General features: G+C 47.4%; 1 protein-coding gene and 1 pseudogene across 14 annotated transcripts; both read right to left on the bottom strand.

The window, feature by feature from the left end:
• Positions 1-34,566: 34,566 nt before the first annotated feature.
• On the bottom strand, positions 34,567-48,314 carry LOC123045635 (short integuments 2, mitochondrial). 14 transcript variants are annotated; one of them, XM_044468763.1, is made up of 10 exons: positions 48,093-48,248; positions 46,553-47,171; positions 46,099-46,337; positions 45,548-45,688; positions 45,307-45,384; positions 44,554-44,695; positions 43,815-43,885; positions 42,654-42,750; positions 42,262-42,473; positions 34,567-35,031 (listed from the first exon to the last, which is right to left on the bottom strand). In XM_044468763.1, exons 3-10 carry the CDS (start codon positions 46,258-46,260, stop codon positions 34,786-34,788), a joined length of 1,149 nt encoding a protein of 382 aa, XP_044324698.1. In that variant the 5' UTR covers positions 46,261-46,337; positions 46,553-47,171; positions 48,093-48,248; the 3' UTR covers positions 34,567-34,785. The 14 variants fall into 14 exon arrangements, with proteins under 14 accessions (XP_044324698.1, XP_044324700.1, XP_044324697.1 ...); XM_044468765.1 differs by having other exon boundaries at positions 45,548-45,652; positions 48,093-48,247; XM_044468766.1 differs by lacking the exon at positions 46,553-47,171 and adding an exon at positions 37,613-37,672 and having other exon boundaries at positions 34,789-35,031; positions 48,093-48,314.
• LOC123047898 (uncharacterized) lies at positions 47,327-47,430 on the bottom strand (annotated as a pseudogene).
• Positions 48,315-72,089: the final 23,775 nt, after the last annotated feature.

Genomic DNA, 72,089 nt, shown 5'->3' with positions numbered 1-72,089 from the left:
CGGGGTGTACTTCAAACTCTGTTGAATGCTGGCCGATAGGCCTTTATCTATGTAAATATTCTATCGCAATTCATGCTTTGCTTTGTCAGCTTCTAACTTTTCTTGCTTTTAATCTCCTTGCTTTTTTCCTTTGCCGCCCTCCCTTGGCTATCCTCTTGCTAGCCGAGCAGCCGCTCTGCGGACTGCGGCTGGGTTGAGTACTTAGCTTGGATAGGAGAGCAAGTACTTAGCCGTTCAGAGTGTTGTCAAGACAAGCAGAAACCGGTTGGTCGGCTGCTCGGCAACCGGCCGGACAGGTGCGATGCCGGCCTCGACTATATGCGTTCTTTCCTTAGCCATTTTTCATGTGGGCACTGTTTTGCAACCCCTGCCCGCCATTCAGTCGCTCTGCGAGCTGTGGCTTCTGACAGGGGAAGTTTATGGTGCCAACACACTACTTGTCCGGCTGAAGGAGGCGGCATATAGCAGAAGGCAGCGAGCCACCGGGCCAACTGGTCGAACCCGATGCCAGGCGGAAATAATGAAACAACACACACTCGTAGGCATAACACTTATCATAGATAAAAAAGAGGGTAGTCCCCGAGTTCTTCTCGGGGGACTCGGAGTCTTCGTACATAATACAAAAGGTAGCGTGATACATACTGCTTTGAACTGTAAAATCTTCGGAGGAGGTTTGCGTTCCATGGCCTCTCTGTCTCCTTGCCTGAGTGATCTCTTTTGCGTGCTCTAGGCTTCTGAGCGTCGATCAGATAGTAGGAATTGTTGCCCAGCACCTTGCTGATGATGAAAGGGCCTTCCCAAGGTGCCGAGAGCTTGTGTTGTCCAGCTGTTCGCTGGATTAGCCGGAGCACAAGGTCTCCCTCTTGGAAGGATCTTGGCTTCACCTTGCGGTTGTAGTATCGGCGCAGACTCTCCTGATAGATGGCAGACTGGCTAAGTGCCAACAGCCGGCCCTCCTCCAGCAAGTCGACGTCGTCTTCTCGTGCCTCCTTGGCATCCGCCTCGCTGTACATGGTGACTCGTGGGGAGTCAAACTCTATGTCCGTCGGGATGACGGCTTCAGCACCGTAGACGAGGAAGAAGGGTGTGAAGCCGGTTGACTTGTTCGGAGTCGTGCGCAGGCTCCAGAGGACGGCCAGCAGCTCATCGAGCCAGCAGCCGGCCGAACGCTCTAGAGGCTCGACCAGTCAGGGCTTGATGCCGAATAGAATGAGGCTGTTTGCTCGCTCAACTTGGTTGTTTGACTGCGGATGGGCAACGAACGCTAAGTCCAGTCGGATGCCCTGTGTCGCGCAGAAACGAGCCAAGGATCCTTTGGAAAAGTTTGTGCCATTATCGGTGATGATGCTATGTGGTATGCCGTACCGAGTGGTGATGTCGGCGATGAAAGTCACGGCAGTCGGCCCATTCAGTTTCTTGATTGGCTTTGCTTCTATCCACTTGGTGAACTTGTCCACAGCGACGAGCAGATGAGTCATGCCACCATGGGCCGTCTTGAATGGCCCCACCATATCTGAACCCCAAACAGCAAAGGGCCAGGCAATGGGAATGGTCTTGAGTGCAGAAGCTGGCAAGTGTGGCTAGGAGCGGAAATTCTGACACCCTTTACACTTCTGGACCAACTCTTTGGCGTCTTCTAGGGCAGTCGGCCAGAAGAAACCATGGCGGAAAGCTTTGGCAACAAGTGATCTTGAAGCCACGTGGTGACCACATTCGCCTTGGTGAATATCTTTGAGGATTGCTTGACCCTGGTTTGGCTCCATGCAGCGCTGGTACACACCAATGACACTGCACCGAACCAGTTCTTTGTTGACTATGGTGTATGCCGCTGCCCGCCGTTGCACTTGTCGGGCTAGGATCTCATCGGTGGGCAGCTCTTTGTTCACCAGGAAGTTGAGGATGGGTTGAGCCCATGAGGGTGCTGAGGGAGTCCTGGATTTGGGGGTATCCGTATGGCCGGACTATATACTTCGTCCGGACTGATGGAGCGTGAAGATACAAGACTCAAGACTCCGTCCCGTGTCCAGATGGGACTCTCCTTTGCATGGAAGACAAGCTTGGCGATCTGGATATTATATTTCCTTCCTTGTAACCGACTCCATGTAAACCCTAGCCCTCTCTGTTGTCTATATAAACCGGAGAGGTTGGTCCTTAGAAGACCGACCAAAATTACAATCATAATCATCATAGGCTAGCTTCTAGGGTTTAGCCTCTACGATCTCGTGGTAGATCTACTCTTGTCCTACTCATATCATCAATATTAATCAAGCAGGAAGTATGGTTTTACCTCCATCGAGAAGGCCCAAACGTGGGTAAACATTGTGTCCCTTGCTTCCTGTTACCATCAGCCTAAGACGCACAGATCGGGACCCCCTACCCGAGATCCACCGGTTTTGACACCGACATTGGTGCTTTCATTGAGAGTTCCTCTGTGTCCTCGCTGCAAGGCTTGATGGCTCCTTCAATTGTCAACAACACGGTCCAGGGGGAGACTTTCCTCCCCGGACAGATCTTCGTGTTCGGCGGCTTCGCACTATAGGCCAATTCGCTTGGCCATCTGGAGCAGATCGACAGCTACGCCCCTGGCCACCAGGTCCGGTTCGGAAACCTGAACTACACGGCCGATATCCACGGAGACTTGATCTTCGACGGAATCGGGCCTGTGCCAGGAGCGCCAGACAGTCACGATGAGCACGGCTTAGACCTTCTGTCGGACAATGCTCGGGATATCACCCCTGCAATAGCCCCGGACCTAAATCCGGAGAAGACTGCATGGCCCAAGGACGGGTGGATGGACCCCGCCCCGCAGGCTGCACACTCATCGGTGTTAGAGCCGAACACAGGCCTCACCTCTAAGGAAGCCTGTGACTCCGGACCCCTGGACTCGTATCCGGTTGTAAGTTCCAGGATGCGTGCTCCTGAGCCCGCCGAGCCTGGCTGGGCTCCGGTAATGGAGTTTACCGCTGCGGATATCTTCCAGCACTCGTCCTTTGGTGACATGCTGAACTCGTTAAAGTCTCTCTCTTTGTCAGGAGGCTCTTGGCCGAACTATGTCCGGCTCGGGTGGGAAGCAGGCGACGAAGGAGTTCGTTACCCACCCACCACCCACTTTATTGCCACGGTTGATGATTTAACCGACGTGCTTGACTTCGACTCCGAAGACATCGACGGTATGGACGACGAAACAGGAGAAGAACAGGAACCACCACTCACAAGGCGGTGGACAGCCACCTCCTCATATGATATATACATGGTGGACACTCCAAAGGAAATTAATGGCGATGAGGCAATGGAGCATAACCCCTCAGGGAAGAAAGCAAAGCATGGGCGTCGTCAACACCGCCCCAAGCCCCGCCACAACAATACCTGCACAGGAGACGAAACCAAACAGGATGGTGCCAAAGATGAATACAACCCTGAGCAACCTGCCTTCAAGCAGGCCGGACGGGCCACGGTCGGATACTTGGAGAGGAACAACTACATGCCCTCCTCTGAAGATGAGGTAAGCCTCGGTGATGCCGAATTCGGCGTGCCTAAGGATCCAGTGGAGCAAGTTCGCTTCAAGCGATGACTCATGGCCACAGCAAGGAGCCTACAAAGGAAGCAACAGCAGCTTAAAGCTGACCAAGATTTGCTCGTAGACAGGTGGACCAAGGTCCTGGCCACCGAAGAATATGGACTCGACCGCCGACAAAGGGCACACACGCCATAATTTGCTACCTCAACCTAAGCAGGAGAACCCAAGGCACACACCCCAACGTCAACACACCACAACGGCCTACGACAATACGAAGGAAACACGAGGTGGCATCCTCAAGCCTCGGCGCAAGCATCATAAATGTCAAGTCAGGGAAGTTGGTGCCGAATTCAGCGGTCCCCAGTCCGGTCAGCGGAAAAAGAACAGCTCAAGCCTATCTGGCCCGAGCAGCGTACTCGATCAACCATGTGACATTCACGGTACCCCTAGAAGGACGGCCAAACATACCAATAGAGAATGTCGAATCCTCAGAGCAAAGCGGCCGGTCGCACGCCGGAAACAATAAAGGGAGGTTTCCAACAATGAAAGACCAACCAGCACGGCCGATCTCCCCCGATCACATCAACCGTCCGGACAATATCAACAACAGCAATTTAATTGCAATACCTCTAGACCTAGTAGTCTGGGGGCTCCATCTCACATAAAGCCCCCGCGGATATGAAACCACAAATAACATCTTCTAAAAGATGCCAGGTGTAAAGGCCAAGTTTTATTAGCCCACCACTCTAACGGTTGTCTTCGGATCACCAAACAAATACCACGCCAAAGAATAATTCTTCGGCACTTTCCCCTCATACGGTAATTTACCATATATTAACGGGACAGACCACATTGTCTAGTTTCGACGTGTTAAACCATTAGGCCAGCCCCGTGTGATATAATCACATCTAGGGGCTAGGCCGAACCCCACCCTTAGAGCGGAAATCATACCGCTGCCGGAGTAGCGAGTCGTGCCTGCCTATCAAAATTTTGATATGACAGCCAACTATCCGGACACCTACTTAGGAGTCCGCGCTACTTTACGGTATAACGGCTGAGTTAACCAGGTTCCGATCAGGAACCCTGGGACCAACCACAAGAGGATGTTTAGCTGCCCTCAAGTATTTGCCTTTACAAACTAACTTTGATGCAGAACAGGATTGGCGACGTGGAATCGGCCCGGACACACAAGGGCAGGAACACGTAAGTGACCCCCCCCCCCCCAAAGAAGGCAGTACGGATTCACTTCAGATCCACTCACAGCCCCCTCCAGTCCGGCCATGACAGGTTCCGCCAAAAACACCTCTTTTCATAATCATAAATCATACTCATATGCATAGACATATCATCCTACTACAATGCGTAGACTTAAATAACACTTACCGGCTGTCATTTCTCATCGACGCCTCTTTGACAAAAACAACACCCACGCCTTGTGTTATGCCCGATTATGCCAGGGGCTTCATAGTACGGCAATAAAGTTCGACCACCTTTTCGGTCGCTCGGCACCCCGAACTTATAGCACTATATGCATCAGCTTCGAATCATGTCTTGGGTCATTGGTTGGGTTTGCCCGGCTCCCATGTTTTGGTACCTTACGTTCCGCCCCATCGGCTAAGGTAGCACTGGGAGAACTACTGCGATTGTGTCCCGATTCTGTCGGACGAGCACCTCAGTAGAGAAAGCCGAAAGCTGATTGTCATGATACAGCGAGAGCCAGTCAGCTGTTCGAGAGGTTGTAAAATCCTTAAAGATTTATTCCGCATAACGCCATCATAAATGTAGAGTGCGACGGATCGGTCTTCCGATCAGGCGCTAATAGAGCCCCTAGTTCGGCCTTCTGAATACTAGGGGTTGCGTCGACCATACTCGAATTCCTATGGCTAAGTGAGAGTGGTAAAGCCCTATAGTCTGATTGCCTGGTTCGTGGTGAGGAACACCTCCTTAAAAGGACCCAACCATGGGATAAAGTGTTCAGGTATGTCCCGAACACCCCCGTATTTATTTTCGTGGGGGCAGAAGCCGACGACTGGCCAACTCTCAGGATTTACATACACTAAACAGTCGCACAGGAAGAACAAATGTTCAAACAAAACCGGCAATAAATAATAAAAGTGCCATTATCCCATATTACAAAGAAGGGCACGAATGCCCTCAGGGAAATATAATGTCTTTGGTACACTTATCCGCCACAAGGCGGGCTCCCTTCAGTACACCTTCATAGTACAGCTCAGGCTTGCGGTGCTCCTTACCCTCTGGCAGCCCCTCAGTCATTAGCTTCTCCGCATCAAGCTTCCCCCAATGCACCTTTGCACGGGCAAACACCATGGGGGCACCATCTATATAGACTGATCGCTTAATGACATCAAGCCGAGGGCAGGCGCCAACAATCTGCTTCACGAGTCCGAAGTAACTGCTTGGAATCGGCTCCGTGGGCCATAGCCGGACAACCAAGTCCTTCGTGGCTAGTTCGGCCGCCTGGTGCAGTTCGACCAGCTACTTCAGCTGATCGATAAAAGGCACCGGATAATTCGGCACCAAATACTGCGAGCGGAAATCCCTCTCCGCAGACTTCTTCTCCTCGGTCCGATAGAATTGGGCGGCATCTGATATGCTACGAGGCAGATCCGCAAACACCCCTGGAAAAACAAGAATTCAGCTTGTCGCTTAAGCGCCACATTACTATAAAATGTGTCCCTGAATACAAAAGGCCTTACCAGCCGCAACCTTCCGTGCCTCCTGAATATCCTTCAGAGCACCGCGGGCTTCTGCCCGAGCATCCTCCGTGGTTTGGAGAGCTTGAGCGAGTTTGGATTCTTTCCCTGCTAAACTCTGCTCCAGGACATCACTTTTCTTCACAGCCTCCTGGAGCTCTCGCTCAGATGTGATGACCCTGTCCTCATGCTTCTCACGAAGCGCCTGTTCGGCGGCAGCCTTCTCGTTGGCATCAGCCAAAGCCTTCTTCAGTGCCTCATATTCGGCACTCGCTCCTAGAGCATACGATACAAATACTTCTCATCAGGCACAATTACTCATTCGTGCCGAATTCAAGCCAATGTTTCAACATACCTTGCTTGTCCTCCAATTTCTTCTTCATACGGCCAAGTTCCTCTTCGGCCTGTTCCAAGCTCTGCTTCAGTCCGGACACTTCCGCATTATGAGCGGCGGTCTTCTCTGCAGATGCTTGTGTTCACACAAAGGGATATATGTCATTCACAAAGGCTCCTGCAAAAGTAGAGGATTCGATCCCCTGTCCGGCTCTTTCTCTCTTTTGCCGGACAGTGTATTAGGGGCTACTACTCATATTATGACAATTCCTTAAAGGTTTCTTAAAAAACATACCTCAAAGGCCTTTATAAGGCCAAGGCAGGACTCATTCAGCCTGCTCTCGGCGGACTGAATCTTTTCAATCACCGCACCCATGAGGGTCCGATGTTCATCGACGATAGATGCGCTCCTTAACGCTGTAGATAGACCGCCAGGCAGCTCTGCTTGGACAGAGGTTGCCGGCGGAGTAGGCAAGCCTTCCACCATCGGAGGTGGCTGCTCGCCCGATCATGAAGTCTTAGAGGTCTCCAGGACCGTGTCCGGCTGTGGTCCTAACCCGAGATCGCCCCCTCCATCGACATGCCTGGGGGCCACCGCTCCTGCGTGTCCGGCCCCAGAGACATGCCCCCCTAGTCTGGATCCCGTCGAGATGACACCTCAGTGTCGCGCCTGGACTTTGGGGAAGGGGCCTCTGGAGGCATCTCGCTCGCCAAAGCATCTGAGCTCAGTGAATCCTCCGATGAGGACTGTCCGGTGCGAGACCTCGCCGGGCTGTATAAATATGGCGACAGTTAAAACTATTGTGCCCAAACGACCCCCGATGCATATGCATGTTCAGATTTCGTATACTTACGACTTTTCCAGGGGCTGGGCCCTAGGATCCCACTCTGGACTGTTATCGGCAGCCGTGGTGGATGCCTCTGGGTGGGAACCTCTCCCCCTCTTGGGCGATTCGGCCTCCAGGGATGAGGAAGCCGTCTTTTTCTTCCCACCTCCAGAGTGAGGCTCATCCTCTTCTGCTTCCTCCTCTTCATCTTCGGAAGAAGGAGGGTCGTTGGAGTTTTCGGATTTTGCGTCCGAAGCATCGCGACGATGGAGGCCACTCCGGGTCTTTTTGACCTTCTTGAAGGCCTCTTTCTTTGGCGCCTCGTAAGGCGCGGGGACCAGCATCTTCGCCAGAAGAGGTCCGGTCGGTTCCTCCGGCAGCGGGGCCGGACAATGTATTCGCTCCACCTTTTTTACCCATCCCTGGGGTCATGATAAAGCATGATAAAAATGTCTCCCTCAGGACATGCCAACTAAAGCATGGATGGACAGAGCGTAGCTATAACTTATCGGGCTTGCAGAATGGGATAATTGATACCCACGGTCCTCGGCGGAGCCCGGCCATGATTTGCCGGACTTAAAGAGCACCTTCCAGATATTCTTGTGGGAGGAATCATAAAGCTCCCGAAGGGTTTGGTGCTCGGTTAGGTCGTACTCCCACAAATTGCAGGCTCGACGCCGGCAAGGGAGAACCAGGCAAACTAACATCACCTAGACTACGTCGACGAGCTTGACGTCCTTGTCGACCACACTCTGGATGCGCGTCTGGAGCAGTGACAGCTCATCAGACGAGGACCAGTTCAGGCCCTTCTTGGGCCTGGACGTGAGCCATAGTGGGGCTCTGAATCTGAACTTGAGAGCTACAGCCCACTTTTTGCCGCGCAGTTCGGTGATATAGAACCATTGCTGCTGCCACTCCTTGATGGAGTCGTTAAAGTCACCCTTCGGCCAAACGACCTTGGGCATCTTGCTCACCATGGCACCGCCGCACTCGGCGTGCTCGCCACTCACCACCTTGGGCTTCACATTGAAAATCTTCAGCCACAGGCCGAAGTGAGGCAAAATCCGGAGAAAAGCCTCACACACAACAATGAACGTCGAGATATTGAGGAAAGAATTGGGGGAAAGATCATGAAAATCAATCCCATAATAATGCATGACTCCGCGAACAAATGGGTAAAGGGGAAACCCGAGCCCGCGGACAAAATGGGGAAGAAACACGACTCTCTCGGGGGGCTCCGGAGTAGGGACGGCATGTCCCACCCGTGGGACATGGTGGTCGGTCTTCTTGGCCAGGTACCCGGCATCTCGGAGCCTCTTGATATCATTCTCCTGGACGGTAGAGGCCATCCATTTGCCTCCTTCCCGGATCCGGACATCTTTGGAAAAACCTCTCTTCGATGGAGAAGAAGAATGCTTGGGCACTAGGGCTCGAGCAGAGGGGAATGGGCTAGCGGAAGGAGAAGGCGTGGGTAAAGAGGAAGAGACCTTATCTCTTTATAGAGACGGTAAAAGCTTTTTTGCGCCTCCCCACTTGCCTGGTGGAAATCACTCGTTCTCCACTCGCCGCGATTAGCGGTGTGGTTGGATTACCCATACCCGTATTGATGAGAATCCCGCAATATGGGGACACGATATCTGCAGTGGCAAAACATGCAGAGGAAACTGCCTCGCGATATGCGCTGAGGCTGGGAAAATGATTCGGATAATGACCCGACCATGGCGATATGTCATGTCGTCTAAAGATTGCAAATAGATCAGATTTATGTTATGCCCCCTGCAGTCGCATGTGAATATCATTTTGCAGATCCGGACACGGTCTAAGTGTTCGATAATTACTTTGGAGCATTCAGAGAAGGAACCCGCCTTGCAATGCCGAAGACAGAACTGCGCCCCGGACTCAATGTCATTGAAGCCGGGTTCAGGGGCTACTGAGGAAGTCCTGGATTAGGGGGTATCTGGACGGTCGGACTATATACTTCATCCGGACTGATGGAGCATGAAGATACAAGACTCAAGATTCCGTCCCGTGTCCGGATGGGACTCTCCTTTGCGTGGAAGACAAGCTTGGCGATCCGGATATTATATTTCCTTCCTTGTAACTGACTCCGTGTAAACCCTAGCCCTCTCCGGTGTCTATATAAACCGGAGAGGTTGGTCCTTAGAAGACCGATGACAATTACAATCATAATCATCATAGTCTAGCTTCTAGGGTTTAGCCTCTAAGATCTCGTGGTAGATCTACTCTTGTACTACTCATATCATCAATATTAGTCAAGCAGGAAGTAGGGTTTTACCTCCATCGAGAGGGCCCGAACCTGGGTAAACATTGTGTCACTTGCTTCCTATTACCAATAGCCTAAGACGCACAGATCGGGACCCCCTACCCGAGATCCGCCGGTTTTGACACCGACAGGCGCTGCTATCTCTCCGACTGCCATAACAGCAACTTGTACAAGGGCGGTTGGGCCGGGAGGCGGCGGGTTGGAGTCGATTGCCGCCTGCTATCTTGAAGAAGTCCCCGGGCCAACTGCTGCAGTCCCCGGGCCAGGTTCTGAAGTCCCCGGGCCGGGTGCGATGGCTGCAGTCCCCGGGCTGCCTACCGAAGTCCCCGCGCCGGCTTCTGGTATCCTCAAGTCGGATCCGACTGCTTCAGGAGGGGCCGGCGGGAAGATGGAGTCGTGCTCTGGTGATGGCTTGATAGACGGCTTGAGGGGGCGCTGCAAGGCGACGCCGGCTGGTATCGCCTGCCGGGTGGAGTCGATCCGTGCCAAGGCATCTACTTGCTTGTTGTCATTTCTTGACACATGGAGGAACTCGCACCCGTCAAAGTATCCACTGAGTTGCTGCACGAGAAAGCGGTAGCTTGCCATATTCGCGTCCTTGGCGTCCCAGTCGCCTGACGGCTGCTGGACCACCAAGTCGGAGTCACCATAGCACAGGATCTGGCGAATGCCGAGTTCCTTGGCAAGCCGTAGTCCGTGTATGAGTGCCTCGTACTCGGCTATGTTGTTGGAGGCGGCAAAATGGATTTGCAGCACATATCTGAGCTTGTCTCCTTTGGGAGGGGTGAGGACGATGTCGGCTCCCAGACTGGTGCGCATTTTTGAACCATCAAAATGCATCCGCCAATGGGTGGAGTCTAGCGCTGGCGGCAAGTACTGGGTCTCGGCCCAGTCGACGAGGAAGTTGGCCAGTGCTTGTGACTTGATGGCGGTGCGAGGCTGGTAGTAGATGGTATAAGGGGCCAGATAAATAGCCCACTTGGCCACTCAGCCCGAAGAATCTCGGCTTCCAATGATATGAGCAAGCGGAGTGGTGCAGACGACAGTTATTGGGTGCTCTTGAAAGTAAGGCTTCAGCTTCTTGGCGGCAAAGTGTACACCATAACACAACTTCTGGTAGTGTGGGTAGTTTTGCTTGGAGGCGGACAGTACTTCACTCAAGTAATATACCGGTCTCTAGACCGGCAATGCTCTACCCTCCTCCTTGCGTTCTACCACTATGACTGTGCTGACCACCCGGCTGGTGGCGGCGATGTAGAGGGGCATGGGCTCTTTCTCAGTTGGAGCAGCCAAGATAGGCTGGGTGGTCAACATCTTCTTGAGTTGGAGAAAAGATTCGTCCACCTTGTCGTTCCACTCGAAAAAAGTGGTCTTCTTCATGAGCTGGTACAAGGGAAGAGCCTTGTTGCCCAGCCGACTGATGAAACGGCTGATTGATGCCAGGCAGCCGGTGAATTTCTGCACGTCCAGCAGTCGGGTGGGCACCTCCATCTTCTCAATGGACTTGATCTTCACTGGGTTGCATTCTATGCAGCACTCTGAGACCAGAAAGCCGAGGAGCTGGTCGGCTGGTACTCCAAAGACGCATTTCTCTGGATTGAGCTTGATCTGGAATCGGCGCAGGTTCTCAAAAGTTTCCTTGAGGTCTTCCAGCAGCGTGCCATGCTTCTCTGTCTTCACCACCACATCATCCACATAGACATGGGAATTTCTGCCGAGTTGCTTGAGGAGACACTTTTGCATGCAACGCTGAAACGTGGCGCCGGCATTTCGCAAGCCGAACGTCATGGTCAGGTAGCAGAAGGCTCCAAATGGCATGATGAAGGCGGTCTTCAGCCTGTCGGCCAGGTTCAGCTTTATCTGATGGTACCCTGAGTATGCATCCAAAAAACTCAACAGCTCGCATCCGACTGTGGAGTCTATCACTTGGTAAATTCTTGGCAGGGCAAAGGGATCTGTGGGGCAAGCTTTGTTGAGGCTAGTATAATCAATACACATGCGCCATTGCTTATTTTTCTTCAGCACAAGAACTGGGTTGGCCAGCCACTCTGGAAAGAATACTTCCATGATGAAACCGGCTGCTAGAAGCCGGGCTATCTCTTCTCCTACAACTCTTCTCTTCTCTTCTGATAGGTGGCACAAGGGCTGCCTGACCGGCTTGGCGTCAGGCCGGACATGTAACTTGTGCTTGGCGAAATCCATCGGAACACCCGGCATGTCTTTGGGAGACCATGCGAAGATGTCCCGATTCTCACGGAGGAAATCTACAAGCTCGCTTTCCTATTTGCCGTCAAGGTTGGCACCTATGACAGCGTGCCTCTCCAGGTGCTCCGGGTCCAGGGGTATCTTCTTCATTTCCTTTGCCGGCTTGAACGAGCCCTCAACCTCCGACTCCTTGGGGATGGGTGACATTTCTGGCCTCTTGCCTGCCATCGCCACCACCCGGTCAAGGAGTCGCTTCTCCGCTTCAATCACGAGGGACTCGGCCAGCCGGCTGCTGTCTGCGACGCATGCGGTCGACTTCTTGTAGTCTCCGACTACAGTCAGGATCCCCTTGGTACTCGGCATCTTCATCTTGAGGTAGGCATAGTTGGGGACTGCCATGAACTTGGCCAGGGCAGGCCGGCCAAGCAGTGCATGGTAGGGGCTTTCAAGGTCCACCACTTCAAACCAAACTGGCTCATAGCAGAAATGATTCTTGTCTCCGAAGAGAACATCAATCTGGGTCTTGCCGATTGGTGAGCAGGAAAGGCCAGGGACTATGCCATGGAATACAGTCCGACTGGGGAGGAGCTGCTTCTGCTTGATTCCCAACTCACCAGATCATAAGGAAAGATGCCTCTCAGGGCATCTGAGAATGATTCGACAGAGACAGGTAAAGACAAAGTACTGATTTTACTACCGATAGAGAGCAGAGCTAGAGACAAGATGCCAGAAACGGGCAAGAATCTCTTCTGTCGTAGAGGCCTCGTCGAGTGCTTCCGCTACGCTGCCTTTACCGGAAAAGGAAAGTCAATGGACTTCATGGACGAGGAGAGCAGGGTTGCCGAATTGTTTTTCAGAGCCGGACGAAACAGATATTTTCGATCTCCTCGAAAGAAAATGAGTTCGATCAGCAACACCAGTCTCCGCAGCACCAGGATAAAGACCGGTTCCCTCCGGTCCGTTCCCAGGTTGGGTTAGGGGAAGATCCGAGCGATTGTCCATCGTGTCACGGTACAGGATATTGATGCTGCTGCCGCCATCTATCAGGACTCTGGAGAAGCGAGATGCCCGCCTCTCCGTTGCAAAGGTTGCATCTAGGACCAGGGCGTAGGAACCAGGGAAGGCATCACTTCCAGGTGGTCAGCCCTGCTCCAACTGATGGGCTTCTCAGACCAATGCATAAATTCTGGAGTATTTGAGGCCACTGCCTGTACTTCTTGCTGTTGCTGCCGTCTGATGCGTCTGTCATCGGCCACGCTAGTGAAGACAACATAGGCTCCATGCTCTTCTGGATACTCGTCTTGTACGGCGCCGACTGGCCGGGCCACCAGCTGCTGGGGCTGAGGAGGCAGCGGGCCGGCAGGCGGAGGAGGCAGGAGTCCATCTCCCTTAGATATCCTGGTGAGCCAATGGCACTTCCCTGTGGTGTGGTTGGACGGCTTCGCGCCACTATGGAACTTGCAGGGTGCATCTAGGGTCTGCTCGTAAGAGAAGGCGGGCAACCAATTGGGATTTCCGCCCTTATGAGGCTTGGGCGCTGGTTGTCCCTCTGGCTGCTGGTCCTCAACTGTCGCCACCTGCCGGCTGGTGGAAGCCGGCTAGGTGGCCATCCGCTTGTTGTCGCTTGCATGCTGTCGCCAACCGGTGTCACCAGCCAGAGTCTGAGGAGGCTGAGGTGCCACCTTGCCGGACGCATCAACTAGGATTTCCGCCTTCATGGAGGAGTCGGCCCTGGCATGCTTGTCGGCGATGAAAAACAGTTCGTCGAGAGTCGCAGGCTCGTCGCAGAGAAGTCGATGCTTGAGGAGGGTGCCCTCTCGGCACCCGGCGGTGAAGTACTCGATTGCTTGCACCTCGTGCACGCCTTTGCAGGAGTTGCGCAGCTCAGCCCAGCGCGTGAGATAGTCGCGAGTCAATTCGTTGGGCCCTTGGACGCACAAGGAGAGCTGTCGGGGCTTGGGAGGCCGCTTGTACGTGTTGGTGAAGTTGCAGATGAAGGCTTCGGTGAAATCAACCTAGTTGTTGATGTTGCGGGGCTTCAGGCTGTTGAGCCACGTCCGGGCTGTGCCTTGAAGCATGAGCGGGACGTACTTCACAGCAACGCGCTTGTTGCCGTTCGCTATGCTGACGGACGTGGAGTAGTCGACCAGCCGGTCCTCCAACTTCACGGAGCCGGTGTACTTGGGCGTATCCCTTGGGAGCGTGAACCCTTTGGGGAAGGGCTCATCTCGGATTCGTGGGCCAAAGCAAGGGGGGCCCAATGCGTCTTCTTCTTCTAGCGCCAGAGATCGGTTGAGGTGGTTGATCCGATGGCGGGCATCGTTCTCTCTGACTCCCTCTCGGCGACCAAGGCGGTCGCCGAGCGTCGGGTGTGTGACAGGCGGTGGAGTAGGATGCCTTGCTCTATGAGGCGGGGGAGGGGTGGGTCGCCTCGCTGCTCCACCGCTCAAGGGCGGCCGTCTTTGTCACGCTCGATGGAGAGACGAGTCCGGCTGCGGCTGGCAGCCGGCTCGTTGCCTATTATTTTGTGAGCACCACCAGTCGGCGTCAGGGATGTCGCGCCATGGTCCTGGCGAGGGGGTGGTTCATCGTTCCGCGGGGCGGGCACTTCAGCACGGCAGCCGGCCTCGTGTTGCACGGCGGCCGCGTCTAGGAGCTGTTGGACTCGCTCCGTCATGTGGCGATGCTCGTCGCCCTCGTACTTGTCCAGCTCGTCCGTCACCGCCTGGGCGGCTCAGATGTTCTCCGTAGGCGTGGCGTAGATGGGGCGTTCTGCCCCGAACATGCTGGCGGCGCCATGCTGCCGGATCGAGCCGATGCGGCTAGGCCCCTCAGGAGCCGGCGTGCCACCAACGGCCTGGTCCATCTCGCGTCGGTAGGCGTCCGAGAGGCGGCGCATGCTGGCCAGTCAGCCAGCGCTTTCGAGGAGCTGGACACGGCGTGCCTCCAGCATCTCAGCATCTGCATCCTCTAGAATAGGCGCCAACAGGTCTCGCAGCGCTGCATCGAGTGGGTCTCGAGCGTCTCCGGCCGAGCGCTCGCCACTGTTGATGACAAGCACCTCCGTGATGGTGCTCCCGCCGTTGTGCTCGCGAGGAGGCGGCTCGTTGTAGATCACCACGTTGGTGGGGAACGCGTCAAGCGACGCCATGTCGGAGTCGACGATCATCGGGTCGGTGGATACAACAGACTCCAGGTCTGCAGCAGGCTTGCTGGTGACGTGAAGCTGGTCGAGGCGGCTGACGAGGCGGCTCTCGGGGAAGCCGATGCCCGCGTCGGAGGCCGGCTCGTCGGAGAGGTGAATCTCGCCAACAAGGTCGGCGAGGCAGCTCACTGCGCAGGCGATCTCCGCGCCGTGCAGCGCGTCGAGGCTGACGCCGTCGGGCGTGCTGGGCTGGCTTTGCTCGCCAGGAAGGAACAGGGTTCCCGTCCAGAGCAGGTCTCCGGGAGAAGGTGCACCTCGCCTCGTGGTGGGCGCCAAATGTCGGGGGTTGGGTGCGACATATGCCAATGGATGGCTTATCATGGTGGGAGAGAGTAGAACCTCGTCGGTGCCTGGAAGCAGGATAAGGCGTAGACACGTACGCCGGCGCACTTTACCCAGGTTCGGGGCTCTCCTAGGAGATAACACCCCTAGTCCTGCTCTACGGGATCTCCGCATGATCACTAAGGCACACGCGATACAATGATGCTCCTTGAGCTGTGTTCTAGAGGCAGAAGGAGGCAAGGCTAGCTCTCTTCCTGCTCTAGGGTTGTGGCTAGTTCTAATGTTGTGGGAACCCTTTGCATGGGTGCCCTGGGGGGTTTATATAGGCCTACCCCCTAGGGGTACAACGGTAATCCAGCCGGGTGCTGGGCCCGGCTATCAGTGTCTCCGGCCTCCGGCTTCTCCGCCGACTACTGGTGCCCGCCGACCGGTCCGGTACAGAGCTGACAGGCCGCTCCCGCCACTGGCGGGTCTAGTTGGTGGTTGTTCACTATAGTCGTGTTGCTAATGACGCAGGCTTGGTCAACTCAGTGTGGCTACAATCCCGCCGCTTGGTGGGAGATCACTGTAGCCACACCTGGTCTCATCAGGTCGATGGTGCACTTGCTTCGAGGGAAGGGACGGCCGCCTACTGGAGGCCGGCCTTCGCCAAGTCCGACTGGTTCGGCATCCGCCGTCCTCTGGGATGTCACTGCCTGATAGGGCCCGCAGCCTGCAGGCCGTACCGACAGGTCATCGTGGTGAATAGGGCTCTGCCTGTCCGGAGTGACGGTAAGGGGGCAGTGACAACAGTGCTGCACCGTGCGGAGATCTCCGCCTGTAGGGGGCACTATGGCCACGCCAAGCCCAAGATTCGGGGATGAGGGGCTTATTTGTAGCCACGCCCCGTCTCATCCTCTTGATGGGGGAGCATACTCTGAGGGCGCCGGGCGGCCGCCTGTATGACGCCGTCCTCTCTAGAGGCCGACTGACTCGAGCCGGCCGCTCTTGGGCCGTGTGCTTGTGGTTAGCCGTCCTCCGGTGGCCGGCCGTTGAGCCAGCCGGCCTCCGGAGGGCGGAGCCTCATTTTGGGGCATTGCGGAGCAAAGCTGGCCTGAAGTTTTGACAGGTTCAGGGACTCGGGTGAGGCTACCCGTGGCCCATTACTCCGACAATAGGTATGTGGTACGGTAAGTAAACCGACTCCAAAACAGTTCTAATAGCGATTTTTCTCCATTTTAGAATATTTAAGAAAATAGAAAAATAAGAAGTAGTCCGGGAAGGACACGAGGCGTCCACGAGGGTGGAGGGCGCACCCTACCCCCTGCCTCGTGGGCACCTCGTGTGCTCTCCAGACTCCATTTTCTTGCACGATACTTCTTTCTGTCGGTAAAAATTCGTTATATAATCTCCCAAAGGTTTTGACCACCGTATCACGCAAATACCCTCTGTCTTTGTTTCGAGCCGTTTTTCTGACAGATCTAGAGCACCATGACGTCTTCAAGCGCCTCCAAGGACAAGTTTTACAAGAAGGTCATCAACCCCTACCTCGCGGAGGTGCTGCACCACCCTCAAACCATTGAGATGCGTGAGGGGGTGCTGCACATCCGCGATGTTGAAGGACCAAGGAGGACCGGAAGCGTTGAGACAAGACTCGAAGCAATGGACAACAAGTTTTCAAGTGCCTGATAACCCGCAAGTATAAGGGATAGTTGTAGCCTCTTCCGATAAGTAAGAGTGTCGAACCCAACGAGGATCTAAAGGTAGAACAAATACTCTCTCAAGTCCTATCGGCCACTGATACGACTCTACGCACGCTTGACATTCGCTTTACCTAGAACAAGTATGAAACTAAAAGTACTTTGAAGGTGTTGTTGGAAAGGTTTGCAAGATAATAAAGAACATGTAAATAAAAGCTAGGGGCTGTTTAGATAAAGATGCAATAAATTAAATATAGCGAGTGTGGAAAAGTGGTGGTAGGAGTTGTGGAATTGTCCCTAAGCAATCGACTACGTTACTAGACCGGTAATCACTATCGCAATTCTATTTGAGGGAGAGGCATAAGCTAACATACTTTCTCTACTTGGATCATATGCACTTATGATTGGAACTCTAGCAAGCATCCGCAACTACTAAAGATTCATTAAGGTAAAACCCAACCATAGCATTAAAGCATCAAGTCCCCTCTATCACATACGCAATAATCCCCTTACTCGGGTTTGTGTTTCAGTCACTCATGCAACCCACCATAAGCGAATCATGAACGCATTGCAACACCCTACAGCGGGAATCCCTCACGCTTGCGCGACACGGAGGGCACCATAGGACAGCACCAATAATAAAACATGCAACTCAAACCAATCATAGCAATTCATCAATCATCGATAGGACAACGAAAATCTACTCAGACATCATAGGATGGCAACACATCATTGGATAATAATATGAAGCATAAAGCACCATGTTCAAGTAGGGGGTACAGCGGGTTGCGGGAGTGTGGACCGCTGGATATAGATGGGGGAAGGTGATGGAGATGTTGGTGAAGATGATGGCGGTGTTGGTGAAGATCACGGTGATGATGATGGCCCCCGGCGGTGTTCCGGCGCCACCGGAAGCAAGGGGGAGAGAGCCCCCCTTCTTCTTCTTCTTCTTCTTCCTTGACCTTCTCCCTAGATGGGAGAAGGGTTTCCCCTCTGTTCCTTGGCTCCCATGGTGTGGGAGGGGCGAGAGCCCCTCCGAGATTGGATCTATCTCTCTGTTTCTGCGTTCTCAGATTCTTCCCCTTCACCGTTTCTTTTATATCTGGAGATCCGTAACTCCGATTGGGGTGAATCTTTCGCCCAGATTTTTCCCGTAAAATTAGCTTTCTTGCGGCAAAAGAAGATCGTCAACCGCCTTACGGGTGGCCCATGAGAGTCCCGGGCGCGCCCCCTGTCTCGTGGCCACCCCGGACACCGTTTCGCGTTGATTCTTCCTCCGGAAAATCCCAAATATTCCAAAATAATTCTCTGTCTGTTTTTATCCCGTTTGGATTCCATTTGATATTGGGTTTCTGCGAAACATAAAACATGCAATAGACAGGAACTGGCACTGGGCACTAGATCAATATGTTAGTCCCAAAAATAGTATAAAAAGTTGCCAAAAGTATCTGAAAGTTGAAGAATATTGGCATGGAACAATCAAAAATTATAGATACGATGGAGACGTATCAGCATCCCTAAGCTTAATTCCTGCTCGTCCTCGAGTAGGTAAATGATAATAAAGATAATTTTTTATGTGGAATGCTACCTAGCATAATCTTGATCATGTATCTAATCATGGCATGAATATTAAGGCACGAGTGATTCAAAGTAATAGTCTATCATTTGACATAAAAACAATAATACTTCGAGTGTACCAATAAAGCAATCATGTCTTTTCAAACAACATGGCCAAAGAAAGTTATCCCTACAAAATCATATAGTCTGGCTATTGCTCTATCTTCATCACACAAAGTATTTAATCATGCACAACCCCGATGACAAGCCAAGCAATTGTTTCATACTTTAATAATCTCAAACTTTTTCAACTTTCACGCAATACATGAGCGTAAGCCATGGATATAGCACTATAGGTGGAATAGAAAATGATGGTGGGGATTATGTGGAGAAGACAAAAAGGGAGAAAGTCTCACATCGACGCGGCTAATCAACGGGCTATGGAGATGCCCATCAATTGATGTCAATGCAAGGAGTAGGATTGCCATGCAACGGATGCACTAGAGTTATAAGTGTATGAAAGCTCAAACTGAAAACTAAGTGGTTGTGCATCCAACTTGCTTGCTCATGAAGACCTCGGGCATTTGAGGAAGCCCATCATCGGAATATACAAGCCAAGTTCTATAATGAAAAATTCCCACTAGTATATGAAAGTGATAACTCAAGAGACTCTCTATATAAAGAACATGGTGCTACTCTGAAGCACAAGTGTGGTAAAAGGATAGTAACATTGCCCCTTCTCTCTTTTTCCCTCATTTTTTTTCTTTTATTTTTTCATTTTTTTATTTATTTTTTTCTTTCTTTTTGGTGGGCTTCTTTGGCCTCTTTTTTTATTTGCGCTTCTTTGGCCTCTTTTATTTTTATTTTTCATAAAGTCCGGAGTCTCATCCCGACTTGTGGGGGAATCATAGTCTCCTTCATCCTTTCCTCACTGGGGCAATGCTCTAATAATGATGATCATCACACTTTTATTTACTTACAACTCAATATCTAGAACAAATATATGACTCTATATGAATGCCTCCGGTGGTGTAACGGGATGTGCAATGATCTAGCGTAGCACTGACATCAAAAAATGGACAAGCCATGAAAACATCATGCTAGCTATCTTACGATCATGCAAGGCAATATGACAATGAATGCTCAAGTCATGTATATGATGATGATGGAAGTTGCATGGCAGTATATCTCGGAATGGCTATGGAAATGCCATGATAGGTAGGTATGGTGCCTGTTTTGAGGAAGATATAAGGAGGCTTATGTGTGATAGAGCGTATCATATCACGGGGTTTGGATGCACCGGCGAAGTTTGCACCAACTCTCAAGGTGAGAAAGGGCAATGCACGGTACCGAAGAGGCTAGCAATGATGGAAGGGGGAGAGTGCGTATAATCCATGGACTCAACATTAGTCATAAAGAACTCATATACTTATTGCAAAAATCTACAAGCCATTGAAAACAAAGTACTATGCGCATGCTCCTAGGGATAGATTGGTAGGAAAAGACCATCGCTCGTCCCCGACCGCCACTCATAAGGAAGACAATCAATAAATAAAATTGTGCTCCAACTTCATCACAAAGAGGTTCACCATGCGTGCATGCTACGCGAATCACAAACCTCAACACAAGTATTTCTACTAATCCACAACCACCCACTAGCATGACTCTAATATCACCACCTTTATATCGCAAAATTATTGCAAGGAATCAAACATATCATATTCAGCGATCTACAAGTTTATGTAGGATTTTATGACTAACCATGTGAATGACCAATTCTTGTCATCTCTCTAAATATATATAAGTGAAGCAAGAGAATTTAATTCTTTCTACAAAAGATATGCCCACGCTCTAACAAATATAAGTGAAGCAAAGAGCATTCTACAAATGGCGGTTGTCTATATGAAGAGAAACAGGCAATCCAAACTTCAAATGATATAAGTGAAGCACATGAAGCATTCTATAAAGCCATACTCAAAAGATATAAGTGAAGTGCAATGAGCATTCTATAAATCAACCAAGGACTATCTCATACCAGCATGGTGCATAAAAGAAAAGTGAAAACTAAATGCAAAAGACGCTCCAAGACTTGCACATAACGCACGAACGAAACGAATACGAAAACATACCGATACTTGTTGAAGAAAGAGGGGATGCCTTCCAGGGCATCCCCAAGCTTAGACGCTTGAGTCTCCTTGAATATTGACTTGGGGTGCCTTGGGCATCCCCAAGATTTAGCTCTTGCCTCTCTTCCTTTTCCTCATATCGATACCTCCTCGTTTAGACACTTCATCCACACAAAACTTCAACAGAAAACTCGGTAAGATCCGTTAGTATAATAAAGCAAATCACCACTCTAAGTATTGTTGCAAACCAATTCATATTTTGTTTTTGCATTGTGTCTACTGTAATATAACTTTCCCATGGCTTAATCCACTAATATAAATTGATAGATTCATCAAAACAAGCAAACTATGCATCAAAAACAGAATCTGTCAAAAACAGAACAGTCTTAGCCATCTGAACAACCACCATACTTCTGGTACCCCACAAATTCTACCAAAATTAGGAAAAATAAACAAGTTGTATAGGAAGACATTTCAAAAGGAATCAGAACCATTTGACGTTCCAGTTAAAAATGTAAAAACGCGCACTACAGGCAAAGTTTTTGTCCTGCACCGTACAAGCCAACAAGCATTGTAAACATCCTAAAGGCAAACCTTAGCACATTATTTTTATAATACAATGGAATTATACAAGGGTATAATTATTTTTGATGAAACGTTTCTGTAATTAAGATTCACAAAGTTTCCATGAGCATGAACAAAGTTCAAGGCTAGCTCCCACTTCAACAATGCTTGTCTTTCTCACTTTCACTTTCCTTTTTGAAAAGTTTTTAGGTTCCCCTCTTTATTTTTGTGTTTTTAAACTATAAAAAAACTCAACAGAAATAAATGACTCTCTAAAACATCCAGGTTGTCTCCCTGGCAGCGCTTTCTTTAAAGCCATTAAGCTAGGCATTTAGTGCTCAAGTAATGAATCCACCCGGATCCCAAGGTATATCAAAGCCAATTTTAATTAACAATGATTTGTAATTTAGTAGTGAGCACGAAGTAACATATATCATGCAACAACGAAGTCTAACTCTCTTCCTATGCATCGGCATGTCATAAAAGAACAATTCATGCACACCAAGTAAGGCCAATGCATAGTGTAAGCAGTTTCTTGCAATTCTATCGTGTTGGAAACATAGAGAGGGGGAGATATAGTTCCTCTCTCGTAATAATTGCAAGTAGGAGCAGCAAGCACATGCATATTATATCTATCAAAATCATCATGTGCAACGGTAAAAGACAACCCATCAATATAATCCTTACTAAGCGCAAACTTCTCTGATATAGTGTAGTCGGGAGAATTCAAAAAGATAATAGGACTATCATGCGTGGATGCAATAGCAACAATTTCATGTTTAACATAAGGAACTATAGCAAGTTCATCTCCATAAGCATAATTCATATTGGCATCTTGGCCACAAGCATAGCAAGCATCATCGAAAAGGGATATTTCAAGAGAATCAACGGGATCATAGCAATCATCCTTCGGTAAGAACGAAGGGGGATTAAATAATGTATGAGTTGGAGGGTTACTCTCATTAGAAGGTGGGCACGGGTAGCTAATCCGCTCTTCCTCCTTTTGTTCTTCGCTCTCCTCATCATCTTTTTCATCCAATGAGCTCACTGTTTCATCAATTCCTTCTTCCATAGCTTCCTGCAAAATATTAGTCTCTTCTTGGACAGGGGAGACTTTCTCAATAAATGCATTAATATAGTAATTGTATTCATAATTTTCATAGCAATATCTAAGTATAGCAAGATTTTCAGGCCTATAAACACCATCATCATCAAAAGCTTCATACTTTTCAAACAAAGATTCAATTTCATAAGCAACCTTAAAAGCAACAAATTCTTCAATCTGTTGAACATCATAGTAATTGTAATCACCCTTAGCATACGAAGATACGATTCCATTATCACTAAACAAGCATTGATAGGGTAGGTGTTTCTTAGGGTCTTTAGAACAACAAGCAAACTCATAAATTTCACATAAATTCCAAGCATAGCATTGCAAACATTGAATTTGATCCCATAATAGTTTCCCTTTTTCAGATATACGGTGTCGCACAAAACAAGCATGCTCATCTAAAGATTTGCCCTCAACTAAACTAGTGGGGGTTTCGGCACGAGCACAAAGGGATCGAAGATGATCCAAGTAAAAAGCTTCAGGAGTGTGATAGATTTTGAGTGGTTCTTCAACCACTGGTTCAGTAGGTACAACTAATTTTTTTTGGTATTTTGCGTTTCCTACCCATAGCTAAAAATAGAGAACAACTTAGAACAGCAAATAAAAATTACTTAGTGATAAAGCAAACAAGCACACACGAGAATATTCACCCCACGCTATGACTCCCCGGCAACGGCGCCAGAAAAAGGTCTTGATAACCTGCAAGTATACGGGTTAGTTGTAGCCTCTTTCGATAAGTAAGAGTGTCGAACCCAACGAGGAGCTACAGGTAGAACAAATACTCTCTCAAGTCCTATCGGCCACTGATACGACTCTACGCACGCTTGACGTTCGCTTTACCTAGAACAAGTATGAAACTAGAAGTACTTTGAAGGTGTTGTTGGAAAGGTTTGCAAGATAATAAAGAACACGTAAATAAAATCTAGGGGCTGTTTAGATAAAGATGCAATAAAGTAAATATAGCGAGTGTGAAAAAGTGGTGGTAGGAGTTGTGGAATTGTCCCTAAGCAATTGACTATGTTACTAGACCGGTAATCACTATTGCAATTCTATTTGAGGGAGAGGCATAAGCTAACATACTTTCTCTACTTGGATCATATGCACTTATGATTGGAACTCTAGCAAGCATCCGCAACTACTAAAGATTCATTAAGGTAAACCCCAACCATAGCATTAAAGCATCAAGTCCCCTTTATCCCATACGCAACAATCCCCTTACTCGGGTTTGTGTTTCAGTCACTCACGCAACCCACTATAAGCGAATCATGAACGCATTGCAACACCCTACAGCGGGAATACCTCACGCTTGCGCGACACGGAGGGCACCATAGGACAGCACCAATAATAAAACATGCAACTCAAACCAATCATAGCAATTCATCAATCACCGATAGGACAACGAAAATCTACTCAGACATCATAGGATGGCAACACATCATTGGATAATAATATGAAGCATAAAGCACCATGTTCAAGTAGAGGGTACAACGGGTTGCGGGAGAGTGGACCGCTAGATATAGATGGGGGAAGGTGATGGAAATGTTGGTGAAGATGATTGCGGTGTTGGTGAAGATCGCGGTGATGATGATGGCCCCCGGTGGTGTTTCGGCGCCACCGGAATCAAGGGGGAGAGAGCCCCCCTTCTTCTTCTTCTTCTTCCTTGACCGTCTCCCTAGATGGGATAAGGGTTTCCCCTATGGTCCTTGGCTCCCATGGCATGGGAGGGGCGAGAGCCCCTCCGAGATTGGATCTATCTCTTTGTTTCTGCGTTCTCAGATTCTTCCCCTTCACCGTTTCTTTTATATCTGGAGATCCGTAACTCCGATTGGGGTGAATCTTTTGCCCAGATTTTTCTCGTAAAATTAGCTTTCTTGCGGCAAAAGAAGAGCGTCAACCGCCTTACGGGTGGCCCACGAGAGTCCAGGGCGCGCCCCCTGTCTCGTGGCCACCCCGGACACCGTTTCGCGTTGATTCTTCCTCTGGAAAATCCCAAATATTCCAAAATAATTCTCTGTCTGTTTTTATCCCGTTTGGATTCCATTTGATATTGGGTTTCTGCGAAACATAAAACATGCAACAGACAAGAACTGGCACTGGGCACTAGATCAATATGTTAGTCCCAAAAATAGTATAAAAAGTTGCCAAAAGTATATGAAAGTTGAAGAATATTGGCATGGAACAATCAAAAATTATAGATACGACGGAGACGTATCAGTGCCAAGGGATGGTGGAATGCGGACTCAACGCCAACTAGATGATGATCGCGGAATTCACCAACAACCACAAGCTGGACGCCAAGAACATTGGGGAGACCATCTTCAAGCTTCATGAGAAAATCGAGCACCTCCAAGCCCAAATCTATGACCTGCAAAACCAAAACTGTGAGTATGAATATAGATTCAAGAGGATGAGTTTGGCTGTAGATTTAAGGATCCCGGAGACTCGATCATCCTTCTATGATGGTGAGCCTATGCCTTGGAAGACGGACGACAAGCCTACACCATCAACAACTCCATCATCACCACCCCCGAGGAACTAATCACATGGGTATGGGCACTCTCCTTGGCAACTGCCAAGCTTGGGGGAGGTGCCCCGGTATCGTATCACCATCACACTCCTATCTTTACCGTTTTGTTTAGTTCGATCCTTTTAGTAATATCTTGATCTAGTAGAATAAAGTTTTAGTTTTGAGTTTCACTTTATGATCCCTCTATGTAATCGAGTCCGTGAGCTATATATAATAAAGATTAGTGTTGAGTTAAGGGCTTTGCTATCTTGTTATGATCTTGAGGGAATGAAAGAATGAAAAGAAATAAAAGAGATCATATTGACCTTATGGAGAGTAATGACTTCACATATAAAGGGTATGATGAATAAAAGTTGTTGAGAGCTGGCAAACATAGTTTTGGTCATCGTTGCAATTAATAGGAAGTAATAAAGAAAGAGATGTTTTCACATATAAATATACTATCTTGGACATTTTTTATGATTGTGAGCACTCATTAAAATATGACATGCTAAAGAGTTGATGTTGGACAAGGAAGACAACATAATGGGTTATGTTCTCTCGTATCCGAATTAAAGTATATTGTCATGGATCATGCAACATGTCGAGCTTGCCTTTCCCCCTCATTCTAGCCAAATCCCTTGCACCAAGTAGAGATACTACTTGTGCTTCCAAATATCCTTAAACCTAGTTTTGCCATGAGAGTCCACCATATCTACCTATGGATTGAGTAAGATCCTTCAAGTAAGGTGTCATGCTGCATGCAATAAAAATTGTTTTCTAAATATGTATGACTTATTAGTGTGGATAAAATAAGCTTTATACGATCTTATGATATAGAAGCAATAAAAGCGGCGGACTGCATAATAAAGGTCCATATCACAAGTGGCAATATAAAGTGACGTTCTTTTGCATTAACATTTCGTGCATCCAACCATAAAAGCACATGACAACCTCTGCTTCCCTCTGCGAAGGGCCTATCTTTTACTTTTGTCTTATACATTGAAAGTCATGGTGATCTTCACCTTTCCTTTTTACATATTATCCTTTGGCAAGCACCTCGTGTTGGAAAGATCCTGATATATATATATATATATATATATATATATATATATATATATATATATATATATATATATCCAATTGGATGTAAGTTGGCATGAACTATTATTGTTGACATTACCCTTGAGGTCAAAGGTTGGGAGGCAACACTATAAGCCCCTATCTTTCTCTGTGTCCGATTAAAACTTCATAACCATAAGTATTGCGTGAGTGTTAGCAATTGTGGAAGACTAAATGATAGTTGAGTATGTGGACTTGCTGAAAAGCTCTTATATTGACTCTTTTCGATGTCAACGATGAATTTGATCTAGTAAAAGTTTCCCCTTTTCAGATATATGGTGTCACACATAACAAGCATGCTCATATAAAGATTTTCCCTCAACTAAGCTAGTTGGGGTTTTAGCACGAGCACAAAGGGATCTAAGATGATCCAAGTAAAAAGCTTCAGGAGTGTGATAGATTTTGAGTGGTTCTTCAACCATTGGTGTAGTAGGTACAACAAATTTTTTGGGTATTTTGCATTTCCTACCCATAACTAAAGATAGAAAACAACTAAGAACAACAAATAAAAATTACTTAGTGATAAAGCAAACAAGCACACACGAGAATATTCACCCCATGCTATGACTCCCCGGCAACGGTGCCAGAAAAAGGTCTTCATAACCCACACGTGTAGGGGGTAATTGTAGCCTCTTTCGATAAGTAAGAGTGTCGAACCCAACGAGGAGCTAAAGGTAGAACAAATATTCTCTCAGGTCCTATATGCCACTGATACGACTCTACGCACGTTTAGTGTTCGCTTTACCTAGAACAAGTATGAAACTAGAAGTACTTTGTAGGTGTTGTTGGATATGTTTGCAAGATAATAAAGAACATGTAAATAAAAAGTAGGGGCTGTTTAGATAAAGAAACAATAAAGTAAATATAGTGAGTGTGGAAAAGTGGTGGTAGGAGTTATGAAATTGTCCCTAAGCAATTGACTACGTTACTAGACCGGTAATCACTGTTGCAATTTTATTTGAGGGAGAGGCATAAGCTAACATACTTTCTCTTCTTGGATCATATGCACTTATGATTGGAACTCTAGCAAGCATCCGCAACTACTAAAGATCATTAAGGTAAAACCCAACCATAGCATTAAAGTATCAAGTCCCCTTTATCCCATACGCAAATAACCTACTTTCTCGGGTCTGTGCTTCTGTCACTCACGCCACCCACCATAAGCAAATCATGAACATATTGCAAACCCTACAGCGGGAATCCCTCACGCTTGCGGGACACAGAGAGCACCATAGGACAGCACCAATAATAAAACATGCAGCTCAAACCAATCATAGCAATTCATCAATCACCGATAGGACAACGAAAATCTACTCAGACATCATAGGATGGCAACACATCATTGGATAATAATATGAAGCATAAAGCACCATGTTCAAGTAAAGGGTACAGCGGGTTGCGGGAGAGTGGACCGCTGAATATAGAAGGGGGAAGATGATGGAGATGTTGGTGAAGATGATGGAGGTGTTGTGAAGATCGCGGTGATGATGATGGCCCCCGGCGGCGTTCCAGCGCCACCCGAAGCAAGGGGGAGAGAGCCCCCCTTCTTCTTCTTCTTCCTTGACCTCCTCCCTAGATGGGAGAAGGGTTTCCCCTCTAGTCCTTGGCTCCCATGGCATGGGAGGGGCGAGAGCCCCTCCGAGATTGGATCTATCTCTCTGTCTCTCTCTGTTTCTGCGTTCCCAGATTCTGCCCCTTCACCGTTTCTTTTATATCCGGAGATCCGTAACTTCGATTGGGGTGAATCTTTCGTCCAGATCTTTCTCATAAATTAGCTTTATTGCGGCAAAAAAAGAGCGTCAACCGCCTTACGGGGTGCCCAGGAGAGTCCAGGGCGCGCATGTCTCCCTGGGGCGCGCCCCCTGTCTCCTGGCCCCCTCGGGCACCGTCTCGCGTTGATTTTACTTCCCAAAAATCATAAATATTCCAAAATAATTCTCTGTCTATTTTTATCCTATTTGGACTCTGTTTGATATTGGGTTTCTGCGAAACATAAAACATGCAACAAACAGGAACTGGCACTGGGCACTGGATCAATATGTTAGTCCCAAAAATAGTGTAAAAAGTTGCCAAAAGTATATATGAAAGTTGAATAATATTGGCATGGAACAATCAAAAATTATAGATACGACAGAGACGTATCAATACTCCATTATCACCTCAAGTATCCGTGGGCATGATTATACGATATGCATCACACAATCTCAGATTCATCTATTCAACCAACACAAAGTACTTCAAAGAGTGCCCCGAAGTTTCTACCGGAGAGTCAAGATGAAAACGTGTGCCAACCCCTATGCATAAGTTCATTGAACCCGCAAGTTGATCACCAAAACATACATCAAGTGAATAAATAGAATACCCCATTGTCACCACGGGTATCCCACGCAAGACATACATCAAGTGTTCTCAAATCCTTAAAGACTCAATCCGATAAGATAACTTCAAAGGGAAAACTCAATCCATTACAAGAGAGTAAAGGGGGAGAAACACCATAAGATCCAACTATAATAGCAAAGCTCGCGATACATCAACATCGTGCCAAATCAAGAACACGAGAGAGAGAGAGAGAGAGAGAGAGAGAGAGAGAGAGAGAGATCAAACACATAGCTACTGGTACATACCTTCAGCCCCGAGGGTGAACTAATCCCTCCTCATCATGGAGAGCGTCGAGATGATGAAGATGGCCACCGGTGAGGGATCCCCCCTCCGGCAGGGTGCCGGAACGGGCTCCCGAGAGGTTTTTGGTGGCTACGGAGGCTTGCGGGGGCGGAACTCCCGATCTAGGTTATTTTCTGGAGGTTTCAGTATTTATAGGAATTTTTGGCGTAGGTTTCACGTCAGGGGGATTTCCGGGCTGTCTACGAGGCAGGGGGCGCGCCCAGTGAAAGTGGGCGTGTGGTCCACCCTCGTGGGCAGCCCGGGACTCTCCTGGCCCAACTCTTTCACTCCTGGGGCTTCTTTTGGTCCACAAAAAATCGTCAAAAATTGGCACGTCAATTGGACTCCGTTTGGTATTCCTTTTCTGTAAAACTCAAAAAGAAGGAAAAAACAGAAACTGACACTGGGCTCTAGGTTAATAGGTTAGTCCCAAAAATAATATAAAAGTGTAAAGTAAAGCCCATAAACATCCAAAACGGGTAATATAATAGCATCGAACAATAAAAAAATTAGATACGTTGAAGACGTATCAGCTGGTCATAATGGGAGTATCATAAGCGGTATCATGCATGTCAAGTAAACTCTTTGGATGATGTGACACACAATTAAATGAGGAAAGAGATCATATGATATCATATCATGATACCGTATCATATTAAATGTTGCACTACTTTGTGTCATGCATGCTTGTTGTATTGAGTTAATGTGTTATGTTGGTGCATTCGAATGCATCTGAAACTAGATGTATACTAGCTTGGCCCGTTCTAATGAACATCCGTTTCAAAAAGAAAAGTTCTAATTAACATATTGTTGTTTAAATTGCAGGAACCCTATGAGTTGCCTCTTGGCAGCCCTTGTCGAGGAATATACGTGATTGATCTGGTGTTCATAGAAGTCAATCCTTGGGTGAAAACGAAGGGGACAGATCATTCGACAAGCAGCTACTCTCAGCGTATGGAAAGACTGAGATTCGTGCACACTTCGACGACAGACTGGGTGGACGGATCTCCAACGATATCTGCAACCTGGACATAGGATTTGTGTCCCTCGCGCAAAGCATGGAGGCATTTGCGATTCACCGGCTTGAGCACTGGCTACAGTGATGAGATCGTGTTGTTTGATGGGAAATTCTTCACGGACAAGAAACTGTTCCAGCACATCGTCGCTGTGAAGGCGAGCGAACAACTACATGTCATTCTGCGGGTGGACGGGTTGACGTTTCGGTGGACCTTTCATGGTGAAATTGTTGGACCTGTTAGCTCTCCTGATGGTGACGAGGTCGTTGAGTATGGCCAGTTTTTTTAGGGTCTTCTTTGCTCCGAAGAACTCCGAGGGAGAAGGCCATCTGCCACCGCCAACGTCCTGACATACGTCGATCGTCTGAAAATGAAATTAGTGAATAAGCTGCCCTATAATGCTAGCTCTATAGTTCAGCAGTATTTGATTAGAGGTTGAATTTCTCCTTGTAAAGCCCTTGTGTGATGAAACAGCACAAGGGTGGGGTAATCAAATGCTGGATATATGAACATGTGGTGTGTGTGCGCGATATTCTCTGCTTGATTGGCATTATATTTTCAATGCTAGCTAATGTTTCCTCTTAATTTCCATGCATCTTTCCGGTGTTTTGTGTGCATAAACGATCCATATGAAAAGTTTAAAAAAAAGCCTGACGTGTGATCGTCCGTAGTAGGTATGTTAAGTATATATATCTTGTGATCAAGATATGTTAAATATACGGGAAACACTAACGCCCACACGTGTGGGCGTTTGCATCTCGCCCACGCGCGTGGATCCGTGTCCGTTTGTGGGTGCACGAATCTTGGCATGTTTGTGGTGTCACGTAGGACTGAGCTGGTGTGTTGGCATTCACGCGGTCGCCCACACGTCTGTTTCACCACATGAAGGGGCCGGTGTGTGGGTGTTTAGCAGTTCGCCCACACGTCAGTTTTCATTCACGCACAAGGCCTGGTGTGTGGGCATTTGCCATCTCGCCCGCACGCCCGTCTCCTCTCCCACACCCAAGCTGTCAGTTGCCATGTGTTTTGCAGTATACATGGCAACTGCCCTAGTGTGCTTGTAAGCAGATGGCAACTCTCTCTTTTTTTTTACCCGAACAAGTCAGTTGCCATGTGTTTTGCAGGGTACACGGCAACTGTCCTAGTGTGCTTGTAAGCAGATGGCAACTCTCTCTTTACCCGAACATGTTGTTTTGTCATGTCTTTTTGTAGCCCTACACGGCAACTGCCTAGTGTTAGTAGGTGGCAACTCCTAAGTGATGCAACATACCCTACCACAAACATGCCCAGTATACAAGTCATGGTGAATACACCGGTCAATGACAAGGGGCTACATGCGCCTGCTGCAGTCGTCGACAAAGGGATGCAAACGGAGGATATTATGGATGAGATGACTACAGTCGCGGATGTGAGAAAGTTAGTTAACCAAGACAAGGATCATAAAATTATATAGGAAATGACACATCTTAGCAAAGGAAGAGATGGGAACTTGCGTATATTATGTGGTCCTGGCTTTCTGCACATAATACACAATGGAGGAGTTAATGTTAATTATGAGAGAATTGCTAGAGTTAATGAGTCCATACAAGTGCATGCACGTACAAAACCTGAAAGGAATTTGTTTCCTAACCGAATTGTAAAACAGTACCATGCATGCGTTTGGAGAGATAAGAGGACGTGGAGAACCTGCAGAATTAAAAGGAAAGAGAGTACATGCGGCAGATTTGTTAGTGCTACTTCACGGAATATACAAATCAGTGGCGCGTTCGAGGTCGTGCTCTCATCAGGTGGTATCAGATTACTGGGTTTCTCACGGTGCAATTTCTTTTTTGTTGATTGAGGATGTACGGTGACTCTGACTATTATGGATACATGTCCCATAATGACAAGTTGAAGACACCAAAAATCACAGGATGGTTGGACAGTGATGCTACATCGACAGAGTACAAATCATGGGAAAATAGGATGGAACGTATGTTTGACAAGCGTGCTTTACATGATCCTAATTTGGATGAGTTTATTGCTTTGGATCTTGCACTGGAGCGTGTGGATGATGAGTTGTATGAGTTGTGGCGTAAGGAGAAACATGACAAAAATTTATATTGCTCGACAACAATTTGGAAGGATTTTCGAAACTTTTTAAGGGCGGAATTTTTACCTTCTCGTTGTGACAATATTGTGCTGCCTCGTGTGACGACCATGGTGGTTGGTCCTGTGGAGGCACGCACTCAGAAAATCAAAGTTATGGAGCAGAATGCTAAAATTAATAAGGTGGTGGTGCAAGCGGTCAACAAGTCAACTGCGGTGGGGATTACTCCAGATGAGAAGAAACAAATAGTACATGTTGCTCACAAGGTTCCAAAAGCCCCTATGGACATGGCAATAAAAGAGGACCCGGCATTACCAATGAGTGGGCTGAACGTACAACTCAAGAGGGTAAATGATGGTAGTAGTAATAAGGTGGATAAAGGGCAGCGCTGGAGTTTGTTTTAGACTCAGTGCGATGTCAAGGGAACGGCGTGTAAATTGATCATTGATGGAGGTAGTTGCACCAATGGAATCAGCAAGATATTGGTGGAGAAACTTGGCTTATCCACATGGCGATACGATGAACCACATCATTTGGAATGGTTGAATAATTGTGGGCAGCTAAAAATTACACATAAGGTGTGTGTGTCGTTTAAAGTGGGACAGTATATTGATGAGGTGGAATGCGACGTTTTATCATTAGAAGTTTGTGGTTTATTGCTTGGACGACCATGGCAGTACGACCGCAATGTAACACATGCCGGAAGGATGAATACATATACTTTTGTTCATCATGGTAAGCAAACGACACTAAAGCCAATGGAAGAGAAATCAATTTGCTCAGATGTGGTGTTGACAGTACGCAAGGAGAAAACTTTGAGAGTCAACTCGAAACCGAGGACGGTTTCCTTTCAAGAGAGGGAGGATGATGCAACATACCCTACCACAAATATGCCCAGTATACAAGTCATGGTGAATACACCGGTCAATGACAAGGGGCTACATGCGCCTGCTGCAGTCGTCGACAAAGGGATGCAAACGGAGGATATTATGGATGAGATGACTACAGTGCAAGTCGACGAGGCGGATGTGAGAAAGTTAGTTAACCAAGACAAGGATCATAAAATTATAAAGGAAATGACACATCTTAGCAAAGGAAGAGATGGGAACTTGCGTGTATTATGTGGTCCTGGCTTTTTGCCCATAATACACAAAGGAGGAGTTAATGTTAATTATGAGAGAATTGCTAGAGTTAATGAGTCCATACAAGTGCATGCACGTACAAAACCTGGAAGGAATTTGTTTCCTAACCGAATTATAAAACAGTACCATGCATGCGTTTGGAGAGATAAGAGGACGTGGAGAACCTGCAGAATTAAAAGGAAAGAGAGTACATGCGGCAGATTTGTTAGTGCTACTTCACGGAATATACAAATCAGCGGCGCGTTCAAGGTCGTGCTCTCATCACTAAGGTTTTCAAATCATGGCAACTGTTGTAAACCAGACCATACATGACAACTGCTTAGTGTTAGTAGGTGGCAACCTCTAAAGTTTTTAAATCATGGCAACTATAGTAAACCAGACCATACATGGCAACAGCTGCAGTTATCCAAAATGGCATCTCACACTTGACCTGAGATGGCAACTGCAGTTGAGCAACCATGGCAAATGTAGTTGTCTGACATGGCAACTATAGTTCAGCGACATGGCAACTGCGGTTAAACGCACTGAAGAGGGTCCGAATCATGGCAACTGCGAGGACGCGTGCTGACTGTCACGTGGGGCGTGCGGGACTGTGAGGTAGGTGGCTGAGAGAGGTCGTGTGGCAGTTATCCATTTTGCCCACACGTAGGCATGTAAGAGGACCGCAAGGAAAAAAAAGCATGTGGACGCTAGTTGTTTTGGGCTGGTCCTCTTAGACACCACACAAAACGTGTGGCCAGATCCCTTAACGCCCACACGTGTGGCAGTTATCGTCATCCTAAATATATTTTAAGTCCTGGCTAATAGTTCCCTTTTATTCCATGCATCTTCTTGTGGTTTGTGTTGCGGATTTGATGATATACTTTTTGTGACATATAACACCTAATTTATAACTCTAATTTTGGGCCAATGTTAGGCTCAAAACTGAAGGGGAGGGGGGGGGGATCATAAACTGGACGGAGGAAGTAGCATAAATAAAAGTAGTAAGCGTGGTCTCAAAATATATAAGTAAGATGACAAAGCATAAACATGTTTCCATAAAAACAGAAAAGATGACACGATGTCAGAAACCACACAAAAAAACGCAAGAGAGGGAGTGGCCAAACCGCCGCGCCACTATTCACCCCCATTTTGCTGGTATCATCTGCAACGGCTCTCCTCCGATAACGACCTGCAGTTGTCGGTGGAAGGGGGTCTCCAGACTCCGTGCACGGCGTGTATAGCAGTAATTTAGGCTAGTTTGCTTAGTTTTTCAGTCTCATATTCAAGAGATCCAAAACCTTTCTAGCTTGCATCATGAGAGTGAAATTCACAGCTTCAGGAGATCCAAAACCTTTTTCAGCTTACCATGGCTACTCTAATCAATCATAAAGGGTTACTACTTGCAGACTTCTCGTTACATATATACAGGAAATAGGTTGATTTACCTCATGCATTGAAAAAATTTAGAGAATCTGTTACTGCATCATTCTTGCTGCCTACGGTTTGTTCGTATTGGTGCCCCACCGACGGTCCAAGGAACCCACCAGCTGATGATGCAAAATCGGTTCCCCTATGTGTAAGTTTCCTAAAGACCTTGCACAACCACTTCCACCGAAATCTCGGGAGAAAGGGGACGAAAGAACATAGGGAAAACAAGAAACAGCAGCCAGTCCACATAGGCAACCACAAAATATGCGGCAAGCGGAAAAACCTTACAAGGGAATCTGCACAGCAAGGCACACGTCTGCTTCTAGTTATCTATGAGTAGTACTGAACATTGTGACACATTGCATTACTTCACAACAAAGCTATTCCTGGAAGGTTGCAATCATCTGGCATTCAAAGGCAAGTGAATCTTCCCCTTCAGTGCTGGTCAGGAAGGTCGTCGAGGATGAACGGGCCGAGTTTCCCTGATCTGAAAAGAGTCAATAACTTCTTGGATGCCGGGCCATGTGATTCATCAAGCGGTTTGTGGGGTATTCTGAACACCTTTCGAAGGGCAACAAGCTGTGAGTCAATTAGACTTTCCAGCTCGTTATCTTCATCGAGGTTGCCTGTGAATTCCATGGCTGTACTGCACAGCGTTCTCTGGACCTCTATCACCAAGTCCTGTAACAGGAGGATGAGGATTAACTCCTATAGGAAATAGATGACTTGGAGGAAACCATTGATTACCACAGTACCATGGGCACAATAAGGGTAAATGTGCAATTTGCACCGCACGAATAGTATGCATAATAACAATGAACAACAAGCAGCTTTTGATTGGACAGAAAGATGATAGTAAGAAGTTCCGTGTAAGTTTATTATCCTGTTCTATCTTCAAGTGTAGAAGAGTCACAAAAACAAGTTAAAACATAGGAAACCAACTCTGGCACGCAAAACGAAATGATGAAGCAAACAAGTGGGAACACAAAGGATTGAGCAAAACAAAATACATGACAATAATTGGCAAGTCAAAAAAAATGTACTATGTTATAGTTCAATTATATTTAATTAGAATAATTAATAAGATATGGCAGTTAGACATATTCACATGGTGGAAGTTCAATTAGCACAAGGTGTGCCGCAGGACTCTACCTGGACATGGGCCTTTTGCAGTTCTTGTATGCTGAGGTGGAAATGCAAGTGTACACAACAAAGGAACTATAGTTACACATCAGCGCAATGCACTACAGCATTGCATGATAACTGTTGTCATAGGATAGATAGAGAGATCACTAACTGATATGGCGGGTTTTACGCGTGAAAGATGCAGCACACTCCACCAAAACTATGTTATGAGCACACGAAATCAATAAGACCATATTTTAAACTTCTGCAAGACACTATGCCATGGCCCTAAATGAGATCAGGAAATATAGTGATCTAGACGCTCTTATATTTCTTTACGGAGGGAGTACAAATTAGCATCTATTGGCATTATTCCTTACAATTTTGCAAGACACTGGGCAAGAATAGTACTGGAGTGAAAACAAGCCTGAAGCTATGTGTGGCACCTAGAAAGTTGATAGTTTAGCATACTGTATACCAACATAAAACATGCAAACAGAAGATGACTCATGGTCCCATAAGAGAAAGATATCCATGGCGAATAAATTCTTATCCACGAATAAATTCTCCATTATGGGTGTGCTTGGTTGGAGAACGAAGTGGAACGGAATGCCATGGTTCCATTTCATGGAGTAGTTTGGTTCCGTTCCTGTGTTTGGTTGTGGGCATTATGTGGAATGGAATGGTTACATTTCAGTGTTTGGTTCAGCTCACCTCTGGGTAGAAAAGGGTAAGATTACCTCTCAATGCACCAACCAGCATACACACCAAGCAAAATTGCAAAAGACTGGCTTTTTGTTGGAAAACTCACATACTGATGCCTTGTTTTACGTGCGTATAATTTATTACTATATAAACCACACCATGGACAGTGTGGAGTAGCCTTTTCTTTTCCTTCAATACTCAGAATTCTAACTCTGATAGAGCAGCTATGAGAATGCAGGAAAACGAGGATTGATCTTATGGGGCGTGATAAAGTGAGGGGAAAATGAAAGAAAACGAAGAAACTTGCTAGCTGATGTTGTAGCTAGTAGCACTAGAGCAAATCAAGCGATGAAGTCGCTGCTTGCCTTCCCTGCTAGCCGATGCTGCTGGCGCTCCTCTCTCTGCTAGTCGCTCCCACTCTCTGCTGCTGCTGCTGCTCCTCTTCCTGCTAGCTGCTTCTTTCCCAGGTTCTGTTGCTGCTCCGCCAAGGTTCACCGCTACTCCGCTCCTGCCTGGCCGCTGACGCTTCAAGCAGCCAAGGAATTGATCTGCCACAAGCAGCTGCAGCTGAGGAGCGGCACCCAGGAATCGCAACGCCATTGAGGAGCGCCGGCCACGAATTGATCCGCCTCCACGCTACCCTGCTTCTCTTCCCTGAGAGCCGACGCCGCTGATTTTTGCTTCGCTGCTCACCCTACGGTGCTAACCGCCTTCTCGCTGGGAGTGCCACTGCTTTTTCTTCGCTGCTAGCCCGCCGCCACTGCCGCGGGGGGGGGGGGGGGGGGGAGCTACATGGGTGGTGAGACGAGATCTGTTTTTTCCAGCTAAGAGCTGGAACCATGTAATTCCAAAGATTTGGAGAATCCGTGGATTCCGGATCTTCTAGCTAGCATAGCCACAAAATATGCCAAAATACGCTGATAGTTTAATCTGCAATGAATCAAAGATTGCGGCTTAAAAATTATCAACCTCTGCCATGGTACTATACTAGTTTGCACAGCAAAGTTCTCATTACTCCGAACAATTTTGCAAGACACTAGGCCAGGATACAGCAGTGTCAAATGACCGAAGCAATGAATTGTGGTACATAAAATGTCAACAGTCTAGCATTAATGTATAGTTTTAGAAAAGAATTCTATGGCAAAGAATTTATTTTGTGAATAAATTCACTATTGAACTTGTTGCCAGCAAAGCCACACAAAGTTGGCTGAAATCCAACTTTGCTACACACACTCTGAGCAAACCTCCAAGCTGATTGTTTAATTTGCAGAGTTCAAAACAGAGTATGACAGAAAATAAACTAAGAAAAAACTAGATGGATGTGTAATTTTTGTTAATGACCCAACTTTGCCTAATGCTAGCCCCAGCTAGCAGTGAATTGAAGATTGTGACTTTGATATATCATGAATACAAAATGAAGATAAATGTATACCTAGCAGGTTAGCGATATCAATCACCAGCACTTCACAATTACTTCGGGTAGCTCCAGGAGCTAAGAGCAGGAGCACACAGTCCAACAGAGAAATTAACAAAGAGGGTACCATCTTATGAAAAAAAAAACCGAAACCATGACTAGAAGCAACAAATAATGCAAGCTCACATCACATGTGAACCATAACCATTTCATGCTATTCCAGTGCATCTGATTTGAAAGACTTCAGGTGGTAGGATCCCACTGATTATAAATATCCTTACAGAGTTATTGTTATTTTCAAAATGATAATCCATGTGATCCTCAAACCCTCATATATCTAATACATCCTAATGTCAGCTGATGGCACACAAGAAAAGTTTGCACGATAGCACCTGGATATGTGTGACGCCCCGAGACCGACGCTCCAGAAGACTTCCAGCAACTCTGAGTTTCGTCGTGTGGTTTGTTTTGTTCGTTGCATTCATCTTTGCATCATGTGCATTGCATCATGTCATCTTGCACCCTTTTTGAAAATCAGCTTAATAAATTGCATGGATCTTCGGTCCATTTAAATCGAGGGAATTCAGATGTTGATTTCTCTTTATAACATATCCTCTCGATATTTTAGGGAGCTATATTGAAATATTCCATTAGTTTGGAACCACCCTCAAACACACTTGCAGTTTAAATTATATGCCTTTCATAATTTCCTTTCCAATCTTCTCCAAACCCTATGCCCAATTATTTCCCTAACCTTTGCTCTTCTCTCTTTTTCTCCTTCCTTTTTTTTCTGTAAGAGAAGAGAAGTAAGGAGAGAGGGAGCCCAGCAACCAGCCCAATTTGGCCCAAGGCCCAGCCGCCCTCACCAGCTTCTTAACCCTAGGCCGATCGACCCCCTCTCTTTCCCTTGATCCCTTCCTCCAGCGCCACCATCTCCCTCATTCGTCCCGATCCCCATCTCACTCTCTCACTCTCGATCCCGCAGCGCCACTACCTTGCGCCCGACCCCCTCTCAGCCTCCTGCGCGCCTCCCTCTGCAGCACCAGGCCACGACCGCGCCTCCTTGCCAAATCCCTGTTGCCCGAGTGCCCGAGGAGAGGAGCTCCTCGAGCTCCCGCAAGCCCGCGACCTCCGCTGCCCAGCAGGCCAACCGCACCGCGCCGGCCTCTCCTTCCTTGCGCCGCACCACCAGACCTCTGTCGGACCTCTCCTGCACCTCCGCCGTTCGCCTCCTGCAGCCCGAGCTCCACTGCCAGAGTTGCTCTGCCCGCCGCGCGCTACCCCGAGCCCCAAGCGTTGTCCCGACCTCTGCGACCAGTGCCTCCGCTGCCTCACCGTTGCTGCGCCCCGCCTCCATCGCGCGCTCGTCCCCATGACCGCGCCGCCTCGTCCCCGCCTCTCCACCTCCGCGCCCCACCGCTGTCGGCGACCGCCAGGAGGCCGCTGCCTCGCGTCGCCCCGTTGACGAGCCGCACCGCGGCATCTTGCCTCCTTCGTGCCCTGCTCTCTCCTGCCGCGAGCTCCACCTCGTCGACCCCTCTGTTCGAGGGCCCTGCCACCAAGCGCCGCTCAGCCCTTGCTCTGTCGAGCTCCGTCCTGCTGCACCTCGCCGTGGGCCACCTTCACCACCTCGGGAACCCCTGCCCAACGCCATGGCCGGCCCCTCCGCGACCTTGGCATGAACCGAGCCCCTTCCTCCCCGAGATCTCCTGCACCCGTCAAAGTTCTGGACACGAAACTCCAACTCTGGAGACTACCGTGGCTGTGTATCTCGCCTACTACCACTTCGGTTCGTCAAGGCCACCAAGTTTGACTACCATCACTCCAAGACCCGAACGGCTACGACGACATGAACACCTACGAAACGTGTACGATTACACACGATGATGCGCCAAGTTCCACTACGACCGGCCCGAGAACGTCTACGACCCGTGTACAACTACCGTCGCCAAGACCGGACCGACAAGTACCCCGACAACGCGTGTACCACTACCGTCGCCCCTCGAAGACTCCGTGGACGTCAAGTTCCTCGCCGTGACCCCGAACATCTACGAAACGTGAACTACTACTTCCACTACGAACGAGTACCACTACACCGCTCCGAACTTGATCCATCCCGAACACACGCTTCGAAGGTATAACGCCGAGACGACCTTCCGAGAACGAATGTGTGTGTTGTATGAGATGCACGTGTTTGCACCATGTCCGAATTGATCCTTGCACGTTCCTCCTCGTTTGCCATGCCGTCAACCCGTAGGAACCCGGTAACCGGGATCACCCCACCATCTTTTGCATGTTTCGCACATCCGCACACTTGCTCTTTTGCACCGGTATCTCAATGAGTTGTCGGAATCGGAACAATGCCTTGGCATCATTTCCGCTATCGCCGCCATGGCACCCCTTTCATTCCGTCATGGCGACCAAATGCTTCATAACATGCTTATGTCAACATTTTCATAAAAATTGCATAAAACTTGTATATGTCATCCGCATCATGATAACAACATTTAAAATGTTTAAAATTGTTGTTTGCATCAAATTGCTAAATGACATATGGGGATTTTCCAGAATTGTTGTTTGTTGTTTCCGGCCTCATTTAAACTTGCCTAAATAGTTATTTTACTTATGCTTCACCCCTTGCCACGTTTAATAACATTTAATGTTGTTGGGTACATAAACGAGAGCGAACTAAATAAATGAATGTGGTGTTTAGCTCCACTTAATTTGTAGTATTGTTTGTGCACTTTGCCATGCCATGCCTCATTAAACCGGACATGCATCATACTTGGTTGTGCATCGTGCCATGTTTATGTGATGGTTGTTTACCATGTTGTTTGCTTCTTTCCGGTTTGCTTCTCTCGTTAGCTTCGGTTTCGTTCCGGAGTTGTGAGGATTCGTTCGACTACGTCCGTTTGTCTTCTTCATGGATTCGGTCTTCTTCCTAGCGGGATTTCAGGCAAGATGACCATTACCCTCGATATCACTTCTATCTTTGTTTGCTAGTTGCTTCGTTCTATCGCTATGTTGCGCTACCTATCACTTGCTTTACCATGCCTCCCATATTGCCATGCCAGCCTCTAACCTTTTTCACCCTTCCTAGCAAACCATTGTTTGGCTATGTTACCGCTTTTGCTCAGCCCCTCTTATAGCGTTGTTAGTTGCAGGTGAAGTTGAAGATTGCTCCATGTTGGAACAGGATTATTTTGGGATATCACAATATCTCTTATCTCTTATTTAATTAATGCATCTATATACTTGGTAAAGGGTGGAAGGCTCGGCCTTATGCCTGGTGTTTTGTTCCACTCTTGTCGCCTTAGTTTCCGTCATACCGGTGTTATGTTCCTTGATTTTGCGTTCCTTACGCAGTCGGGTTTATGGGAACCCCTTGATAATTCGCTTTGAATAAAACTCCTCCAGCAAGGCCCAACCTTGGTTTTACATTTGCCTAACAACCTACTAACTTCCCCTTGGGTTTTCGCGAGCCCGAGGGTCATCTTTATTTTAACCCCCCCCCCCCCCCCCCCCCGGCCAGTGCTTCTCTAAGTGTTGGTCTGAACCGAGTAGACTGCGGGGCCACCTCGGGAAAACTTGAGGGTTGGTTTTACTCGTAGGATGTCTCATCCGGTGTGCCCTGAGAACGAGATATGTGCAGCTCCTATCGGGATTTGTCGGCACATTCGAGCGGTCTTGCTGGTCTTGTTTTACCATTGCCGAAATGTCTTGTAATCGGGATTCCAAGGCTGATCGGGTCTTTCCGGGAGAAGGAATATCCTTCGCTGATCGTGAGAGCTTATAATGGGCTAAGATGGGACACCCCTGCAGGGTATAAACTTTTGAGAGCCGTGCCCACGGTTATGTGGCAGATGGGAATTTGTTAACATCCGATTGTAGAGAACTTGACACTTGACTTATTAAAATGCATCAACCGCGTGTGTAGCCGTGATGGTCTCTTTTCGGCGGAGTCCGAGAAGTGAACACGGTTTGGGTTATGTTTGGACGTAAGTAGTCTTCAGGATCACTTCTTGATCACTTCTAGATGACGACCGTTGCATAGTTTCTCTTCCTACTCTTGTACTCGCCTGTTAGCCACCATATTTTGCTTATCAATTGTTGCAACTCCACCTCATTACCATATCCTACCCATAAGCTTAAATAGTCTTGATCTCGCGGGTTTTGAGATTGTCGAGTCCTCGTGACTCACAAGATACTACCAAACAGTTGCAGGTGCCGATGATACCAGTGCAGGTGATGCAACCAAGCTCAGTTGGGAGTTCGATGAGGATCTTGGTCGTTACTATGTTTCTTTTCTGGATGATCAGTAGTGGTGCCCAGTTGGGACGATTGGGGATCTAGCATTTGGGGTTATCTTCTTTTCATTTGGATTTGTCCGTAGTCGGACTATGTTTGTACTATTAATGATGCATGAATTATATGATCTTTGTGTGAAGTGGCGATTGTAAGCCAACTCTATTTATCCCTTTCTTGTTCATTACATGGGATTGTGTGAAGATGACCCTTCTTGCGACAAAACCACAATGCGGTTATGCCTCTAAGTCGTGCCTCGACACGTGGGAGATATAGCCGCATCGTGGGTGTTACAATATGGGTTTGGAGAGACATGACCAATAATTGGCTCATGCAGTGCATTTTCTGATAAGAGCCAGTACCTGAACATACAAGGCATCAGAATTGTTAAAATGCCGCCTCCTCCGCAGTGAACCACTAGACCCTTTTTCACAATTGTCATCTGGCTCTTCATCAAATTCTTCTCTTCTGTGAAGCAATCGTCCCCAGTGTAGAGGAGTTTTTCTAATATTAAGAAGAGATAATAAATATTTGGCTATACGCTCCTCTCCAACCACCAAATCTTTGACAGCTCCTGCACATAAACAGAAAAGTACAATATTGCAATGTGGCAGTACAAGTATTGAAAATTCCAATATCAGAGGAAGTAAAGCTAGTAAACATGATGATCATTACGAGTAAGGCATCCCAATAATCTTGCTTTTCAGATAATTGTTGGCACAGAGAAAAGAACAGCACAGAATAAGAATCTAACCTGTCAGAGCAAGCTTTAGACCTGTTTCCATGTCTGGAATGCTTGGCACTAGAACACCTGGTGTATCAAGCACGTAAATGCTCAGCTGGCTTGCAATCTATCCAAAAAACATCTTATTGTTAAATGTACTTAATTAATCATAACAGAAGAGACCAAACAACAGGGCACTGTCCTAGAAATGGCCGTACTTCTACAAATGCACTCACTTGAATAAAGGCTCACTGTCACAGCAGTTCATGTGTGGACAGTTGAAAAGTACTGAGCTGATTGTTTTCATGAAAGAGAATGGAGTCAGGGTTTAATTAATGAAATAAGTACGAGCCAAGCGCGATGACAGGGCCACATATGGCATATACTGGGCTGGCATGGGCCAAGGGCATGTTTGGTTTGTAACCACACTTTGCCAAATGCTAGGCAGACAAGTTAGGCAACTGTTTGGTTGCAGCCACTTCTCATAGTCATTTGCTAGCCAGCTTTTGCCACAAGTGTGCTACCAATTTTGCTGCCACAAAAACTGTGGCTTGCCACACTTCTAACACAAAGTGAGGTATAGCATGGAAGTCAACTAAACATGCCCTAAATGAATTGTACTAGGTTTTGGGTTGCATGCCCAAGTTGCCCATCGTATGGATATGTTTAAAATGTACATAGAACGAAGAGGATTGAGATCAAAGAAGTGAAGAAAGGCAATTCCTGGCATCTATTTTGTCATGTGTCTTTGTTCTTATGCTCTACCCAAATCTTAGCTAAAATTGTGCATATGTGCCGTGAATAAGATTCTATTTGTGAGCTTCAAGGCACATAGGTAGCTAATTTAGTTGCCAGATGGAATTACAAAGTAAGACTTGCCAATATATATAAACTAACTATTATTAAAAACTTGAAGTTAAAACATAGTTTGTAATTTTAGTAGGAAGAAGAGGGAAACAGATTCCACACTTCCAGCAGTTAGTCCATATCCATGGATTTGTGTGCCTATTTGCATTGAATACTCAGATATGACTCAACTGGGCAGTCATTCACGTGCATAATGTAACTGACTGAGCAGTCAGGTTAACATGTGATATCTGTTGTTTTTCCTGGTATCTACTGCAGTGATAATGAGCATCAGGAAAAAAGAAATTAACAAGTTCAGTTGTGTCATTGACCTTAGAGGCTCACCTTATATCCTGCAATGTCTTGTGTAACTCCAGGCAGAGGTCCAACTGTAGCCCGCTTGATCTTATCGTTCACTGGGAATAGTGCAACAAACATGGATAACCAAGGAAATAAACAATATCCCTCTTTATTGTAAAACTGACTCCTAATGCAACACCCACGTTAAGCCACATCACCCTAAAAAGACAAGTCCTTGGATTATACTATCGAGGATCAATCAAGTCCATTAAATCCTCACAAGTTCACAGTAAAGACCTACAAACAGTCTTGTCTTTTAGTTAAATAACACATCCCTTGATGAAACGGTATCTCTTTGTTAAAAGACATGACCCTTGGTGAAAAGATGTCTCTTCATGAAAAGACATGTCAGTTGGTGAAAAGACACCTCTTTGTGGAAAAGACACGTCCCTTGGTGAAATGATCTTTCTTCACGGAAAAACATATTAGAAAAAGAATGAAAAGAAACATAATATTTTTTAGATTAACACATTATAAAAATTCACTTTGTAACTTCCCAAAAGATGCTACCATTGAAACTGCCTTAACCGTGCCAGAAAACTAATGTACCAAAGTTTAACATTTCAATTTGGTTATGCGCATCAACAACATTTGAGCTTTGCAACTCTATGCTTAAAATGCAAAATTTATATACAAATATTTCAAAATAAACTCACTAAAACAATCTGATAATACCTGCAGCAAAGCGTGGGCTTTACACTAGTTTCTGTTATGATAGTCATACCTGGAAATCTAGAATTGGCAATTCTATGAATGGAATTAATGAGTGCAGACTTTCCAACATTGGGGACTCCAACTACCATAACAAGAAGTGTGGGCTCTTTCAAGATTGCTTCCCTTAGTTTCAACTCCACAAGCCCAAGCAGCTATTAATTACAGAAACAAACATTAGATGTGTTAAACCTACACTAAGGACTAAAAATGATAGAAAATCATCATCTACGCAAGGCGAAATTGAAAATCCAGCATGGTTAAAAACTTAAAATACTCGCAGAGCCTAACGGAGGTTGAGTCAAATGAAACGATAAAGATATCAAGAATCCAGTTAATAACATACAAGACACAGTTCCATAAGTCTGAATCCTAGTACAAGCCTAGTTCAAGTGATATTCCTATTGATCGGGGAGTTACTATGAATGTTCAGTTATCATGTGTCCTATTAAGTTAAGCCAGCTCATGTCCTAGTAGGTTAAGTTTAGAATTCTAGTAGATTCCGACTCCTTAGTAGTGGAAGGTTCTGTTAGTGAATGACCTTTACCAGCACAGAATATAGAATTTCAGCAAGTGGTCTAGGCGTCTAGCGGCCAGTTATCCCTACAAATTACAATTACTAATCAGGTAAATGAAACCCGCTATCAAAGTTGCAAAAAGTTTCAGAGCTTAACATCTGATTGATGCTTTCAGTATAATACAGAAGATATCCTGTGAGGTTTACACAAAGAAAAATGGATAAACATGGCAGTAACAGTTAGCTAACCTGATTAATAGAGTTGCTGCTATGTGCATTTAATGAGATGCAATCTTGCTTACATGATTGAAAATGATCAACCCACATCTGCATATTGGTGTAAACATGATCTTGTGAGTATCAGCATCAGCACCAAATCTCATTGTGTCTGATAACAGGATTAAATCTCAGTAAGAACCAGATGAATGTTTCAACAAGAGATGGTGCTTCCAGCCTGAGGAGGCTGACCAAACTAGATATAGATGCTTACATTCATTATATTGGGATTCGCTAGATCTTTCTTGTTTAGAGCAAGGATACGCCTCTTAGCTGCAAGCACCGGCTGAAGGTCTTCGTTTGCTGAGGATAACGGAATCTGATCATAAGTTTCATCAGTTGCAAGAAAGTAATCCTGAGAGGAATAGAAACACAAGAAGCAAACAAACACTCATGAAATAGGCAGTTAAAATGATGGCAATGCATGAAGCATATTTCGTCAACTTGTAGATGCTGCTACATTTTCTTTGGCGAGCATCTTGATTATTCATTCATATACTTACAATAACAAAGTAGGAACCTAAGGCTAAGAAGTGAGACCTTATGTTCAGTTTCAAAATGTGTTTCACGGAATAATGGTTCAAGTTGAATGCAAGAAAGACATATTAACAAAAATGGTATTGTAATAAGAAAGACATTTCATTGAACACCATGCGAGCACCGGGAACCTGCCACCCTGCCTCCCTTGTCGACAACGCGAGACGTTTTCAAAACAGGATAGTGATGAGCAAAGGGAGGGGAGCGGGTGGGGGGGGGGGGCCTTACGCGGGCGTCGCGGACCTCGATGACGAGGTCGGCAAGCTTGAGGCGGTCGCGGATGGCGCGTGAGGCGGCAGCCATGTGGCCAGGGAACCAGTTGATGGTTCCACCGCCGGCGTTGAAGGCCATCTCACTGGCGCGCTTTCCCGCCCGCGTCAGACCCCGCATCCTGGCGGTGGCGGCTCAACCCCGCGTCGGCGTCGGTGTCGGCGGCGCTGCCCCTCCTAGGGACGACGTGTCTTTCGCTGCAAAAAGCTTTACAAGTTAGGACTGCTGCTTTGTCAGTGCAGTGCTGGTTTTGTTTCGCGCAGTTTCTGCGCAAGCAAGCCCACCACATCTTGCACACTACTGCGAGATGTAGCTCCCGCTCGACTATAAGTTTTTTTTAACACAGTACAAATGCAGATGCTCACATACACGCACATACTCAATTATACAAAGGCCCGTACCCACACCCTACCTTTATGAGCACCTCTGAGATACTGAGCCGGCACATCATCTTAAAATTGACGAAGTCGCCACAGACGCTTGCTAACAAACTGCTGGAATCTCTCCACGATCCATCCAGCTACGCAACTAACAACCTTCGGCCAGGCCACACTATTCGGCTGGCATCATCTCTCCTAGCTGATTACTCGGTCTACACCTGAGTCAAACAAACAGCTAGCTATGCAGCTGGGCCAAGCAACAGCACGCTCGTATGTGCATGCAATCTGATGGATGTCCATACATGCACGTATCTAACTTGGCCGGCACACTCGCCACGGCCACGAACATGCACGCACACACATGCGCCGGTCACTGGTGTGGCCTTGGCGATGGCATTTGCATGCGCGCGTTGCATGCGGCCGGGTAGCTAGGCAGTTCCTGCGCGTGAGTTGAAGCCGGCCAGCTAACTAGGCAGTGCACATGCCCGAGCTGCAGCCAGCCAGGCAATGCACGTGCCCGATCAGTTTCAGTCGGCCTCGCTGCGGCCGAGCAGGTCCAGTCGGCTACGGTGTGGCCGACCAGGGGCTAATCGGCTACGCCGCGGCCGACAGTGGCCTATCGGCTAAGCTGCGGCCGAGGGTGTATTATTCCTGTAAATAATTCAAACTGCGTATTATTTGTCGAATTTAAACAAAAAATGTATTATTTAAAAAAATAGCAATAATCACATCATCGATCCATGACTTGAGCAACGGAAAGCCATAAACAAACAAATAACCAAATTAAAATAAAAGAAAGAAGATGAGAGCATCTCAGACTACATAGTCCCCAATGTTTTTCTTCACTGTCAAAATTCAAAACTCAAAGTGCAAGGATGAGTAAAAGTGGATGTAACATCACGGATGCTCTCGAGAACAAATCAAAACGGCACAAGCAAAATCTCGCAGCTCCAAACCAATAGACAATATACATTTCTCCCAATCTCTCTCTTTCATTATATGAGCAATCTCTCTCGATTTCTTGAAGCAGAAACACAAACAAAGGTTGCAATATCCGGAGAAGAAAAAGCAGCAGTCAGCATCAACACCTCTCTCTCTCAACCATGGCCTCTCTTTCTCAATCAGCGATCAGAACAAAATTCACATGCAGCAAACCTATAAGCATCTGCATCAGCAATTCTTATATGTGTAGCACAACAAAGCAGCGGAAGCGCACACAGACACGGCTAAAATCGTGTGACATATAGCACCAGCAGCACACGCGCGCGCGTGCGCACACACACACATCAGCGTCTCTCTTGCTGAAGACGCCACCGCCACAGCACCCCAGAGCCGGAGCTCCTCCCCCTCCGCGTTTCGCCCCCCGCCCCCCCTCCCTGATCCCATCCTGCCCCTGGCGGCGCCGTTCCCTCCGCACCTCGCCGCCCCGGTCCAGCGCCGGGTCTCCGCGGATCGAGCTCCGTCGACAGCGTCCAACAACACGTCGGCATCCATTTACCCGCCCCGCCCCCCGAGGTAACGCTATCTCTCTGTTGCTTGATCTGACAAAGAAATCGGGGGAAGGGAACGAACCTGTGACGCTGCAGCGGCGGCGGCGGCGGGAAGGCGTCGTCCGGCGACCGGGGAAGAGGGCAACTGCTAGAGAGAGCGTTTTGGGGGCAGTTTGGTTTGTGACCTGGCAAAATTTTGCTTGGCCTGGGACCTGCCTGGGACTAGCCCGGTGCCCCGGTGCATGTTTGGTTGGTATCTAACGACACACTAGCCTGGCATGTACGGTGATTAGCCTGCTGAAGCACCAGGCACAATTACGCCCTCCACTATGTAGGTCAAAATTGATGCTAAATTTGCTTTTTGAGATTTGGAACTGGTGCCTTACATTGCTCAGCCCGGTGCCAAGCAAAAAACTCTGGGCATTGATGCTTCTACTTGCTCCGGTGCTAAATTGGATGAACCAGTAAAGTAAGTACGCCACTGTCCTTTCTCACACGAACCAACAGCCCAAGACCCTGATTGTTGGGTAATCTAGGCACATTTATTACTAGTTTATATGTGTGTGGGTCCAAGCTGACGTTGATACCAAATCTCCTACACAGTGTGGTCGGTGCTAAAAAAAGTTCAACTGACATCTGCCTGTACGTGGCTCGTTTTTGAGAAATGTGCCATCAAGCACATAGTGGAGGGCCTTATAGACCAGGCGTAGCGAGTAGGTAGTATGGCTCATGCCTAGGTACTAATTGAGCCTCTCCTTGCTCGATTATTTTATTGCTGGATGATACCTACCCACGCCTGGTCGCCTGGCCGCCTGAATGCATACCAAACACAATACATCCAGGCTAGCCTCATGAGGCAGATTCTTTGATCTTTTCAGGCACACACAACAACAACAACAACAACGAAGCCTTTAGTCTCAAACAAGTTGGGGTAGGCTAGAGGTGAAACACATAAGATCTCGCAACCAACTCATGGCTCTGATACACGAATAGCAAGCTTCCACGCACTCCTGTCCATAGCTAGCTCTTTGGTGATACTTCAATCCTTCAGGTCTCTCTTAAGGGACTCCTCCCATGTCAAATTCGGTCTACCCCGCCCTCTCTTGACATTTTCCACACGCTTTAGTCGCCTGCTATGCACTGGAGCTTCTAGAGGCCTGCGCTAAATATGCCCAAACCATCTCAGACGATGTTGGACAAGCTTCTCTTCAATTGGTGCTACCCCAACTCTATCTCGTATATCATCATTCCGGACTCGGTCCTTCCTCGTGTGGCCACACATCCATCTCAACATAAGCATCTCCGCCACACCTAACTGTTGAACATGTCGCCTTTTAGTCAGCCAACACTCAGCGCTATACAACATTGCGGGTCGAACCGTCGTTTTGTAGAGCATGCCTTTTAGCTTTTGTGACACTCTCTTGTCACAGAGAATGTCAAAATCTTGGCGCCACTTCATCCATCCGGCTTTGATTCGATGGTTCAAATCTTCATCAATACCCCCCATCCTCCTGCAGCATTGACCCCAAATACCGAAAGGTGTCCTTGTGGGGTATCACCCGGCCATCAAGGCTAACCTCCTCCTCCTCACACCTAGTAGTACTGAAACCGCACATCATGTACTCGGTTTTAGTTCTACTAAGCCTAAACCCTTTCAATTCCAAGGTCTGTGTCACGCCCAATATGCGACCCTATCCAAAAGGAACTCGAAGGTCCCACCAAGGATAGACCCGCATATTGAAATGCTTTTGCAAGGTGGATATCATTACATCAACATTACATAATAGATGGGGATGCATACATAAGGCATACAATGCCACACGAATACAACATCACAATACATAAGAGCAACATCCGACTACGGATGAAACATAAACAGAAACTCAAACGATATCCACCCTGCTAGCCCAGGCTGCCGACCTGGAACCTATCCCCTGATCGAAGAAGCAGAAGAAGAACTCAACGCAAGCAAGCATCGCTCTCGTGTCATGATCATCGCATAACCTGTACCTTCAACTGTTATTGTAGTAATCTGTGAGCCACGAGGACTCAGCAATCCCATTACCATGGGTATCAAGACTAGCAAAGCTTAAGGGGAAAGGAAGGGGTAAAGTGGTGAGGCTGCAGCAGCGACTAAGCATATATGGTGGCTAACATACGCAAATAAGAGCGAGAAGAGAAAACAAGCGGAACGGTCGTCAACTAGCAATGATCAAGAAGTGATCCTGAACTCCTACTTACGTCAAACATAACCCAGAAACCGTGTTCACTTCCTGGACTCCGCCGAAAAGAGACCATCTCGGCTACACACACGGTTGATGCGTTTTAATTCGGATCTGGTGTCAAGTTATCTACAACCGGACATTAACAAATTCCCATCTGCCTATAACCGCAGGCACGGCTTTCGAAAGATTATACCCTGCAGGGGTGTCCCAACTTAGCCCATGACAAGCTCTCGCGATCAACGAAGGAATAGACCTTCTCTCAGGAAGACCCGATCAGACTCGGAATCCCGGTTTACAAGACATTTCGACAATGGTAAAACAAGACCAGCAAAGCTGCCCGATGCACCGACAAATCCCGATAGGAGCTGCACATATCTCGTTCTCAGGGTAACACCGGATGAGACTAGCTACGAGTAAAACCAACCCTCAAGTTGCCCCGAGGTGGCCCCGCAGGCAGCTCAGTTCGGACCAACACTTAGACAAGCACTGGCCCGGGGGGGCTAAAATACAGATGACCCTTGGGTTGGCCGACCCAAGGGAAAGGTAGGTGGTGGTGAGGCAAATGGTAAAACCAAGGTTGGGCCTTGCTGGAGGAGTTTTATTCAAAGCGAACTGTCAAGGGGGTCCCATAAATCACCCGACCGCGTAAGGAACGCAAAATCTGGGAACATAACACCGGTATGACGGAAACTAGGGCGGCAAGAGTGGAACAAAACACTAGGCAAAAGGCCGAGTCTTCCACCCTTTACCAAGTATATAGATGCATTAATAATATAAGAGATATTGTGATATCCCAACCAAAATCCTGTCCACCATGGAGAAATCTTCAACTTCACCTGCAACTAGCAACGCTATAAGAGGGGCTGAGCAAAAGCGGTAAAATAGCCAAACAACGGTTTGCATAGGAAAGGTGTCAAAGGTTAGAGGTTCATGGCAGTATGGGAGGCTTGATAAGCAAAAAATAGGTGATAGGTAGCGCAGCAAAGCGATAGAACGAAGAAACTAGCATAGCAATGATAGTAGTGAGATCCAGGGTAGCGGTCATCTTGCCTGAAATCCCGCTAGGAAGAAGAACGAGTACATGAAGAAGACGAACGGATGAAGCCGAACCAAGCGTAGACGAACGAATCCTCACGATCGCAACGAAACGAGAACTATCGAGAAGAAGCACACAACATAGTAAACACACCACACATGAACAAGACATGATGCACAACAAGCATGATGCATGACAAAGCTACACGAAGCTACTCATGGCAAGAGATGAGGCAAACAAGAGCAACACATCAAGGCAAGTTTAAATGAGGCCGGAACAACATATAACAATTCCGGTAAGTCCTCATATGCAAATTTCGAAATTGGTCCAGATCTGAATAAACCTTATGTTCAAGTTGTTAAACATCAAGTTAAGATGCACAAGGATGATCTACACGAGATTCTAATCAAGTTACATATAAAGTTCATCTAGTTCGGAGCTACGACCTAGAAGATATGAGCAAAACAAGCTAAACATGGCATTGATGCAAAATGCATACAAACATCAAGCAAGCGCCTCAAAACAAGGATGCAACATGATAATATGAAACTACATGCAATTCTAAGCAAGTTTCATATAGAGCACACTCAAAACGGAGCAACGGTGCAACACACACACACTCTATACAAGTTTAAAGGACAAGCTGTTCAAAACAGCAACTAGGCATATTGCAAGCATCAAAACAATATACTACAGCACCCCAACATGAGAATAAAAGGCATGTAAATGATGTACAGGTAAAGCATTACAAAACATGAACACTGAGCTATCTCCAGAAATCACTAGAACATGCTCAAACACACATGGTAAGATTGCAAGTTATAACAATTTCAGACTTTGCAGAAAATAACATCACGATGCAATGTTTAGAGCTATCAAACAACATGTTACAAGAATTTATAATGGCAAACAAAGGCATGGCATGATACTACTAAATGCATAGATCAAAAGTCCTTTACTGACCATAAGTCAAAAAAGATCAGAAAATATGATAGCACCCACATAAACATAGCAAGTCATAATACAGATTCAAACATGACAGGAACAGAATTATGAAGGCATGTAGATGAGCTTGTACCACTCACTACAGAGCAATACATGGCATATCAAGGCACCCAACAGTAAGAATACATGTTTGTGAAGCTAAGCATGGCAATAGCAAGTTCATAGGATGCATGAAACACTAGCAAAACACATGGGAACAAGTGAACTTAATGTTAACAGACTGACAACAACATTATGAAGCAACTTTGGAGAAAGATATGAACAAGCTACAACAACCTATAAATGCAACCAGGGGCATGGATGGAAAGAGCATGACATGTAGAACAAAACATATTTATTGGGCATCTCCATATTATGCATAGAATGATTAGTAGCAACATGTTTATATAGCATCACGAAATAACAGATTCAGCCTAGCAAAACAGCAACATCATGTACACTACTTAACAAGCTCGATTCACTCACCACAAGTCATTGCATGACAAGATAAGCATAGCATCATCAAGAAGACATGTTTTTGTAACCAACCAAGGCAAGAACAAGTCCATAGCATGCAAGGATCAACTATAGCAACCTTGGCCAAATTGAATAACATGTAAACAATCTGCCAGGAAACATTTTGAAGCAAAAGTAGAGCACTCAAATGACATGCTAGACTACTCCATAATTGCAACAAAGGGCATGAATGGATAGACAATAACCACATGTTCAAAACACCCTTACTGAAGTATCTCAAAATATGTATGGATCTCTCTGTAGCATCAAGTTTACATGGCATCAAAATAACAGCAGAACAAGGACTAAAATCAGCAACATCACGATGCCTAGTTTGCATGCTTGTGCTAGTCACCATATTAATCACACAAATACATGGTAAGCACCTCTGTAAAGAAGACATAGCATAGATCAAATCACACGTAGACATCAACCTAATAGGATGCGCACATCAATCATGGCAAAAATGACAAAAGAGCTCGTTCTGATAACAGACATCAGAAAACATTATGAAACACTATTACAACAATGATTCAGGCATCAAGATGAGCTCAAATGAATATGACGCAATGGATTGAAATGATGTACTCGTCGAGGCGAACAATTTGACATATTACACGCCCAAAGCGGAGCTACGGATGCAGAGATACAACAGGTCAAACATGGCATGATTATTGCAAAAAACAGGGACTTAGCAGTTTTTGAAAAAAAACAGATGGGCGTCGCATAGCTAAACGTTGCATTGAGCGGGGTATAGCGGGCGCTCACCACGTGGGCTTCGGCCCAGAGTGAAGGGAGAGGCCTGGCAGGCCGGTTGGCAGAGGCGGCCCATGCGGGGCGCGACGGGGACGAGCGGGGTGCCCGACCCCGAGAAGAACCATGGCGGCGGCGGCGGCTGTTGCCGGCTCCGGGGACGAGCGGGCCGGCGGCGAGGGAGATGGACGGATCCGGGCGCTCCTGCCCGGATCTGGCCAGAGGCGGGGCCTGGCGGCGGCGCGGAGGTCCAGCTGGGCGGCGATGACGGCGTGGCCACCGGGCGGCGCGGTCGAGAGGAGCAGGCGGCTCCGGCGGGGAGCCGGGAAGTAGGGCGGCGAGGTCGCGAGGCGCGGCCGAGGCTGGCGGCGGGGCAAGGGACCGGAGGGCGCAGGTGCGCCGGCGGGCAGCGCCGGGGAGCGGCGGCGCGGGGCTGAGCCGCTCGGGAGGAGCCGGCGCGGAGCGGGCCGGGCGGCGGCGGGATCCGGCCTGCGTGGGCCCCGGATGGGCTCCGCGGGCCGCGGCGGCAGGGACGGCGCGGGCGGACAGGTGGCGAGGTGGGATTGGCTGCGGGCGGCGGCGCGGACACGGGGCACTTTGGAAGGGGTGTTGGGCTGCAAAGAGAGAGGGGCTTTACGGTTACCCGGTTAACCGTTGGAGTACCAAACAACCTCCAAATGGCACGAAACTTGACAGGCGGTCTACCGGTGCTATACCAAGGCCACTTGACAAGCCTCGGTCCATTCTGAGAAAGTTTAACACCCGCTCACAACGAGAGACAAAAGGGGGACGCCGGAGGACATAGGAGCGCCGGATTGCAAAACGGACAACCGGGAAAATGCTCGGATGCATGAGACGAACACGTATGCAAAATGAAATGCACATGATTACATGGTAAAATGCAACACGCAAGCAAATGACATGGCAATTGCAGCGAATAACTGGCAGACACCTGGCGAATCGGATCCGGGGTGTTACAACACTCCTCCACTAACAAGAGATCTCGTCCCGAGATCTTAGGACCGAGACGGAAGGGAAAAGGGATGAGGTGAAGCAAGAACTGAAGAGAAGAAGCAAAGAGTCGAGAGCACTCGAGAATAAGAGAGGAATGACGAGAATGACGATAATCGAAAGCTCACGGAATCAGATAGACTATGAAACCACTCCGGTTAGAACAAGATAAGAAACGAATAAGACTGAAAGGATTTAGGCAACACTCCGACTGAAAATCGAAGGAATAGAACAGGAGCTATACCTGAAGAAGACATGACAGAAAACCTCCGGAAAGAATTAAAAGAGTTGAATGAAAAGAACGGGGAAGAAAATGACAACTTGTGCCACGAATGAAATAGAAAGCAAACTTAGAAGAAAAGATTGAATGGAGTTGTTGAGAAAATTCAACAACAAAAGAATAAGCTTGATGTGGACTTATGGATAACATCTCAAAATTATGAGGTGATAACCGACCACAAACGGAAAAGATTGAATTGCTGAGAAGAACGAAGAAATGCAAAACTCCACTTCAAAAGAATACGGAGAATTTAATTGCACTTTGAGATGCGAGAAGAAAAGATACTTGAACGCCACCAACAAAATCTTGATGAGCACTTGAAGAATGAATTAAATCATGAAGAACCACCATGAAGAACTCCGTTGACAAAAGATGATGAGATAGAATGAAAGATGAAAAGGATAAGATTAAAGCCTTGAGATGATTTAGATGGAGGTTCCGACGAAATGACCGAGGAAATTTGAACTCCGGAAAAGAAAAGATGAAAACACTTGGAACTAGAATTTATTCATCAAGAACAAACTCTGAAGGAAGGTATTAATCACTTGGAAGAAATAAGAATAAGATTTATTGTATACTTATCCTTCATCAAATTAAATTGATGACCAACAATGGATTTTGCATACCACTTATTCTTCTTAAAAAGGATTGAGAAGGGATAGCACAAAACTTGAGGAAGTCTTCCTGAACCACCGGTAGGATTGGAAAGAGCGAATGGATTAGAATGATAATCAAAGAAAAAGATTCTGAATGAACCACCGTTAGAACTCAAAAATGACTAATGAAAGAGAATGAATCACCGGGAAGAATTAGAAGAACCAATATGCTCGAGGGGATTTAGATGCAAAAGAACAAAAGATCATGAGCTGATTAAACAACACTTGAACAAAGCACCGGGATAATTAGATAATGGTAACTGAAAAGATGGCCTCCGGTGAAAGAAACGGGAATTTAACTCCTGAAATACTCCGGATGGTTGAGAAAAGGAATATCTGACAAATGGAATAAATCGAGAGGATAACATGAAGCTAGAACCACGAATCTTCGAGAGAACGGACAAGGTTTAAGAGGAACTTGTCACATCCCTAGTCCTGGCATGCACTAGGCTAGCCCTTTATGTGAGCTTTAAGGAATTCACTAGGTTCACCTAAAAATATTTTCAGTAAGTCCAAATGGCTTTTAAAAATGTTCATCATTTCTGGAAAATGCTGGAAACATAACCAGGGGTGTTGCACATTTTTCCATGACATATTTGGGCTCTGGATTAAATCATAAAGTATTTGCATTTGGGCATTTAAATGCTATTAAATATTTTAAATGCTCAAATATTCATAAACTAAAATGTTTACTGTTGGATATATTCCAAACAGTAGTCATGATTAGTTTCATGATTTTTGGAAAAGCCCTGACATTTTTAATAAAGCCCAGAAGCTACAGAATAATAGAAAAAGAAAACAGGAAAAGAGAGATAGAGAGAGAAGTACCTGGCACTCACCCTGCAGCCCACCTGGCCTGGCACTGTGCCGGCCCAGCCCACCTGGCAAGTGCCAGTCATCGGCCACCTCCCTCCAGAGCAGGCAGGCAGCTGCCTGTCGGCCGCGCACGCCGCCGTGGCCACCTCCTGCTTCCCACCGAGAGGCTCTCGGCCCTTCTAGCGATTCCACGAAGACGCCCGTGTCCCCTCGCTCCTCTCCCTCACTCGCTGCACCCTCTTCCCTTCCCTGGCTCTCTCCCGGACACACCCGAGCGCCACTGTCGCCACGGCCACAGGCCCTCCCTCGCCTCGTCGGCGTGTCCATGGCCTCCGCCGTGACGCCCCCGTCCTCTCCGCCGAGCCACATGACGCCGGACGCCCTGGAGCACCGTCGTCGACGCCATCTTCGTCCTCTGCTCCGGCGGCCGCCATCGACCGACTCGTCATCACCAGGCCGTCCCCGAGCCCTCTGAGATCACCTACGACCTCGCTGTGAGCACCTGCATCTAATCCCCCTAACCCCGCTGCCTCTTGCTCGCCGTAGTCGTCGCCCCCTTGCTGCTCGCAGCACGCCGCCGGCCGAGCTCGCCGTCAACGCAGCTCCGGTGACCATTTGGTCATCCCGTGCTAACCAACATGCCCGCCGCATCGCGTAGTGCCTCGCTAGCGCCTCAGCTTCTGCGTTTGCACGCCGCAGCCCCAACCCCGCACATGGCCGAACTCCGGCCGCCGCCTTGGAGCTCGCCGTCGTTGGCTCCGGCCACGATAGACTCGGCCTCCACCACCACTAGATGCGCGCCTGCTAGAGCTCTCCAACAAGCCCAAGAACGGCCTCGCCCGTGCCCCGTAGCGCGTTTCCGACGACCGCCACCGTCTCGGGCCTCGCCGGCGTCGAGTCGCCGGCGGGATTGACCCTGCTGACCAGGGGTTTGACCCCACTAACCCGGGATTTGACCCTGTTTGACTTTCCCAGGGTCACTGACAGGTGGGCCCGTGCCTCTGCTAATTAGGTTAAGTGCTAACTAAACATAATTAGCCCTGTTAATACTGACATGTGGGACCAGGGCCTTAACTGGTTTAGTTTAGTATTAGTTTAGAGCTAATTAACTCAGGTTAATTAGTTAGACACTGACATGTGGGTCCCAGCCGCCAGGTTTGACCTGGGCTGGTGCCTTTGACCTGCTGACGTCACGCCTACGTCATGCTGACGCAATTAATCTTTTTCTGGAATAAAGATAATCCAGGAAATTTCAGAAAATAGTATAAACTTCTAAAAATCATATAAAATCAATCGTAACTCCAAATGAAACAAATTATATATGAAAAATGATCAGAAAAATCCAATCTATCCATCTGTACCATTTTCATGCATGTTAGAACAACTTATAGCTGCTGTTTAGCACAAATCATATAATGGCATTTAAACCCTCACATATGGAGTTTGAATTTGAATCTTGGATTCAAACCAACTCCATTTAATTGCTGCTAGTTGCATTAGCTCAAACCACATCATATTGCCATGTCACATTCATGCATCATATTGTTGCATTGCATTGATTGTGTTCTTTCTCTGTTGCCGGTGTTTGTCCCCTCTCAGTAGACGTGTACCGACGATGTGATCGATGACACCGATGAAGAACTATACTATCTTCAGAAGTGCCAGGCAAGCAAAACCCCCTTGTTCATTCCGATACAATCCCACTCTCTCGCTCCTGCTCTCTTTTACTGCATTAGGACAACAACGATTCATCTGTTACTTGATGCGGTAGCTGAACCCCTTTATCCTCTGCATGACCTGTCATTGCCACAGTAAATAGATGAAACCCACTAGCATGAGTAGGAGTTGTTTGAGCCCTGATGTGCCTACTCATTCATGCTTATTTGTCATGCCTGCTACTGCTTAGAGTTGAGTCAGGTCTGATTCATCGGGGATGAATTAGAGGTGTGTGAACATGTCCTGCTGTTGAGAGCTAAGTGTGTGAACACGATTTGGTAAAGGTAGCGGTGAGAGGCCATGTAGGAGTACATGGTAGGTTGTCTCATTGCAGCCGTCCTCAGGAACTGAGTTCTGTGTTTGTGATCCATGACCAGTTACTACCACACATTGGGTTCCGGTAACTCGACCCCTCTCGACTTATTAATCAACATGATCTCTGTCCAGGAGTTGCAACTAGTTTCTGGTGTTTGTAGGTAGTGTTAGTAGTCTACCAGGTGGCACCCGGTACAGGTGGGCTTGGGACAGACTAGGCACAGTGGCACGGTGTACCAAGTGGCACCCGGATGGTGGGCTTGGGAACCCTGCTCACATCGTTTGGGGCCGTGAGCGACACCCCGGCCGGATCTCCTTGCGGATGGAACCCGAATAGGCGATAAACCTGGACGAGAGACTTGTATGGTTAGTCAGGTCGTGGCCGACTCCCTCGCCCGGCTTCCGCTTGAAGGTTGCTGAGGTACATGACGTGTAGAGGGCGGTAAGTGGTGAGAGCGTGTGTGAAGAAGTACACCCCTGCAGGGTTAATATGATCTATTCGAATAGCCGTGTCCGCGGTAAAGGACTTCTGGGTTGCCTGTACAGTTCATAGACAAGTGAAAGTGGATACTCTAAAATACGCAAGATAAGCGTGAGTGCTATGGATGGCATTCTCGTAGGGAGACGGGAGCGGATCCATAGTGGTGTATTGATATGGTGAATATGTGGACTCGTGTGCGCCACCTCAAAAGAGTTACTTGCAGTCGTAGTTCAGGATAGCCACCGAGTCAAAGCTGGCTTGCTACAGTTAAACCCCACCATCCCCTTGTTGATAATGATGCATATGTAGTTAGATCTGATGTAAGTCTTGCTGGGTACATTTGTACTCACGTTGCTTAATTTATGTTTTTGCAGAGAGACTTCAGTCTCGCTACTAGTACCGCGTGGACTTCGACGTTTAGCTTGTTACCTCAGCTACGATCTTGTGCCCTCGGCAGGATCTGATAGACAGTCAGGCTTCTCAGCCTTTTTCTTTTGTAGATGTCTGTACTCAGACATGATAAGCTTCCGCTTGTGCTTGACTTGTTTGCTCTGAATGTTGGGTCATGAGACCCATGATTGTAATATCTCGCTCCTCAGAGCCTATTGAATAAAATACTTGAGTTGTAGAGTCATGTTGTGACGCCATGTTGTATTTGCACATGTCGGGCATATTGTGTGTATGTTATTGAAATGCTTGGTATGTGTGGGATCTAACTATCTAGTTGTTTATCCTTAGTAGCCTCTCTTACCGGGAAATGTCTCCTAGTGTTTCCACTGAGCCATGGTAGCTTGCTACTGCTCCGGAACACTTAGGCTGGCCGGCATGTGTCCTTCTTCGTTCCTGTGTCTGTCCCCTCGGGGAAATGTCACGCGATGAATTCCGGAGTCCTGTTAGCCCGCTACAGCCCAGTTTACCGGAGTCCTGCTAGCCCAGTGCAACAGCCTGGATTCACTCGCTGATGACCGACACGTTCGATGCTGGGTCATGTATGCCTGTCCCTGTAAGTTAGTGCCACTTTGGGTTCACGGCTAGCCATGTCAGCCCGGGTTCTTTGTCATATGGATGCTAGCGGCACTATCATATACGTGAGCCAAAAGGCGCAAACGGTCCCGGGCCAGGTAAGGTGGCACCCGTGGGAATACCGTGCGTGAGGCCGCAAAGTGATATGATGTGTTACATGCTAGATCGGTGTGGCATTGAGTCGGGGTCTTGACAGAACTCTTCTTCGATCTTCAAATGACGACGAGAAACACCACCAAAAATGCTGAGATACTCCAGGAGAATGAAAAACCGAAAAGGTTGAGCCAACAATAAAAGAATTTGAAAACGATCTTGGAGATGGCATCTGACTGATGAAATCCATTCTTACGTCACACTTTAAAAGAATTGAGAATAACTCCGGGGGAATTAGAAGAGTCAGGTAAGATCGTGGAAAAAGACCTGTGGGTTAGGGCCCACTGAAAAGAAAACACCATTGGAAAGGTTTGTTGAGCAGATAGATGATGCACCGGGACAATTGAAATATTTGAATGAGGTGACAACCTCGAATTAATTGAAACACAGACGAATCTCCTGAGATGTCTTGAACACTCCGGAAGGATAAACTGGCGAGAGGAGAACGAGCAAGGAGAACACTTGATCCGAGGGAAAGAATACGATCAACACCGAAAAACATGAATTGAATACACCAGAAAAAAGAAAAGGGATGAAGAATGACGAGAATCGAGACGAGAATTCACCGATTGAAATAATTGAGGGAAGACTGAAGAGACTCCACACGAATGAGGTAGATGGTCGAGAGAGAGACAGACTCCGGGAAGAAAAAGGGTGGGAGGGCGGGAAAAACAAATGCAACTTGGAAGGGGAAATTGACGACTAACTTGAAGAGAAACACCGGTTGAATTCATTAAGGAAAGAAAGCAAAGACTTCGCACGAGTAGGATGGATACTCGATTACGGACTCCGGTTCCGAGAAGAAGAACAGGGAGGGCGGGTGGGAAAGAAAATAACTGAGGATTGAACTCAAAGATGAAGAGGCTCGAGTCGACTTGACGAGAAATGCACCGGATGAAAAGAGCTGAGGGACAACGATCGGAAAACCAACTGCGTGATCCTAAAGAAAATTTGAAGGGGAAGAGAAGCAATATAAAAAAAAAACCTACGTCAAGATTCCTTACCAGAGCGACGAAGGGGATGAGGAGTAAAAAGAATTCCTACTCTTCGATATAACTAGACTCAGAAAACAGTTTTCTTCTAGACTCAACAACGACCAACAAACAAGGGGGCTCCTAGGGTCGGTCGAGGCTCTGATACCAACTTGTCACGCCCAATATGCGACCCTATCCAAAAGGAACTCGAAGGTCCCACCAAGGATAGACCCGCATATTGAAACGCTTTTGCAAGGTGGATATCATTACATCAACATTACATAATAGATGGGGATACATACATAAGGCATACAATGCCACACGAATACAACATCACAATACATAAGAGCAACATCCGACTACGAATGAAACATAAAAAGAAACTCAAACGACATCCACCCTGCTAGCCCAGGCTGCCGACCTGGAACCTATCCCCTGATCGAAGAAGCAGAAGAAGAACTCAACGCAAGCAAGCATCGCTCTCGCATCATGATCATCGCATAACCTGTACCTTCAACTGTTGTTGTAGTAATCTGTGAGCCACGAGGACTCAGCAATCCCATTACCATGGGTATCAAGACTAGCAAAGCTTAAGGGGAAAGGAAGGGGTAAAGTGGTGAGGCTGCAGCAGCGACTAAGCATATATGGTGGCTAACATACGCAAATAAGAGCGAGAAGAGAAAACAAGCGGAACGGTCGTTAACTAGCAATGATCAAGAAGTGATCCTGAACTCCTACTTACGTCAAACATAACCCAGAAACCGTGTTCACTTCCCGGACTCCGCCGAAAAGAGACCATCACGGCTACACACACGGTTGATGCGTTTTAATTCGAATCTGGTGTCATGTTATCTACAAACGAACATTAACAAATTCCCATCAGCCTATAACCGCAGGCACGACTCTCGAAAGATTATACCCTGCAGGGGTGTCCCAACTTAGCCCATGACAAGCTCTTGCGATCCACGAAGGAATAGACCTTCTCCCAGGAAGACCCGATCAGACTCGGAATCCCGGTTTACAAGACATTTCGACAATGGTAAAACAAGACCAGCAAAGCCGCCCGATGCGCCGACAAATCCCGATAGGAGCTGCACATATCTCGTTCTCAGGGCAACACCGGATGAGACTAGCTACGAGTAAAACCAACCCTCAAGTTGCCCCGAGGTGGCCCCGCAGGCAGCTTAGTTCGGACCAACACTTAGACAAGCACTGGCCCGGGGGGGCTAAAATAAAGATGACCCTTGGGTTGGCCGATCCAAGGGAAAGGTAGGTGGTGGTGAGGCAAATGGTAAAAACAAGGTTGGGCCTTGCTAGAGGAGTTTTATTCAAAGCAAACTGTCAAGGGGGTCCCATAAATCACCCGACCGCGTAAGGAACGCAAAATCCTGGAACATAACACCGGTATGACGGAAACTAGGGTGGCAAGAGTGGAACAAAACACTAGGCAAAAGGCCGAGTCTTCCACCCTTTACCAAGTATATAGATGCATTAATAATATAAGAGATTTTGTGATATCCCAACCAAAATCCTGTCCACCATGGAGAAATCTTCAACTTCACCTGCAACTAGCAACGCTATAAGAGGGGCTGAGCAAAAGCGGTAACATAGCCAAACAACGGTTTGCATAGGAAAGGTGTCAAAGGTTAGAGGTTCATGGCAATATGGGAGGCTTGATAAGCAAAAGATAGGTGATAGGTAGCGCAACAAAGCGATAGAACGAAGAAACTAGCATAGCAATGATAGTAGTGAGATCCAGGGTAGCGGTCAGCTTGCCTGAAATCCCGCTAGGAAGAAGAACGAGTCCATGAAGAAGACGAATGGATGAAGCCGAACCAAGCATAGACGAACGAATCCTCACGATCGCAATGAAACGGGAACTATCGAGAAGAAGCACACAACATAGTAAACACACCACATATGAACAAGACATGATGCACAACAAGCATGATGCATGACAAAGCTACACGAAGCTACTCATGGCAAGAGATGAGGCAAACAAGAGCAACACATCAAGGCAAGTTTAAATGAGGCCGGAACAACATATAACAATTCCGGTAAGTCCTCATATGCAAATTTCGAAATTGGTCCAGATCTGAATAAACCTTATGTTCAAGTTGTTAAACATCAAGTTAAGATGCACAAGGATGATCTACACGAGATTCTAGTGAAGTTACATATAAAGTTCATCTAGTTCGGAGCTACGGCCTAGAAGATATGAGGAAAACAAGCTAAACATGGCATTGATGCAAAATGCATACAAACATCAAGCAAGCGCCTCAAAACAAGGATGCAACATGATAATATGAAACTACATGCAATTCCAAGCAAGTTTCATAGAGAGCACACTCAAAACGGAGCAACGGTGCAACACACACACTCTATACAAGTTTAAAGGACAAGCTGTCCAAAACAGCAACTAGGCATATTGCAAGCATCAAAAAATATACTACAGCACCCCAACATGAGAACAAAAGGCATGGAAATGATGTACAGGTAAAGCATTACAAAACATGAACACTGAGCTATCTCCAGAAATCACTAGAACATGCTCAAACACACATGGTAAGATTGCAAGTTATAACAATTTCAGACTTTGCAGAAAATAACATCACGATGCAATGTTTAAAGCTATCAAACAACATGTTACAGGAACTTATAATGGCAAACAAAGGCATGGCATGATACTACTAAATGCATAGATCAAAAGTCCTTTACTGACCATAAGCCAAAAAGGATCAGAAAATATGATGGCACCCACATAAACATAGCAAGTCATAATACAGATTCAAACATGGCAGGAACAGAATTATGAAGGCATGTAGATGAGCTTGTACCACTCACTACAGAGCAATACATGGCATGGCAAGGCACCCAACAGTAAGAAGACATGTTTGTGAATCTAAGCATGGCAATAGCAAGTTCATAGGGTGCATGGAACACTAGCAAAACACATGGGAACAAGTGAACTTAATGTTAACAGACTGATAGCAACATTATTAAGCAACTTTGGAGAAAGATACGAACAAGCTACAACAACCTATAAATGCAACCAGGGGCATGGATGGAAAGAGCATGACATGTAGAACAAAACATATTTATTAGGCATCTCCATATTATGCATAGAATGATTAGTAGCAACATGTTTATATAGCATCATGAAATAACAGATTCAGCCTAGCAAAACAGCAACATCATGTACACTACTTAACAAGCTCGATTCACTCACCACAAGTCATTGCATGACAAGATAAGCATAGCATCATCAAGAAGACATGTTTGTGTAACCAACCAAGGCAAGAACAAGTCCATAGCATGCAAGGATCAACTATAGCAACCTTGGTCAAATTGAATAACATGTAAACAATCTGCCAGGAAACATTTTGAAGCAAAAGTAGAGCACTCAAATGACATGCTAGACTACTCCATAATTGCAACAAAGGGCATGAATGGATAGACAATAACCACATGTTCAAAACACCCTTACTGAAGTATCTCAAAATATGCATGGATCTCTCTGTAGCATCAAGTTTACATGGCATCAAAATAACAGCAGAACAGGGACTAAAATCAGCAACATCACAATGCTTAGTTTGCATGCTTGTGCTAGTCACCACATTAATCACAAAAATACATGGTAAGCACCTCTGTAAAGAAGACATAGCATAGATCAAATCACACGTAGACATCAACCTAATAGGATGCACACATCAATCATGGCAAAAATGACAAAAGAGCTCGTTCTGATAACAGACAGCAGAAAACATTATGAAGCACTGTTACAATGATGATTCAGGCATCAAGATGAGCTCAAATGAATATGACGCAATGGATTGAAATCATGTACTCGTCGAGGCGAACAATTTGACATATTACACGCCCAAAGCGGAGCTACGGATGCAGAGATACAACAGGTCAAACATGGCATGATTATTGCAAAAAACAGGGACTTACCAGTTTTTGAAAAAAAAACAGATGGGCGTCGCATAGCTAAACGTTGCACTGAGCGGGGTATAGCGGGCGCTCACCACGTGGGCTTCGGCCCAGAGTGAAGGGAGAGGCCTGGCAGGCCGGTTGGCAGAGGCGGCCCATGCGGGGCGCGACGGGGACGAGCGAGGCGCCCGACCCCCGACCAGAATCATGGTGGCGGCGGCGGCTGTTGCCGGCTCCGGCGACGAGCGGGCCGGCGGTGAGGGAGACGGACGGATCCGGGCGCTCCTGCCCGAATCTGGCCGGAGGCGGGGCCGGACGGCGATGAGGCGGGGCCTGGCGGCGGCGCGAAGGTCCAGCTGGGCGGCGACGACGGCGTGGCCACCGGGCGGCGTGGTCGGGAGGAGCAGGCGGCTCCGGCGGGGAGCAGGGAAGTAGGGCGGCGAGGTCGCGAGGCACAGCCGAGGCTGGCGGTGGGGCAAGTGACCGGAGGGCGCGGGCGCGCTGGCGGGCAGCGCCAGGGAGCGGTGGCGCGGGGCTGAGCCGCTCGGGAGGAGCCGGCGCGGAGCGGGCCGGGCGGCGGCGGGATCCGGGCCCGCGCGGGCCCCTGATGGGCTCCGCGGGCCGCGGCGGCGGGGACGGCGCGGGCGGACAGGTGGCGAGGTGGGATTGGCTGCGGGCGGCGGCGCGGACACGTGGCACTGCGCGATTCGCGGAGGGGGCGGCGGCTGGACATGTCCGGCGCCGGGCGGACGTGTCCGGCGGCGCGAGGACGAAAAATGGCTAGGGTTAGGGGGATTCATCCGCGAATTTCGGGGGAGAGGCTTATTTATAGGTAGAGGGAGCTAGGAGTGTCCAAATGAGGAGCGGTTTTCGGCCACACGATCGTGATCGAACGATCGAGAGCATGGAGGGGAGTTAGATGGGTTTTGTGCCACTTTGGAAGGGGTGTTGGGCTGCAAAGAGAGAGGGGCTTTACGGTTACCCGGTTAACCGTTGGAGTACCAAACGACCTCCAAATGGCACGAACCTTGACAGGCGGTCTACCGGTGCTATACCAGGGCCACTTGACCAGCCTCGGTCCATTCTGAGAAAGTTTAACACCCTCTCACAACGAGAGACAAAAGGGGGACGCCGGAGGACATAGGAGCACCGGATTACAAAACGGACAACGGGGAAAATGCTCGGATGCATGAGACGAACACGTATGCAAAATGAAATGCACATGATGACATGGTAAAATGCAACACGCAAGCAAATGACATGGCAATGGCAGCGAATAACTGGCGGACACCTGGCGCATCGGATCCGGGGCGTTACAGTCTGTCTGCATAACTCTAACTTCCTATTTACCCCCGTCCGACTATCATCAACTAACACCACATCATCCGCAAAGAGCATACACCATGGGATATCTCCTTGTATATCCCTTGTGACCTCATCCATCATCAATTGAAAAAGATAAGGGCTCAAAGCTGACCCCTGATGCAGTCCTATCTTAATCGGGAAGTCATCAGTGTCGACATCACTTGTTCGAACATTTGTCACAACATTATCGTACATGTCCTTGATGAGGATAATGTACTTTGCTGGGACTTTGTGTTTCTCCAAGGCCCACCACATGACATTCCGCGGTATCTTATCATAGGCCTTCTCCAAGTCAATGAACGTCATATGCAAGTCCTTCTTTTGCTCCCTATATCTCTCCATAAGTTGTCGTACCAAGAAAATGGCTTCCATGGTTGACCTCCTAGGCATGAAACCAAACTGATTTTTGGTCACGCTTGTCATTCTTCTTAAGCGGTGCTCAATGACTCTCTCTCATAGCTTCATTGTATGGCTCATCAGCTTAATTCCATGGTATTTAGTACAACTCTGAACATCCCCCTTTTCTTGAAGATTGGTACTAATATACTCCGTCTCCATTCTTCTGGCATCTTGTTTGCCCGAAAAATGAGGTTGAAAAGCTTGGTTAGCCATACTATCGCTATGTCCCCGAGACCTTTCCACACCTCAATGGGGATACAATCAGGGCCCATCGCCTTGCCTCCTTTCATCCTTTTTAAAGCCTCCTTGACCTCAGACTCCGGGATTCGCCGCACAAAACGCATGCTGGTCTCATCAAAGGAGTCGTACAGTTCAATGGTAGAACTCTCATTCTCCCCATTGAACAGTTTGTTGAAGTACTCCCGCCATCTATGCTTAATCTCCTCGTCCTTCACCAAGAGTTGGCCTGCTCCGTCCTTAATGCATTTGACTTGGCCAATATCCCTTGTCTTCCTCTCTCGGATCTTGGCCATCTTATAGATGTCCCTTTCGCCTTCCTTCGTGCCTAACCATTGGTAGAGGTCCTCATATGTCCGACCCCTTGCTTCACCAACAGCTCGCTTTGCGGCCTTCTTCGCCATCTTGTACTTCTCTATGTTGTCTGCACTCCTATCCAGGTATAGGCGTCTGAAGCAACCTTTCTTCTCTTTAATCGCCTTCTGGACATCATCATTCCACCACCAGGTATCCTTATCTTTGCTTCTCCTTCCCCTGGACACTCCAAACTCCTCTGAGGCCACCTTACGAATGCAAGTCGTCATCTTCATCCACACATTGTTCGCATCCCCTCGTTCCTCCCAAGGGCCCTCCTTAATGACCCTCTCCTTGAACGCCTGAGCTACCTCCCCTTGAGCTTCCACCACTTCTTTCTAGCAACTTTGGCACGCTTATCCTGCTGGACATGAATCCGAAAGTGGAAGTCAGCAACCACCAGCTTATGCTAGGGTACAACACTCTCTCCAGGTATCACCTTACAGTCTAGGCATGCACGTCTATCTTCTCTTCTCGAGAGGATGAAATAATTCTGGCTAGAGTGTTGGCCACTACTAAAAGTCACCAGATATGATTCGCTCTTTCTAAAGAGGGTGTTAGCTACAGTCATGTTGTAGGCTAGAGCAAAGCTTAAGACATCTTCTCCTTCTTGATTCATGATGCCATAGCCAAAGCCCCCATGCGTCCCTTCAAAACATGTGTTAGATGTACCCACGTGGCCATTGAGGTCTCCTCCTATGAAGAGCTTCTCACCAATCGGTACACTCCTATGAAGAGCCTTTCAGGCACACACCAGGCTACAATTTTATCCAGGCATGGAGCCTAGGTATTGAACCGAATTGACCCTTTTATTTTTCGTTCTCTCCCCTAGAAGAATAGGGTGCTCCTAGTTGGTGCTTTAGGCGCCAGCTAAGGGAGCTAACGCTAACAGTCGCTGAATCGTGGGCTGGACCATGTGGCGAGCCACGCCCGCTTGCTAAACCCGCTCGACCTGATCCCTTGCTCGATCGAAAGCCTCGAGGGCTGTTCGTACGGTCGCGGTTGACCAGTTGACTGACTGGTCAATGGTTGACTTTAGAAAAAAGATGAAAAATTAAAAAAATCATAAAAAAGAAAAAAATCGAGATTTCAAAAAAGTTCACAGATTTGGAAACCTTCATCCATTTTTTGAAAAATCGTCGAATTTGGAAAAAAATTCACAAAAATTGAAAAAAGTTCATCAAATTGGAAAAAAGTTCATCGATTTTGAAAAAAGTTCACCAAATTAAAAAAATTCATTAAATTTGAAAAAAAAGTTCATCGAAAATAGAAAACTTCATCGATTTGGAGAAAAAAAATCATCAATTTTTAAAAAGTTCATCTAATTTGGAAAAATGTTCATCGAATTTGATAACAAGCACATCAAATTCGAAAAAATTCATCAATTTTAAAAAAATAAATCATCAAATCAAAAAAAGTTCATCGTATTGTAAAAATTGTCTTCAATTTTGGAAAAAGTTCATCAGATTGAAGAAAAAGTTCATCGATTTTGAAAAAAAGTTCATTGATTTTTTTTAAAAAGATTGTCGATTTTGAAAAAAGTTCATCGATTATAAAAGAAGGTCTGTGAATTTCAAAAAAAGTACATCGATTTGAAGAAAAAGTTCATGTTTTTCAAAAGCAATTCATTCAACCAGGAAGAAGAAGAAAAACAGAAAAGGAAAAAGGAAAATGAAAAACGATAAAAAAACAAAAAAGTGAAAAAAGGAAAACGAAGGAATAAAAGACGAAAACAGTTGCTAGTTATCAGAAATCGCTTTCTGGCGTGGTGGTTAGATGATCCAACTTTGTGATGGAGGTCGTGGGTTTGATACATGAAACGATCGTTGTTTTTTGCCGATTAAAAACATTGTGTATGGGCCGAGCCCAACTAACACAGCTGCAGGCGCCAGTTTGCAAAAAACAGCTATAACTGGCGCCTGCAGCGCCAAATAGGTTTTGCCAGAAGAATAGGGCTTGTCGGGAACGCGGGTGATGGGCCTGGTAGCCGGGCTTATGTTGGATCTGCATAGGACAATCAGGCCCTTTTTTTCTAAGACGGGTAAGGACAACACTAACGGTCCAATGCATTTCGTCCGCCTATGTCCGTTCGAGTATGCAAGGATTGCCTAAAAAAAGAGTCTGCATGGACAAAAACACGGCCCAACACGCCGGCGCAAATGAACAGACATATGTTTTCTTGTCCGCTTCGACCCATTTCTGTCAAATTTGGTTCGGGGTTGTGTCCGTCCGAACACATCGTGGACGCCCGCTGAGTCCTCCCCTAGCCCGCTGGTCGGTGCCACATCATTACATTCCCACATATCCTCTCCAGCCCTCCTCCCTACAACCATGGCCGACGCGCTCAACCCCGTCGTTGTCTTCTTCCCCGCTGCCCCTATCCCTGTCGTGGCCGCCCGCATCATGGACCCAAAGAAGTCAAAGAAGGAGATGACCACGAAGCAGAGAGCGCCCGAGACAACGAAGCGGATTAGGGGGTGGCCCCGAAGTAGTCCATCAATAACCGGATTCACACCATTTTTTATGGTATAGGGCGCAGAGGCAGTCCTACCCTGCGACATAATTCATGACTCACCTCACGTGCGCATGTACGAAGAAAGAGAAGCCGAGCTCGATCGGCAGGACAGCTTGGACGCATTGGAGGAGGAGCGCGACGTGGCAAAAGCCCATTCCGCATTCTATCAACAACAGGCTCGAAGATATCAAAGCAGAGAAGTACGGGCCAAAACTTATAACGTTGGCGAACTAGTTCTACGCCTGTCGGATAAGAAAAAGGACAAACTAAAGCCCAAATGGGAGGGTCCCTTCATAATCGACCAAGTACTGACTGGTGGAGCGTACCGTCTACGAAACGCATCAGACAAACCGACTCGAGCCGAACCCATGGAACGCAGCACACCTACGAAGATTCTACGCCTAGCGCCGGACTCCGTGTTCGTCTCCTTCCTCTGTCCCTTTTTTTATTTTTTATTTTTTTCAAATTAGCTGCCTGGTATTTCTCTCCTTCTCCCTACCCTTTTTCTCCCAAGCCCTTAGGGGCTTGCCTGCGCGTTGTTCGCACATACTTGACGCGCCACCCACGCTCATTATACCTGGGGGCTTCTTTATCAGAAGTTTATATAAACGGGCCTCATGCCCAAAACATGTGTGACACTTCCGCATGAACCTTTTATACACCATTATATGCATCGATATGACTTAAGTTTTGGCCAAGCTGGGTTGCCTGGCTCCTGTGCTTACCCCTACGTTCCCGTTTGTTCGGCTAGGTGGTAAAGGGAGCACCTCTGTGATTGTTACTGCCAGGTCAGCCGGATGTGTACCTCAGACTGGGTGAAGCCGAAAGCTAGCGTTCTTAAGGGAATATTCGGTCGGTGAACAAAAAGATGATTTTTCTTGTTTATTTATCTGCCCCTAGATGCTTTTTCTGCTCTTTCTCGCAGTTCGAACATGCACTTTAGGGCATGCCTCCCAGGGAAAGGAACCCCTAACGGAACTATTCTCCCTGGAAGATGTTTCTTACTAACCATGTAATACAACATAACTAGTTGGGCACTTGTGTGCTAAAGCACTTATGACCCCTACGCCTTGTCCCCATGCATGCCCCGGTTCTTACATAACCGAGAGGGTATTCAGACACACTCCGGATTACCGGGTCCAGAGGTTGAAGCGAAAAGGTCCGCAATGACAAACGATCTACAATCCGGCTAGAAGGCATTTTTCATGTCATTTTAAATTACATAGTCAATTCGACTCGGTATATTCTTCTTCAATACCATCCAACAGGCGGTCTAATTTACAGTCCTGTTGAGAATACTTGGCAGCCAGCTCTACCTGGCCATACACTAAACTGACAGGGATCTCCGTTCCGTCAGGCCCCATAGGGCCGACCTCGGCCATGTGGTTCGGGTCAGCCTTCGTGTACCGAGTCTTCACCATGGCCCAGGCCTCCTTGGCACCTTGACGGCAGGCCGATATCTTCCACAACCGGAAGCGCTGCCGCACTCCCTCCAGCTTCTCTGCAAGCTCCCCAAGGCCTTCAGGCATGGAGAGGGATGGACACATAGCCTGGACGACGCCTTGCATCGCCTGCCGAACTCGTCCGTGCAGTTGCAACAACTCGGGAAGAAGGTCCCCCGCTGAACCGAGCATTTCCTCCGCAGGACGACCTGTCAGCATATCTACAGACATAGCTCTGTCAATCGACTTCCTTGCCGAATTCTTTTTTCGAAGATTCGTTCAAGCACTTACTAAAAATGTCGCGTCGAAGTTGCCGATTCTCCTTTACGGAAGCAGACAGCTGAGCACGAACATCCTTTAGTTCCTCGCCCAGCTGGGTATTGGCGTCTTGAAGTTTGTTCTTCTCTTGCCTCACCCTCGTCAGCACGCTCTCGCCAACCTTTAGTTGGCGTAGGAGTTGTTGCTTGTACGGATTTACTCCGGCCCCATCTGCATTGTTATCGTCAGAATTGCACACATGCCGCACTTCACAACGGAATTATCTTTCGAAGCATATATTACCTGAGGGGGTCCCCTTGGCACTATCTGAAGCGGCCAGTGCGGCCTCGAGTTGGGCCCTGCACTCTTCCAGCTCCTGGGACAGTTGCGTGTTCTTTTTTGTAAGATCCTGCATAACATATGATCCTTAAATCAGTAATCTTAACTGTTTCAAGTCTCGGGGGCTACTGACATATATAACCATCAGATTTACTCACCCGTATGTCTTTCACATACTGCTATGTGGCTCTGGCTAGACCATTTTGAGCGGCACGGAGGTACGCATCTCCCGTATTAAAGGCATCCAACGCCTCTGGGGAAAAACATGCATCACGAAGAATAGTCCGGCAACGCCTGT

Source organism: Triticum aestivum, chromosome 2B, assembly GCF_018294505.1.
Source record: "Triticum aestivum cultivar Chinese Spring chromosome 2B, IWGSC CS RefSeq v2.1, whole genome shotgun sequence".
NCBI classification, from domain to species: domain Eukaryota; kingdom Viridiplantae; phylum Streptophyta; class Magnoliopsida; order Poales; family Poaceae; genus Triticum; species Triticum aestivum.
Note: the sequence above shows the minus strand (reverse complement) of the source record. Positions and strands in the feature narration are given on the sequence as shown.

What these genes read in the sequence shown, in the direction of transcription:
- LOC123045635 (XM_044468762.1), bottom strand. Translation starts at nt 46,260, where the DNA reads ATGCGGGGTCTGACGCGGGCGGGAAAGCGCGCCAGTGAGATGGCCTTC. An exon ending in GCAGCAACTCTATTAATCAG is followed by an intron (nt 44,696 to 45,306) that starts GTTAGCTAACTG and finishes TGTAATTAATAG; the next exon opens with CTGCTTGGGCTTGTGGAGTT. An exon ending in AAGACATTGCAGGATATAAG is followed by an intron (nt 42,751 to 43,814) that starts GTGAGCCTCTAA and finishes TTTTTTGGATAG; the next exon opens with ATTGCAAGCCAGCTGAGCAT.